Source organism: Mercenaria mercenaria, chromosome 9 (assembly GCF_021730395.1).
Source record: "Mercenaria mercenaria strain notata chromosome 9, MADL_Memer_1, whole genome shotgun sequence".
In the NCBI taxonomy this organism is placed as follows: Eukaryota; Metazoa; Mollusca; class Bivalvia; order Venerida; family Veneridae; genus Mercenaria; species Mercenaria mercenaria.
In genome coordinates, this window is record NC_069369.1 from 2,120,470 (window position 1) to 2,192,558 (window position 72,089).

Consider the following 72,089-nt stretch of genomic DNA (forward strand, 5'->3'; position numbering starts at 1 on the left):
GTCCCTAAGAATAAAATCTAACAATCCTTCGTACGTTTTATCTACCTTTCTCAATCTAAGCCAACCATCTAAATATCTACTTATTCTGGCTAGAAACATCACAAAGGTCTCATTATCCCGAGCCTCTCAGTTCTAACTTTTTCTTATAGCCATCGTCAGTGAGTTCGAACTGACGTAGCAAAGCGGCTTTCAGTTTATCATAATCCTTTCTATCTTCCAACGGAAGCCTATCAAAAACCTCTCTTGCCGTACCCTTTAGAAGGAACGGTAAGTTAAGTGACCATATCTCTTTATCCCAATCCTGCGCAACAGCGTACGTTTCGTACACATTCAAGTACGCATCCATGGAATCAATTTTCTCATCAAAGGGAGACATCTTAACCTTTACCTTTTTCTTACTCATCTTTTCTAAGTCTGTCTTAAACTTATGCTCTGTTTCTAATTTCCTACTTTCTGCTTCCTCCTTTTCTGTTTCTAACTTCCTAGCTAACATTAACTTCTCCTTTTCCATTTCTAACTTATCTAGTTCTAACTTACGTTCTAACTCTAACTTTTCCTTCTCAGCCTCTAAGCTACTACGTCGTTCATATTCTATCTTTTCCTTCTGCAACCTAACTTCTAACTCTAATCTTTCCCTATCTGCTTCTAACCTTTCCTTCTCTCTTTCTCTCTCTGTTTCTACTCTTAATCTCTCTGCTTCTAAACTACTTTGTTTTTCATATTCTATCTTTTCTTTCTGCAACCTAGCTTCTAACTCTAATCTATCTTTCTCTGCTTCTACTCTTAATTTCTCTGCCTCTAATCTATCTTTCTCTGCTTCTAATCTACTATGTCTTTCCTCACGTTCCCTAGCCTGCTCTTCCTTAACAAAGTTACGTAACTCATCTCCTTCATAACCTAACTCCTTTCCTACCTTCGTTAACTCTACTACACTAGTCATGATTACACTACGTTAACACTATATAACACTACAGTACAACAGCTACTATAACAACCTGAGACACTAGTTAAACAATCGTGAGGGAATACTAGACTACACTAGTTTACACTAAGGCTCTAACAGTTACCACTGAAGCCAAAACAAAGTACTATACACTACGTATATACTACACAAAACGTCCTCACTAAAATAATAATACACTAAGTTGCGCAACAGTACTATGTGTCAATCAAGGTTGCATAGGCAACAAGCAACAAAGTACAGTGACAGTAGGCTGCAACAATACCCTAGCCTTATCAAATATCAATCAACTGTAACTGGTGTTAACACTTTAGTGTAACAAATAAACAAAAATAAATCAACGTGCTTTATCCTAAGATAAAGTATAGGTATAACACAACAGTGTAGTACTAAAACATAAGAGTAGGTTAAAAGTATATGCAAGTAAACAAGCTTGCTAACACACACAAATTAAAAAAAATACTGTATCTGGTATGTATACAGTACACTAATACAAAATAAGATCACTGGGAGAAGTAGGGCGACGCACAATTATGAGTGAGTAGGATAACTCTCCTTGTCAAGGGCGATCACTCTCAGCACAGATATATGGTGGCTTAATCATAGAGTGACACAAAATAAACCCAAAAGAAAAATAAAAGGAACGAACTCACCCCAGAATCCAAGTGTCGTAAACAACTGTCTATCAGTCTGTGACCACTAAAGCTGGTTAGCTGAAGCTATGGATCTGTCTTGTCTTGTCTGAGGTAAGACGTCACTCTGAAAAATGAATAAAACTATTATATGTGTACCAATAGAACAAAACAAGAGGAATCTTTACAAATTATTGCTGCAGTTAAATGGGTGTTAATAATGTTCGAATAGCTACTGTGTCTGGTCGACCAATCCCACTTCTGACACCATTGTGACAGGAAAGGCCGTACCGGCGACAGTAACCATCAGAACAAATCAACACCCTTTACAATATTTACAAATTTATTTACATAAGATGATTATTAACAATGAATAGATATGAAAAGAAAAAAAAACTGATTATAAGAAAGAGAAAAAAAAAGAAAGTTCAGTATCTTTAGATACAAAAGTTCTTATAGTCCATTCTAATCTGACGTGACACAGGTCTTTAATGTAATTGTGAACTTTAAGTAGCACAAACAAAATATAGCTTCTAAATTCAGTCCCTTTAAACCGTGAATACGTTGATTCCGTATTGGCTCCCTATGGTGGTAGGTGATTGCATCCCTGAGCTGACTTCAGAGGATAACAAAAATCATCGTCTTTGCGGTTTACGGCACAACCATGGGACGAAAGCTCTGCGCTGGGAATATCACATCCAGGCGAGTGAAGACAAGTGAACCTCGGGCATTGTACTTCCGGGTTATGACATCACCAGGAAAATCGTCTGGCGGAAGAAGCTCGATCGAGCATAAATTTCTAGCAAGAAAATAATTCAGACATAGATTCGTCTATAATGTCGGAAGGTGGTGTGCCCAAGGCATATCTAGCCCAGTCTATTTAAAGGATAATGTCCCGCCAAATACTAAATTTCATGGGATTCACGGCTGAGCCGTGGACTCCGACTATTTGTGTTTCCACGGGATTCACGATATAGCCGGGGAATCTAACTACTTTGGCGCGGATTTAAATTGACAATTTGAGGCCCATTATAGTGGTTTTGGGGATAAAAACATAAATTACTGAAGTTTATAAACTATCAACTTTCTTATTACTGAACAGAATTTAATGAAATTTACATGGAAATTTAAGTTATGAAATACAGAAAAACATGAGAGGTATTTCATGCGTGAAATCTGACATTTACCTCAATAACTCAAAAATTTACAAAAAGATTATGCAATACCTGCATTTACAATACATATAAAATAAGGCCCGTATGTCAATTTGTGACATTCATAATGACTTAAGATTCTGTATGACCTATCCACATAAGAACCACCGCTAGAATGCATGTGAATGTAATGTAATTTTTATCACTGTTAAGTAAAAGTTCAACAAAAGGACATACAAACTCTTATCAGTAGTAGAATTCCGCCATCTGACAGTTTCTACTCGGAAAATTAGTTATTTAGGTTGTGAAATTTGTAAAAAAATATGGAGGAGCATAGGAATTATACCATCAAAAATGTCAAAAAAAAAGAAAGAAAAGAGGGTGCGCTGAAATATGCGTTAATGGTTCGTTGCAGCTTACATGAAACCTACCAAATGAAATAAAATTTACAAGCCGCATTTCATACTGTTCTTTATCTAACTCAATGACACAGTTTTATCATACTTTCTCAGGTTCAATATGCTCTATATAGGTCTTTACAGACACACGTCATCAATTCACACAGGTTTATGTCAACATTGCAACAAACCTGTCTCGGTTACTGAAACCAGTATTTTTCCTTTTAACCGTAGCCGAAAGCGAAACACAAGACATACTGTTTGCAAGGCAGTTTTACCTATTTTTGAAAGTTCTTTCCATTCCACAACGTCCTAACTCGAAGTTGATTTTGGAATTAACTTTCAATACTATAATATTCATTTTCATGTGATTTTTTAAAAAACATTTTTTTAATTTCCTATAATTCTATTTTATCATTTCTTTTGAAATTTTACATAAGTCTAAAGAATACAAACTAAACAAGTTCTGAAATTTCCATTTTTTTACCAAATAGTTGCAAAGTAATTGATACCTAAACTTTCGAGTTGCATTTCCCAAAATTGCAAAAATGGCACTTGGTGCATTGTGGAAATAAGGCGACGATACTACTCGATTTGAAACTACGACCAGAGTGTCTTGAGAGGAAGTCAGTGTCATACTTGCAGACCGTGCCAGATGGGGATCTATTGAGAAGGTCCCCATCCCATAAAGTGTTGTTACAGGTGATGCTGCTTCATTTAAGAAGTACGTGGTATAGGTAGATTTTACATTTATTTCAGTCTCATCTATACACATTACAGTAAAATGTATACTTGTATATAAAACATCTTAATTAACACAGTGTATAGCCATTCAATACGTTGAATTGTAAGAGACATTCTACAAGTAAATAACTCTCTACATATTTATATATTCACAGGTAAACCGGAGTAGTAACTGCTAATTTATTATGCTAAAACCAAACTTAAAAAATAAAATCAGAGCTATTAAAATGCTGAGCATGAAAAATAGCACTGTTGCGCAAACTAAGAAATGGGTATGCAATAGCCTTACCCGTCTCAATCAGCTTGAGACTGGTTTACTTAGCAGTCACTACTCAGCACTAATAAAAAGATGCATGAATATAGGTATGAAAAGCAGACGATTTAGTAGATTTATTTCATAAAGCTATGGATCAAAAAGGTCGACAACGAACACCTGCTGCGAAAATCATACAAAAAAGAAATAATTACCAGATACAAGCCTAGTAACAAGTCAAATGGTTTATCGCGGCCAGAAATTTGTAGAAACCGGACAGAAGTTGCGAAAATGTCATTTGTGCAGGAAAGAAGCGTTTACCATAATGTCCAGTACTGGACAGGTATAGTGACCATGCACGGACACAGCCAATTTTCTCAGAGGGGGTCCGATCTCCTGCCCACCCCCCCCCCACCCCTCCCCTGGAAATTTTGAAATTTAGCACTTCATTTTTTGCATTCTGGGACAGTTTTATGGACTAACCTGTTAAATTTGGGAAAAAAATAAAATCAAGCTTTCTTGAAGATAAAATTCTTAGTTTCTTTTAGATAAATAATATGATTTATGTCGGGGTCGTATGTAGCAGCAGCCGCATATACTTTACATGCAGTCCTAATGTTGCCTTTTTCGAAAAACATTTTCTTTCCTTCTTGTCTTCTTTCTTTTTCAAAGATTTTCCAGAGTGGGTCCGGACCCCCAGTCCCCCCCCCCTTCTGGATCCGCGCATGGTGACATATCATGCTTTCTGTTTATGCAGGTAAACTTGTGTTTGGTTAAATTTCAACAGAGCACAATTGTCTGAACAGTGTACAAACTCATTACTGTTTTTTCAGGCAAGGGTGGAAAAAAATGGTAGACAATGAAAGCAGTAACAGTTTTATTAAAAAAATAAACAATGAGACAAACATTTCCAACATCTTTGGACGGTTCAAAAATCCCATGTTAAACATACGTTAAAGCCCGAAACGCGTGAAAATGTTCCGATGTAATCGGGTGAAGTACGCGCTCTATGTATAAAATTAGATTGTGCGTCTAGATTGATTAAACTGGGCGAGTCTACTTACTTATTACTTGAGGATGAAAAAAAAACGTGTTTTTTAAATGTTGCTCTTAAACAAGGGTGGCGGTTGAACTACTAAAAGTACAACAACAGTTAATTCACAACAAATCGTACGGTATGTTTTATAATCAGTAGAAGCTAGTCGTGCTTACGCTTATGAGACCTGTTTCACCCATAAGTAAATAATTCACAGGTCCATCATGAAATATTTTCCCCAGCGCGTATATACTTGTCCTATTCAAAATGATCGCGGCGATCAAAAAGTTCCAATAAATTTAAAGACAATTACTATTAACTAGAAGGAATGTTTATAACCTGTGCGGAAATATGTGAATTACTCCAAAATGTGATTCCATTTTATAGATGAAATAAGGTATAATTAGTCATATTCTTATATAACAGTTATATTTTTGGCTATTAGATTGAGAAATCTAGCTCTAGACAACTTTCAATGTGAATGTCCAGGTTTTAGTTTTATTCATTGAGTAAAAACCATCTAAACACACGTCTCTTAACTAGAATTTTCATGAGCGAATTTTTAGAGGGTGTTAAAAACAGGCTAATTTTCTTATATGCATATATTTATTTATCTTCAAAAAAGGCGATACTAAATTAGTATAATGTAACCTACAGACGCTAGGGTAAACATTTTAAGATAACATATTGACATGAAATACACGTTATCTATTGAACATTGTTTAATCCACAAAAACATCAGTCATTAAAAGAAAGATTGAACTTAGTTATAGACTGATATAACTTAGAAATAGGAACAACTGTCAATTCATCAAAGTGTTTTCCACAACCATTTATTTGCACTGTCCCTAACAGTTTGGAAGTTCAATGGCTTCTTTTTTGGTTATCCGCTTTGCCTCAATTTTTTTATTTCTATCCATGTCATTTGTTATATTTTCTGACGCAACTCTTGCATGTTTCCTGAAAAATAAACTAGTTTACTAACTGTTCAAATAAAAATGAAACTAATTATTGAAATAATCTCCGTACTACACGTATTAATGTAAAGAAAGTATATCCTCTTTTCAATCAGATATCAAGTAAGGAGTCATTCGCTTCTATGTATTCAATGCAGCTTGCTTCGAACGCTGAGTGGTAACGGCGGACAGTTAACGTAGCCAGTGTTTCTGGATTCTGTACCAGTACAAACCTGTTCTCCGCATGTAACTGCCAACATCCCCACACGAGTCAGAGGTGGAAGATGAATGATTTCAGACACAATGTCTTTTATCAAATCGTCATGGGGAACGTACGCCCCTCTGGGATCGAACTCACGGCCTCGCGATCCGTAGATCTACGCTCTCTCTCTATTGAGCTAAGTGGGCGGGCTAACTGGGCAATGAGAAATACAAAAAGTGCTCGGGTGAGCTTTTTTATCGGTCAACATTTCACGTTCAGCCGTCCGTCCGTACGTCGTCGAACCGTCAGTCCGTCCACACTTTTCTTAAAACGACACTCCTCTGAAATCGTGTGGTCGCACTTGATAAAACTTGGCCTGGGTGTCCCTTTCGTCTTCTTCCAAAATTATTTAAACCATTCTACTTGGTTGCACACAGGGAGTTGTCAGAGCTAAAAATAGAAAATATCCAAACGACAACTCCTAAAACCCTGGTCCGATTTTGAAATAATTCTATGGTCCTCATGAAATCCTCAACCAAGATTATTCAAATTATTCCAATTTGTCAAAAACATGACAGCCAGGGGACGTGATCACTATTCCCTGTATGTATATAGCGGAAACTTAAAGACGTTTCTTGTATGAAACTGCTGGCCCGATTTTAAGATAATTTCACGTAAATGGTTCGTGTGTGACACTTTACCAAGATTGTTCAAATTATTCCAGTTCCTGAAAAAAAACCCACAAAAAACAAACAAACGTTGACGACAGAGGGCGTGGTCACTTTTTCCTAGTGGAAACTTGCCAGAAACTGAAGGGCCAACAAATTATTCTGTTTCGTAAAAAAACATGGCCGCCAGGAGGTTTGGTCTTTTTGAAGTTTATGCATGTTGTGGAAAAATATAAGATATTCTTGTTTGATATTGTCTCTCAGTATTCTATGTCATCATTGTGCAAGCAAGCGGTGTAACTAAGGTGAGCGATAAAGCCCCATCATGTTATTTTACCTCATAAATATTGCCGTTTAAAGAGCTGATAGAGCGGTATATTGTTGATGACATTGTTTTAAAAGAAACAAAATTTAAATTCAAATATTTTTGAGATAAAAACTATTAATTATTACCTTTTGTAGAGAAAGTAGCCGGCTACACACGCAGCAACTACGATGATAATACTACCCACAGCTGCTCCAACAATAGCTGGTGTTTTATCTTCTTTTGTTGTTTCTTTCAGATTCTTTTGGGTGTTGGTGATCATTTTGGTTAATTGTTTGTTTGTTTTATTTATCATTGTAGCAGTTGGTATATCTGTTGCAGTGATCTTTCTATAAGATGGTCTGTTTGTTTCAGTGATCACTGTAGTAGTCAAGTTGTTTGCTTCTGTGTTTGGTTTAGTAGTAGGGTTGGCTGGTTTAGTGATTGGTTTATTAGATGGTTCGTCTGATTTACTAGAAATAATTTTATTAGAATTCGCAGGTAAGGTTCTGGTATATGTAGAGTAGTTTGACAATTGTACGGTTGTTTCAGTAATGGAAGAAGTGGTTTCTGCATTTGTATTGTATGATGACGTTTTAGTTTCAGTAGTTGTTTCTTTAACAAAGGACATGTCAGTAGTCGAAGCAATAGTTGATTGTTCATTTTTGTCCGTATAACTTATTGATATATTTTGTGTTTGTTCTGATGAAGGAACTTTTGTTGAAACAACGAATAGTTGTTCAGTTGATAAAGTGAATGTAGATTCATTACAATTTGCACCTGACCAGCCTGTGTCACACTTGCACGTGTATGAACCAAGTGTATTAGTGCAGTTACCATTATTGAAACACACAACCTTTTCGTTCAGCGAACACTCATTTACATCAGTAGAACAATTAAAACCTTGCCATCCGGCTTTACAAGTACAGTTGTGAGTTTTATCATAGTCGGCTCCAGACTTTGTGCATTTTCCGCCGTTTTGACACGGATTCGACAAACATGAGTTATAATAGGTGCAATTTTGGCCTTCCCATGGTTTTATACAGTCGCAGTCATATGAACCGTTGGTGTTACGGCATGTACCGCCATTTTTGCACAATATGGTATTCTTTGCGCACTCGTCTATGTCTATGGTGCATGGATCATCATTATGATCATGTCTCCAACCTCTATCACAATGACATCTGCATAGAAAGAAAGACAAACACATATTTTGCTGGCACCTCTGCTATAGCTATCAGATAAACAAAATAAAACAGCGTCATTATGGTGTTAGAGCTATTGTTCTTAAGAACTAAATCGTGGTTTGATGGTTTGGATATGAATAATCCAGTCGTGTTCAAAGTGTATGGGAGCTGAGGGTCTCCACTCGTACTTTAAACACAACCATGAGCACACGAAAGAAAATAACTAAAGCGCGATTTATACCTTATGTAAACAGTTTTGTGTTTAAGAAATGATATAATTCATCTGAATAAAATGGTGGTTCGCGGGGTTCCTACGAAAATTTCGAAGTATGAGATATAAGACTGATATTAAGTCTGTATGTACTAACATATCCTGTCTTTCATTTGGAGAAAAAGGAAAATCGTTCTGACTCCACATTTTCTTTGAAGAGCGCCACCTAGCGGCACATGCGTTTTTCAAGGCAAATCGCAGTTTTCCCGTAATAATCGCATTAAAATTAATTTTATAACATTTTTTCAAATCAGGGATATAGCTAAGTTCAATGCTATTGTTTACATGTTTCGTTTTGTAAATTATTTCATTTGGAAAATGCTTAAATAAAGAAATATCTGTAGTAGGGGTGGGGAAAAATAGCGAAAATAATCATTGTATTTCATGGCATTTTAGTCGAAATAAAATAAAACGGAACGGTAAAAGTTTTTGATTTTCAAACATATTCTTCTTTAATCATCTCTGAACAAGAAAATAAAATAAAAATGGGGGTCTTCACGGTAGATTTTTTTGTAAGTTTACTTTTTATTTGTTTTTGGTAATCTATATATTGTGTCGTTGATACGTCATTTATGGTGTAAACGTCACACAAACGTTTTGTTCATTATGTCCTTTAAAGATATATTTTTGTGTATGCAGGATGATGGAAGTACACAAAAATGAAATATTTTTACTAAATAGATTCACATTATTTACAGTGTTAAGTAATTTACCATCTAAGTATATTATCTAGAAAGAAGCTTCAATGTCAGGTTAACGATTTCCTTAAAGATGCTAATTATTTTGTCTATATTATTATGTTAAATGTCATTTACTTATGATGACTAGCCACAGACACTTTTGCCGTTTTGCCAGTGAATTAAAATTTCAGACTGTCTCAAATTCTATTAGACTGTCTGCAAGAACAGAATCTACATTCACATGGATTTCTGAATACTGGCGTCGTAATTAGCATTGTGTGCAATCAATACGCATCTGCTTAATTGTTTTATCAATTTTTGAAACAGTTTTAGAGCTAAATTAATGTATGTAGACTTCACTGCAATCAATTCATGGTAACTATGATTTTTAAGCCGTGCATCTCCAACACAATGATCTCAGTAACTCATTAAGGAATATATCCAGTCGGTGGTTGCTTGTAGACTTCACTATAATCATTTTAATAATAGTACATTTGTGATCCATGATATGCAAAATTGTGAAAAAAAAATCAACAGAAAAATCTGACAAGGTGCATCAAAACGCATAAATGTAAAATCCCCATTTGATGGTTGCAGATCGTAGCTTCTGTTCACTTTGCGCTCAATGTCACGGACATTCTTAAAATGTATAATATACTGATAAAAGGTTAGGGTTAGTATAACAATGGTCACAATATATATATACATTAAAGATAATTTTCATTCAAATTGCTTAAATCCGGTATATACCGGAGTCTGTAATTTATACAGGCGTTCCAGGTCTGCAGTGAGATGCAGTCATGAAATATCCGAACTTATTCGCATCTGCGTCAAAATGCACCTTTACACTAAATACCAGTAAAATACTTTGCTTTCAGCATTCTTGCGAAAACATTTCAAAGTAGGGGCCTACATGTAAATGATGGTTTTATTTATTTCCTAGTTTTATCCGTATTTTAAAATTTTGAAACACAAAAAGAAATGCACGAGATGAAATCATAGTGTTTACTTTTTTACTTTCAGCACTGGAATACCATACTTCGGTTTTGGAATAAAACCTTTATCAAATAAGAATGATCCCAATTTGCCGCCGAAATTCTATAATCGAAACTTATTGTATGTACAACAGTGAACCATGTCGAATAAGCGTTTCCTTGAAAACATTTGACAGAAACAGCGGGTCTGAACAATGAACACATGCCTGTAAACTTTTCGCAAGCAGCCTCAGTTAAACCACTCTTCTTTCATCTTTCCATCCTAAAATATCGTCTGCGTCGGCTGTATCTGTTTTATATCTTTTTCAGAATGTTTTGAAGCGAAATGAGTAGGAGTTTCATTTTTGTTATGTCGTTTTGAAGCAGGTTTTCCCTCGATACGGTCTTGCATTGTGCATTCACGTTGACGTTATAAATTCAATGCACTAAGCGGCACCAAAATGAGCTTTATTCTAGAAACGGTTTGAAGTACATTTTACCGTAAGAGGAGGCATTATCTCATTTAGCCATCATCCGTTTAAGATTCCATATAGAACATATTTAATAAATAAAACACACTGATTTTATTCATTGAAAATATTTAATATAGGTTTAAAAAGCAATAAATATAATACACAATTACAATATAATGAAAATGAAAATCTCCAATAAAAGTTATATATCATAACAAAAAAGAAACATGTTGATGTTTTTGCCGCCGTTCAAAATGTTCCTTTTCGTTAAAAATGTTTTCATTTTTGTCTGGAAAGCAGTTTCACCACATTTCGTATCTTGTAAACAGTAGATTAGTGGTTAGCTAGTCACTTGAAATATTGAAAAGCAATAAGGAATGTCGTTCAGTTTCGCACTTAAAAAAGTTTCATACAAAAGGTAAAATGAGCCGCGCCATGAGAAAACCAATATAGAGGCTTTGCGACCAGCATGGATTCAGTCTGGTCAGGATCCATGCTGTTCGCTAACAGTTTCTCTAATTGCAATAGGCTTTGAAAGCGAACAGCATGGATCCTGACAAGACTGCGCGGATGCGCAGGCTGGTCTGGATCCATGCTGGTCGCAAAGCCACTATGTTGGTTTTCACATGGCGCAGCTCAAATGTAAATTCGCAAATCACTCCTTTTATTACATTTTCTTGTCGAGGAATAATTAAAGAAACCTATCTTTGAAAATAAAGACTTTTGACCGCTCCGTTTTAATTCATAGCTGCTAAAATGATAAGATTTGTTCTCAACTCCCCCCACCCCCACCACTCTCCCACCACTTTACTTACCCTTGAATACAAAGCCAGATACGCAACTTATGCAAGATTAAACATTTTCATAAAAAATTCAACCATATTCAATAGTTATAGTACATGTTTTAGCGCGACATATTCACATTTTGTGCCAAACTCAGTGAACATGAACACGTTGAAAAATTTCACCCATACTGTGTGCAAATAGCTTTAACTGACTCTGATATACTGTTATTTTATTTCGACTAAACGGCCATGAAATATATTGAATATTTTCGCTATTTTTCCCCACTCCTACGACGGATATCTCTTTTATTAAGCATTTTCCAAATGAAATAATTTACAAAACGCAACAAGTAAACAATAACATTGAATTTAGCTATATTCCTGAGTTTTAAAAAATGTTGTAACGTTAATTTTAATGCGATTATTACAGAAAAAAGGCGATTTCCCTCGAAAAATACATGTGCCGCCAGGTGGCGCTCTTCAAAGGAAATGTGAAGCCAGAACGATTTTCCTTTTTCTTCAAAATGAAAGACAGGATATGTTAGTACATACAGACATAATATCAGTCTTATATCTCATACGAAATTTTCGTAGGAAACCCGCGAACCACCATTTTATTCAGATGAGATATATCATTTATTAAACAAAAACGTGACTGTTTACATAAGGTATAAATCGCGCTTTAGTTATTTTCTTTCGTGTGTTAATAGCTTGAAATTTTCGTAAGAAACCCGCTGAAGAACGAGTGCCTATTTCCCGATGCAAAGATAATAACCTTTTTATTACATACGCATCTACGCGTATAAATATTATGTAAATATCACAAACATGTTCAATAGCCTGAATAGGATTGACAATACAATAGTGCAACAACACACACTGAATTACGTCACGCAGCCGATATGAAATTCAGGCGTCAGTGTATGGAAAAATATTGACGTTTCCGGTACCAGTGTAACTTAACAGAGAATAGATACGAGTATGTAATAAGAAGTATTGTTCCTTGTTGTAGGCCTGCTGTGAATAACTTCACAAAAGACTGGCTGAACTTGACGACGCATGAAGACGCATATTGGCATTGTGGGTATACGTATTAAATATGCATTAGTTCAAGATGTTTGCCGCCTGCTTTTAATTGGATGCCTATGACAGTTTTTCAAATTTTCAATTTAAAGTGCAGTTAAAAACACCGCTATAACACAACGCCTCGTTATTAAATCACGTGACCGCTTTACTTATGTTTCACAAATTGAACTTGACATAAGAATACTGGACTGTTTACGCTTCACAAATTGAAAGGCATAAGAATACTTTCAAGACTATTTTACTTACGCTTCACAAATTGAAAGGCAAACTACATGTAATAAAATTTTAAGTAAGCTCGTTTTTTGTTGTTATTTTGTTTTTCAGGGCAATATTAAACATATATACCGATGCATTCTATATTGCGGTAGAACTGTTAAACATCGAGTGTTACCTTATACACACGCGTACAGTGGTAAGGCTTACAAATATACATATATTGTAGTTTTTATATGACTTACGTATACGGGATTATTGCATCCATACTATTTACAGCATATCCATGTACACAGAGTGCAATTTTGCAACTGTCTCCGCTATACCCAGGCATACATGTAATATTACTGGTAACGTTCTTGTCACAGTGAGAACCCGTCCAAGAATCCAGACAACTGCACCTTGTATTAGATAAATGAGCTGTAAACAGTTACGTTAAAAGAACAAAGTAACGTATATGGAATTATTGATTTCAATAACTTGATCTGTCTATCTGTTTATAAAGAGGGTATATTTCCAATTAGCCGTATATGGTAAAGTCATAGATAATCACTCCACTAATTACAATGCATTTTTCATAATGACAGTAAATGTTTTACTACATGTATTTCAAAGCGATGTTGTTGTCCTGCCTCTGAAAATTATTTCGTTAGAAAAAAATACTTGTCTAGACTGAAAATCACGAATACATAACTGGATTACAAGAAAAGGAGGTCAGAGAGAATAACAACCTAAAGCTTCCTATAGTATTGACACAAAATCCTCTGTGAAAACACGGATCTTTTTCACCGACTGTACATTCATCCATATCCGTGCAGTTCTCTCCACTGAATCCCTGTCATGATAGAAAATATAGGTCCAAAATGTAACAATGTAGGCCCTGACAGAGGAATTTAGGAAAGCAAATGAACAGAATGTTTGTGAAACGTTCTAGAATATACAAATCTATTGTTTTAGCTACTTATTTCGTTCAATCATTTTCGATATGATGCATGAAGAACTCAGCAGCTGTGTTTTAGGTGTTCCTTTTCTGCTGGTTAAATAATTAAGGTGGCGGTGCGCTTCTGATATGACTCTTCCGAAGGCATAATTTGCATTAAATATAATACGCTTCGTTTAGTTGTTCATGTTTCGAAGTAAAACACTGTAACTTCGGTCGGTTATAAGGTCTTAACTAACCTGTACGTCGTAAAAATTTGCCCACCGTTATATGTCGCAACACCAACGCTAAATGTCGCAATTCCTATTTGACTCTATGACTATCAATTCCTTGTGTATATTTACTTTTTTGTTGGAAGAAAAATTAGCAGGTTTATGTAATACAAATAATTATCTTAATGATAAGTGCTGTTACGTATAGCAACAAGAGGGCCTTGTTGGCCCTAGATCGCTCACCTGAGTTCCACACCTTGCTTGAACAGTCATGCAAGAAAAATATTTGTGAAATTATTTTGTAATAGGGCCAGTATTTTAGGACAGAAATATTCTGAGGTTTCTTCTAACTAAATACGATTTGGTAATAGTGTTGTATGTTTGTGGGGGTTGGGTATGGGTGGGGAACGGGGTGAATAACGACACAGAAATCTAAGACACAAACACACAGCACCAAGACAATTAATAGAAAATATAAATATTTACATGTTTGAAAGGGGGGGGGGGGGGGGGGGGGGGGGAGGGGGTTATGTGTGGGTAGGCGGAAAAGTAGGATAATGAGGGGAATGAGACTAAACCAAACAATTTTAAGTGACTAAAAGTAAAATAATATTAAAATTCCCGCTTTACCTGAAAGAATGTACAGAGGGCCACATAGGATCTTTCTGCGCCATTGAAGCTTGATAGTCACCTTATGGCTTTAAATGTAAACCTCCTAACAAAGAAATAGAACCCTGGCTGATTAATAGAAAATCTTCGTTTTCTACAGCTGGTACAAAACACAGTCTTCGTGTCGCGTAGTTGAACATCCTGTTGTGTAACAGGCCTGGATTGTTGCCCGAGCCGATTCCTCCACCCTAAACCCCACCTTTGTTGGCTTATTAGTGACTTATACTCATCAAAGTTGCACCCAACTATTTTGGAAATAATATTTTCTCAAAATGTAGACCCAAAACGCCCCAGAGGCGAACATTTTATACTTATATTTCAAAATTCCCCAGGGGGAAGAACCATTGACCCCTTAAAATGGGGGGAGTACCCCTCCAGTACCTTAAAATTAAGAAAAAAAAATGCACCAGAGGCAACCAGTGTATACCTGTTTTTCAAACTTTCCCGGGGAGAGACCCTGAGCGCTCGAAAATGACAGGGATAACCCCTCCCATACACCGAAATTTTGAACAAAAAATGCAATATAAGTCCAGCATTCCATACTTGTATTTCAAAATTGTCCATGGGAAAAGACCCTAACCACCTAAAATAAGGGGAGTGCCCCTCTAGTACGTAACTACAAAATAGACAAAAATGCACAACAGGCCAGCATTTCATATCTGTATATAAAAAACGTTCCCACAAATACGGACAGAGGAACCCCGTATCTACCGCACGTCGCCGGTGACGCTTTAGGTTAAAACTGGTGACCCCCGCCCCCACCCCCACCCCGCCCACCTCCATCAACAATTTCTGGCCCCCGGCCTGTTGTGTAACCAAATTCAGGTCGACTAAAGACATGCGATACAACGCGCGACAATACGGAGCCCGAGCTTAATGTCTCATGAGCTAAACAGGACTCCATTAGAATTACATAGTTCGGACCTGAAATAAATCTAGTACTGTGGCGAGTACCACGTTAGTGCTCAAACCTTTACATATGAAATATAACGTATGTATGGTGCAGTACCACTGAAAAGCAAACGTGCAAATTAGAGTGAAAGGTCAATTCAGCCCTTCCCAAATCAAGCATGCATTACCTAGTCTTATCTCAAGTTGTAAAGACTGTTTAACATACCTTATTTTGCTGTGCGACATTTGGCGTTGGTGTTGCGACATATAACGGTGGGCAAATTTTTGCGACATTTAACGTTAAAGGTGCGACATTTAGCGGCAGACGATTTTGCGACATTTAGCGGTGGTTGCGACATTTAACGTCAACCTTGTGAAATTAAATGGTGGTTGCGACATTTAGCGGCGTTGCGACATTTAACGTTGCCACATACCACTTTAATCGTTTTACTCAACTATTTCAAAGCTATTATCCCTACTGAAAACGGACTTTACTCACGTTGAGATAGGTACAGCTGCAAATATATTAAATGTATAATGCTGATACTTTAATAAAAAAAGAAAGTATTTGTAAACATTAGAAAAAAATATTATAGGTTTTGGTCATCAATGGAATGTTCTTTACCCGCATACATTGGCATCCTCCCAATGTATCATTACTGTTAGCATTACATGTCTTTCCGATCTCACAGTTACACGGAATTGTAAACTGAAACTAAATCAATTCATTTCAACTGTTAGTTACAATACATATTTTGAATTATTACGTTCAAAATACAAAAAATACCACTATTTGAAATACTACTGTAGTGGAAAAAAATGAGAAAATGCTTGATCTACAGTTCAAAACTATAGATATGTCAGTCTTCTAAACTATTTTTGGATTTACTTTAAAAATTTGCGGCCTTCAAATGAAAATTTAAAAAAAAAATCTGTATGCGAGGGGAAGTTCGAAGAAAACAGATAATATTCTTTCTTATAATATTATATTGAAGAAGAACAAAAACATCGTATAAAGTATATAAAACCATATTTTTTAACCGAAAGTATTTCTTCAAATCATCTTATGCAAAGATACCAGTTTAAAAAGTGTAAATTAATGATAAACAAACATACCTGCTCGAGTCTTGCTGATTGAAAAAGAAACGTTATGATCAGGAATGTAAACATTTTACGTGATCAGATTCCTCGTCGGATATAACTGTAAATCTATACTCTACCCCCAGCATCTCTGACAAAGGTCAAGATGGTATGATTGTGTCAGAAACCGTCATATAATCAGAGTAAGATGTGATTTAAGTGTTGTATAGTGATAAATCAATTGAAATATCAGATAAATTTGTTGAAACAAAAGCTGATTGTTTTATTGTAACCTCTTCAAAACAATTATCACAAGCTGTGTTTGAACACAGTTATGAGAGAGAAGTTAGATTATTTCAATTACCGCTTCATAAATGGATAGTCATCCTGCCGTGTATCAACATGCGGTATACAAGAGCTGTCGGAGGACAGCACGCTCGACTATTCCACAGCCTTGTCAACTTAATGGAAAAAAAATCAAAATCGTGGAACATGTACAGTGCATGTCAGCTTATCACAGTGAATAGGTTTATGAAGTTTTAATCCATTCCCATTAGTGGGTACTGAAATACCAGTTTACAAACAAAAACTTCACCAAAAATTGCTAAGTAAAAAAGGGGCATACCTGTGTAAAAACGCAATGTAGAGTTATGGAGCCTGTGCAGTGCATGTCAGTTCAACGCAGAGAATAAGTGTGTGAAGTTCCAAATCCATTCACACAAACAGGCACAAAGATGACAGCTTACATACAAAAACTTACATACCGACGAATGAGCAAGTCCAATAGTTCTACCTATTCTTCGAATTGTCAGTTTGAAAATGGAGAGAAGCAGTCATACACATCAGATAATGGAAATATTTTTGAATTAAAAATCTATTTTAAACTTATCTTTAAGGATGTAGTTTACCTTGTCACCATAGTAGATTCAAATTAATTAAACCGTTAGAGTTTATGTAAAAAGCTAGAATCACACTGCCCCGGGTGGGGTTGCGGCTGAGGTCATGATTATCATTCCCGGATTGCTCCGGATCTGTAAGGAAATAAATGGGTTTGGCAAATTTGTTATGTTATAAATCTCTAAATAAATCTTAACAGAACCTTAATTAACCTTATTAGAACCGAAATAAAACCACAATAGCTCGTATTTTTCCACAACAGTGATTGTCTTCCGGACTCTTACGATCTTTTAAGATCTGTTATGATCTTTTCAGAACTATTACGGATTTATAATGGAATCCTTACGGATATGTTACGGATATGTTATCCGTGGCAAAATTTTGAGCATGTTTAAAACTTTGCACACTTGTATGCCCCCCGGATGCCCTCGATTTTTGAACGGATACACCAGATGACTTATGAATGAGTGAGGAGTTCTACAGATGGGTTACGGGTGTTATCTGGAACTCATCCGCAAGCCCATCCGGGGCAGTGTGATTGTAGCTTAAGTAATGTAAATATAGTTTCCTTTTAAAAAGGAATGACTTGGCTGGTTTTGGCATAGTCTACATAACTGGAAAGTGGGGGTAGGGCTAAAAAACAACACAGATTTGCCGTGGCATTCACCAGTAATTACAATACGAACACAGAAATATAAACACTGATATATAAAATACGGTGGTATTGTGAAAAAAATTGGTTTAATATACCTTGCAGAGCTACTTCCTTAACATGTTTTAATAACATCCCTACAACAATAATCGAACCAACCATAATACCCGGTAGTCCTGTCAAAAATTGGCGGCAAAATGTCTTTTGAGACACCTTTTGGCAGGTTACATCTTTCAGGGGGTGTTCTCTAACTTTGACAACTGCCGTTAAATCTTTTAACAATTACTACAATGGATAAATGTAAACTCAATCAAGAATAATGTAAACGTCAAAATTGAGAAGTTGTCAGTTTATCGTACAGACTTACGTTTTATAGTTATATTCATATTGTTGTACACCCTTATTTTAATAACAGACAAACAAAAGAGCAACTGCAATCGGAAAACTTCCAACATTTCCCGCTTTGCGCAGCTTACGTCACGGGTCACTTGTTGATTGAACCAATCACTGAATTCGTAACATATTTATCTCGGTTTGCGGCAGCTTCCCGGCTTTTCGTATCATACACACTTGGGTACCAAAAAAACCAAAAACAATACATAGGCTTGAAGCCGTAGCTCCAAGTCACAAATAGTGATGTAAAAGATAGATACTAAACTGAAGCTATCAATTTAAGTACTAGTAATACAATGAATACGCTTATTAAATTGATGATTTAAAAATACTTTTGTAAGTTTTTACTGTAAACAAGGAAGCCTACGGTTTTTAGAAAGTGTCAGCAAATGACGAAAGGAAACCTGTTTGTGCACCATCTAAGAACGGAACGTTATTTCATATCTGTATGTATATAATCCCTTATGTTTAAACGTATTCCTTTGTTTTAAAAAAGATGTACAATCGAATTTCTCGTTAAGAGATGAAGTTTAATACCATTTATCAGTTGCAGTTTTACTTTTTCGAAGTGGACACACACTCGGATAACCAACATTTTATTATAAACGTCATTAATCTTCAAAGCTATTCTTAAAACCTGTTGTTCTGTGACATAATAGATTATCGATATATGACATATGTAAAACATACCCATTTAAATTGACATACCGACTCAAAAACTGGTAATATATAATTGTTGCAAATAGGACTTATATAGAAATCTTCATAATATTGATAAACACTAAGATAGGGTATATAAAGACAGGATTAATTCGAAGTTTGTACAGATAATATCATAGTAAGGTTTATTACTATAACCAAAAATCTGTTGTTACATTTTTTTGGGGGTGGGGTGGGGGGGGGGCGAGTGGGAAGTGGGGTACATATATTTATCCGAGAGGTCTAGATAAAAATACACTAATATCATAAAAAGACAAGAAAAAGTATCAGAATGCAATAACACTAAAAATGAAAGTACCTAAAATGCCATATATATAATTTTAATTACTGCTTGTCAAATTGATTTTTTTAGCGGATTGCCTACAAATTCTCAATAACTATTATATAAACTTTCTTCAAGCTATCTACTTAGTGTTTTGAAGGAAATGATTTGAAAGGATAAGTAATCAAAGATACTTGAAATGCCAAGAACTATAATGTATAAAACATTACAAGAGTAAATAGTAAACCATTAACTTACAGAAAAATGCCTTACTAAAATAATCACCAGAATGCCACGACCCAGACATCTATGACCAATAAACCCACAGAATGCCCTTATCTGTTCTTTGTAGGAATATCAGCCTAAAGTCCTGGTGCAACTAGTGTTATAAGCCGCAAAAGACTCTTAAAATGCCACTAGAGTACTACGATCCGGGCCTCCAATGCCTTTCAATATGTCTAGCTAAAGAATGCATTCTTTTTGCTTTAACATTGCCTGCTTGGCACTGTCGTCCCAAAGTCCCAGCTTGACTAGTGCAACATCTAAAGTGAAGCCAAGTCCTTTGACTTGCTTCTTGATCTGCGCACGCGCCAACATTCTTATCCAATGGAAGTTGTTCTAGGAAATGCGTAGTTCTACTGAACATAACTATGTAAGACATCCACTTATTGGATAAAGATATTTTCATACATTTCTAATGAACGCCGTCCTGACATCGACTGATTATACATGTACGTATATATGCAAACAATAAGCGTTTATTGATACCTATTTAAATAAAGCTGTCAACAACGAAAGTGCATCATAAACAGAAGAATTATAAATGATTTAACGAAATATGAATGCAGTCAGTGCTTTAATTTACCCCAAGTATGTACGGTAAGTGAATGAACAGCATAATAAAGGAGAAAGAACTACGTAGCACCTATCGAAAGCAGTTTTGTTAAAAGGCAGCAGTTTTAAGGAACGATCTAATAAGAGTATCAGAGGCATTTTGTCACACTGTTTTAGCGCTGCCGTTATCAAAAACTTTGCAAATCTTTTACTTAATTTTATCACCGCAATTTTGAAACAGTGTCTGATATCGAAAACGCTGTACATGCACTGCTGTGACAATATATATCACAACTTGATTTTACGGAGATGTAGTTAGATTTCAAATGCAAAAGACCGCAATGTTTCTAGACCATTGTTTAATGCTCCACTCCTTTACAGTTGGTCATCACCTTTGTTCCCTTTTTAAATCTTATGACAATGACGGGTAATCAAATACCGTCCCGCCCCAACCATAGTCTCTATGCTGCTTCTTTGATCTGACTTCTGCAAAATTATTTAGCAACTGTGAAAATGGGATTATAGCTTATACAGTATCACTTCAGAAGATTCCATAAACTAGCGAAAACTAGTTGCATTATTTTATCTAATATCTCAGAATTGGATAGGAAATTACACGTTACTAAACATCAGCATCTGTGGGTTTTGTGTCAGAGACGATTACTGAACCTCGGATTTTAACTGATAATATCGTCATATTTGTTGAGGCGGGTTAACAAAGAACTATGTCTGGTTGGAACGGCACCATTGATGTATTTATTGTTAACACCGGCTGTAAACATAGTGCGTTACCTGTATTCGGAAGTGGAGAAAACTATCATCAAATTTGCAATACAACTGTACAGTTACTTAGCTAGAGTGAAGACAATTTATTGTGAGGCAATTTGTAACGATTATACAGTGACGTTTCCAGATATACCTGATCTTATCAAATAACGAGACAACTAAAGGTGTAATTTAAGAGTATGTTAAAAGTATCATGTCGGTGCAGCGGGTAGCACGTGTCATTGTTAAAACACAGAATGTCAGATTGGATAGGCTTGAAGCAGATATTTAGCAGTGCATATCAAAGTTGCGCAGTTACTAGATAAACGGGTAAATGTTGAGGTGAATAAAATTAAACAAAATCTTGAGGACACATTGTCATTCCTAAACCTTTCAGACTTTTCAGTCTACAGAACTATTGATCTGAATGCACAGCCATGGAAGTTGGGTGTTTTTACGCCTAGCAGTATTCCAGATCATTCAGTTTAATTTTAACTTGGAACCTCTGACTTAGCGATTAAGGTCTTTTGAGAAATGTTGTGTAAAGCACATCCCAAATACCATTTACAATAACCAAAATTGTTTGAAACAGTTTAATTGTTTTTATTGACAGGGTTGGACAAGTCTGTCAAAACCAAAGTGATATTGGTTGTACGTATAAAAACTGTTATTTTGAAAGACAATCTGAACCGCACAATGATAAAACCAGCACAGTGCATTTGCGACGAGCATGGATCCAGATCAGCCTGCGCATCCGCGCTGTCTGGTCAGGATCCATGCTGTTCGCTTTCAAATCCTATTGCAATTAGAGAAACCATTAGCGAACAGCATGGATCCTGACCAGATTGCGCGGATGCGCAGGCTGGTCTGGATCCATGCTGGTCGCAAATGCACTATGTTGGTTTTCTCATTGTGCGGCTTATATGTACTCTAAAGTACTTCATAAGGCGTTTATATCTGACTGTGGAAGCAAACAGCACGAGCATGGAAAAACCATGGTGGAATGGTAGTTTGTCTACTCTGTGATAAAGCTCTTGTAGGCAAAGAAAGTCATGGGTAAATTTTGGTAACAGAAATTGTAAAGCTACATGGTTTCAAACTCGAAAATGTTCGAAAGAGAGCTACAACTGTCTAAGTTAGACAGTACAGTTGATAAAACTTCTTTCAAGAAGTCAGTTGCCAGAAATAGGTGTTACTCGGACTAAATGTAAAAGTAGTGCTCGAAGATGACAGCACTGTAATCTGATTTTCATTCTTTGTTTAGCGGTTCACTTACTGACTAGAATGGACTGCATTTATATAATTTTGATATTCATAATCCTAATATTACTGAATACTGAGTTTCTGCATTTCAATCAATCTATTTCGCACGTACGCACGCACGCACGTACGCACGCACGCACAGACACATGTGTATGTATACATATATGGTATAGTCTTAGCTGCGGCAATGTATAAAATCTATTTCGGTATTTTAAATTCTATATTAAGTACTTTGGTTGAAGAAAGTTCTAAACTAGCTGATGAACAGAACAATTTCCGAAAGAATAGGAACACTGCCTACATTATTTATATAACCATAATGTCAACATTAACCCTTACCCTGCAGAATTCCTACAATGAACTTGTCCATCTTTCAATTTGGACAGTACCTTTAACCGTTAAAAGGGGTGCATACCAAAAAGATACTGACTGAATGGCGAACAGTGCAGGTCATTTTTTTAATCACTTGTGTCCAGCAACACAAGTAAATTTGGAAAAGAATAAATGATTCAGGAATTATTGGTAAAGTCACTAAAAAACTATATCTTTACAATCAACAGTTTCGTCTTCTGTAACGGTAAATGGCTACACTACCACCTGGCCTCAAACACATGGCGGATTATTCAATATGTGTATGAATGATCTAACAGTGTATTTAAATCATTTTGAAAGAATGTCACTTTTGATAATGAAAGTATTTTTCTCCTTTAAGATGGAGTTCCATTTCATGTTCTTTTTGCTTATATTGAACGATCATTGTTGTTTGTCCAGTTATTGAATATGATTCAGTAATTAGCGGGTTCAAAGCATATTCTTGTATAAATGTTATACATAATCGGACCATGAGATCTGTTCTTAACGTTGGCAACCGCCTCATTTTTTTGTTAAGACAATAGAAAAGTATTGCTGACTACCTGGTAGATTCGAAAACTTAAAATTTCAGGATAAGAAGTGCCCTTTTTATGATATGTTGAAACTGAATTGTATATACTGATATTTTATATGATGATCTTAGGAGTAAACGTTTTGACAAAGAATTAATGTAGGGAAAATTCTTGTGTCTTTTGATGTTGAATTTCTGTATTCTATTATATCACATGTGTTAGGATCCAGAATAAATACCTGCACGTTTCTCCAAGGCATTCATCACGGAAACAGCAAAATTAATACTCACTAATATTACATCCTACTTTAATGGCAAATTCTATATGTAAATTAGAGGTACGGCTAGGGGACAAAATTTGCACCACTCTATGCTACCCTAGTCATTTCCTATGTTGAAAACTAATTATATAGTGACATTTCTTCTGAATTTTGATGAGAAATTCAAAAGATATTTCAAAGATCACTGGAAACGATTTTCGAATGATATTTTCATTTTATGGACGTGATCTACTGAAGACCTAGACATTCTGGAAAAACTGTTATACCATCTCATTGAAAATCTGAAAATTTTGTTATACCAAAGCAATACTGATTTATCCTTTTTGTGTGCTCATGTAATAAAAGTAAGGCACTTGCTTAGAAACAGATTTTAATATAAACCAACAAACATCAAACAATATCTCTTATTCCATTATTTTCACTAAAACAAGGCACAATATTTCATTTTACCTTACAACAGGATTTGTGATACAGTTTCAAATACATCTCAATGTGATCATCGACTTTTTATATTACTTCGCAGGTACCCTTTGACGCTGAATTAGACAAGAGTGTAAACATCTTTGACCTAGTGATTTCATGGAAACAAATATTCTGACCATCTTTCATTAAGATTGGACCAAAAATGTGGTCTCTTAAGTGTAAACAAGTATTTTCTTCAATTTGACCTAGTGACCTAGTTTTTGAGCCAAGATGATCTATATTCAAACTTGACCTAGATTTGATCAAGGCAATCATTCTGACCAAATTTCATGAACCTCAATTTAAAAATACAGCCTCTATTGCATACAAAATTTATTTTATTTGTCCTAACGACCTAGTTTTTGACACCAGATGACCCATATTCAAATTTGACCTTAATTTTATCAAGGCTATCATCCTGACTAAATTTGACCTAGTGACCTAGTTTTGGACCACTGATGACCCATATTCTAACTTTACTTAGATTTCATCAAGGCAATCATTCTGACTAAATGTTATGAAGATCCAGAGTAAAATGCAGCCCCTATTGCGAACACAAGGTTTTTCTTTAATTTGACCGGGTGTCCTAGTTTTGGACCACAGATGACCCATATTCAAATTCGACCTAGATCTCATCCAGACAACCTTTCTGATCAAATTTCATGAAGATCCAGTGTAAAATGCAGCCCCAATTGCATACGCAATGTTTTTCTTTGATTTGACCTAGCGACCTAATTTTTGATTCCAGATGACCCATATTCGATCTTGATCATTCTGACCAAAATTCAAGAAGATCAATTGAAAAATACAGCCTCTAATACATACACAAGGTTTTTCTTTGATTTGACCTAATGACCTAGTTTTTGACCCCAGATGACAAATTTTCAAACTTGACCTAGATTTTATCAAAGTTATCATTCTGACAAAATTGCATAAATACAGCATCTATCGCGTACACAAGGTTTTTTCTTTGATTTCACCTAGTGACCTAGTTTTTTATCCCAGATGAACAATTTTCGAATTTGGCCTAGATTTCCTCAAGGTAATCACTCTGACCAAAATTCATGAAGATCAATTGAAAAATACAGCCTCTAATGCATACACAAGGTTTTTCTTTGATTTGACCTAGTGACCTAGTTTCTGACCCCAGATGACCCATTTTCAAACTTGACCGACCTAGATTTTATCAAGGTAATCATTCTGACAAAATTGCAAGAACATCAGTTGAAAAATACAGCCTCTATCGCGTACACAAGGTTTTCCTTTGATTTCACCTAGTGACCTAGCTTTTTATTCCAGATAAACAATTTTCGAATTTGGCCTAGATTTCCTCAAGGTAATCACTCTGACCAAAATTCATGAAGATCAATTGAAAAATACAGCCTCTAATGCATACACAAGGTTTTTCTTTGATTTGACCTAGTGACCTGGTTTCTGATCCCAGATGACCCATTTTCAAACTTGACATAGTTTTAATCAAGGTAATCATTTTGACAAAATTGCATGAACATCAGTTGAAAAATACAGCCTCTATCGCGTACACAAGGTTTTCCTTTGATTTGACCTAGTAACCTAGTTTTTGACCCCAGATGACTCATATTCAAACTTGACCTTAGTTTTATCAAGGCTATCATTCTGACTAAATTTCATGAACATCAATTGAAAAATGCAGTCTCTATCGCATACACAAGGTTTTTCTTTGATTTGACCTAGTGACCTAGTTTTGGACCATAGATGACCCATATTCTAATTTTATCTAGATTTCATCAAGGCAATCATTCTGACTAAATTTTATGAAGATCCAGTGTAAAATGCAGCCCCTATTGCGTACACAATATTTTTCTTTAATTTGACCGGGTGTCCTAGTTTTGACCACAGATGACCCATATTCAAATTCGACATTGACCTCATCCAGACAAACTTTCTGATCAAATTTCATGAAGATTCAGTGTAAAATGCAGCCCCTATTGCATAAACTAAGTTTTTCTTTGATTTGACCTAGTGACTTAATATTTGATCCCAGGTGACCCATATTCGACCTTGATCATTCTGACCAAACATACCCAGAAATCTAAGCCAATTTGCTGGCTTATTGGCGAAATTGTCTCCCTTGAAAACAGGTTATCGGGTGTATCGATTAACCATTATCGGTCAATTTACGCCTACTGAAATATAGAAGGAGAAAAACTTTAACACATCAAATGACATCAAAAGCATCATCTGACAATATTTATTAAGTTATTGAAGTAATCTGCAATATTTGCACTTTCTTTCAATATAATTTTTAATAAAATAAAATATGATCTTCTTGCTTCCCTAAGCGTTTGAAATAAGTAACTAATTTTGATCCCGAGTCCCATTGATTTCTGCAGGAAATGACAGATTTTAAGCTTTACATGGTCTTTTAGAATGATTTATTCTTATATTTATAATCATCTCACAACATTTATTAAGTTATTGAAGTAAACTAGAAAAGTTAATCTTTCTTTCAATGAGTTTATTTTTAAATTATTTTTATGTCTTCTTGCTTCCCTAAACGTTTGAATATCACTGATTTTACTAATTTTGCCCGTCACAGTACACATGTACTGATGACACCGGATAAACTGAATTAGATAGACATGTGTGTCAGTCTAATTCCGTGTTTAATGTCATTACTTTGTCAGATTAAATAAAAATAAAGTTATTTGAAATTACATGCTTAAATAAAAATATTCCATTTTTTAATTCATTTAATACCATTTTCACTACTAGAATTATTTATTGCATTAAAACGTAACATAACATAACATAAAGTTGATAAACATATAGAACTACATGTTCATATTTAAACTTGAATATTGTACATGTAAATATAACAAGTCCATTGGGTCGGGTGTAAATTTCATGTTTCTTGTTTGTAAGTATTATAATATTGTTGTTAAAAAATTCTTATTTTATCTTTTTGTAATGATTATATATGTATGATAAAGTCAAATAACGTGTTTGACAATAAGTTAACCGAATGCTGACATATTTCTGTTTATTACCGTTACTAATTGGATTAGTATCTGTTTGTCTGACATGCCCCGCGGCCTAAAGGGACAATTATTACGGCTCTTGCATAAACACTTTAAAGTTAAAATCTAAATTATGGATATGGAGTTATAAATTTTGATAATTTATCTTACAGTTCAAAATCCAAATTCATATTATTGTAAAGTAAAATGCATTTATAGGCCACGGATCCATAATATTTAAAAAAAATTTTAAACTGAAAAGACACATTTTCAAGGAGACCCGAAATACACATATATTTCGCCCTCATAAAAATATTTTAAAAATTAAAGGGACTATCCTCCAGATCGTTCGACAACAAGAAAAAATACTTTTATAGATATCTGGAAATAAATGCTATGCTTTAAAACTTAATTACTGACAAAGTTTAACTATATATTACGGAAATACTTGAGAATTTGCTGTTTTTCTATATGATGAAAATCGAAAAGCGATCGTAACGCTTTACTCAAGGTAAACTGTTTCGATTATAAAAAATCTATATTTTGAAGTCATAATTCATTTATTCCGCTATAGCGCTATTGGTTTCGACGGAATATTTTAGACACAAAAACACATCTTCTAGTATTAACAAACTTCAATTTGAGAGAAAGATTATTTTTAGCCAAATCTGGAGGTCATTAAATACATATTTTAAAAATACGTTGAGTAATGGGATTTATATGCTTCCTGACAATTTTAAACAAATTCCAGATTATCATTCAAAATCACCAATTTGAAGAAATAAGAATGTTATGTTTATCAGGTAATAAACATGTACGTCGATCTAATTCCGTCTTTGTCAAATTAGGTTAAAACTGTTATTTTAAATTTCATATTTGAATAAAAATATTTAAATTTCAAAAATTATTTTTTAATTAATTAACTTTTAATTTATGATTCACATATATTTTGCCCTTAAAAGATATAATCAAAAGTTTAAATACATATCTAAAATGGGAATATCCTTCCCGGCTCTCAATTTTGAAACAAAACCCGATTATCATTCAAAATCACCAATTTGAGGAATACACTGCAAATTGCCTCGGGCAAGGTATAAACTCCGCTTGTGTAAAAAGTTTCACAATGTCGCAATACCCCTAATTAACAAAACCAGTGTAAGGTCAAGATTATCAAGATAAGAGAGATTAACAAAAGTCGATACTCTCGTTAAGATGGTATAAAGGGAAGCAACCAAATTTAACCGATCTGGCTTAATAATCAAGGGACAATATTCTTCAAAACACGGTCTCATTTCTGGACATGATTCAAGAAGATCAATTGAAAAATACAGCCTCTAATGCATACACAAGGTTTTTCTTTGATTTGACCTAATGACCTAGTTTTTGACCCCAGATGACCCATTTTCAAACTTGACTAGATTTTATCAAGGTAATCATTCTGACAAAATTGCATGAACATCAGTTCAAAAATACAGCCTCTATCGCGTACACAAGGTTTTACTTTGATTTCACCTATCGACCTAGTTTTTTTTAATCCCAGATGACCAATTTTCGAATTTGGCCTAGATTTCATCAAGGTAATCACTCTGACCAAAATTCATGAAGATCAATTGAAAAATACAAGCTCTAATGCATACACAGGGTTTTTCTTTGATTTGACCTAGTGACCTAGTTTTTAATCCCAGATGACCCATTTTCAAACTTGACCTAGATTTTATCATAGGCAATCATTCTGTCAACATTGCATGAACATCAGTTGAAAAATACAGCCTCTATCGCATACACAAGGGTTTTCTTTGATTTGACTTGCTAACCTAGTTTTTGACCCCAGATGACCCATTTTCGAATTTGGCCTAGATTGTATCAAGGTAATCATTCTGGCCAAAAGTTGAAGATCAATTGAAAAATACAGCCTCTATCTCGTACACAACGTTTTTCTTTGATTTCACCTAGTGACCTAGTTTTTGTCCCCAGATGACCCATTTTCGAATTTGGCCTAGATTACATCAAGGTAATCATTCTGACATAAAGTTAAAGATCAATTGAAAAACACAGCCTCTATCGCATACACAGGTTTTTCTTTGATTTGACCTAGTGACCTAGTTTTTGACCCCAGATGATCCATTTTTGAATTTGGCCTAGATTGTATCAAGGTTATCATTTTGACAAAATTTCATAAAGATCAGTTGAATAATACAGCCTCTATCGCATACACAAGCTAAATGTTTGCAGACGACAGACAGACGACGGATGCCGGACATCGAGCGATCACAATAACTCACGCGAATTAAGACAAAAGAAAGAGATGATACTTCAGTAAAACAATTCGTATCAACACACAGCCCGAGAAATACAGAGGCTTTTAGCGTCATAAAAATAAATAATCTACCCGTTTTAAAAACAAAAATGGGAGAAATTATAGACAAACACGGGTTAATCAAGAGCAAATGACAACCAGTATAATAGGAAATGTGGAAATATAGGAATGCGGTTGGGGTCAAAGAATGAATTTTGGTGGCACTTAACTCAGGCTGCCAAACGGTCCTTATTAGTCTTCTACCGGTTCAAGGGAGGGGACTATAGGAATGTCCGTCCGTCCGCCTGTCCGCCTGTTCGTCTGTCCGTCTGCAATTCTTGGATCCTGCAATTACCCGTGAAATATTCAAGCCTGGTTCATAAATCTTGATAATGTGTATAGAGAGCAATATGTAGATAATGTACGTACATGACTTATGCTTGTAGGTCAAAGGTCAAGGTCACTATTGAAGGTCAAGTAAAAAAATCCGCTCTGCCTAAATTGTACATACAAACGTTCTCTATGATGAGACAATGTGCCAACCCATGATCTATGCTTGTCGGTTAAAGGTCACTGTTTAAATTCAAGTAAAATTTCTTTCTGAACCATAACTTTTAAATGCATTGAAGGAGTTTTTTTTATTTAACACAGAAATGTTTCCCATGATTAGATTTTTGTCCATGACCCATGGTTGTCGGTCAAAGGTCAAGGTCACTATTGACGGTAAAGTAAAAATTTGTTTCCATTCCACAACTTTTATGTGCATTGATAGATTATCTTATTATCTTAATACTGCATACATATATTCCCCATGAAGAGACAATTTGTCATGTACATGATCTAAGCTTGTAGGTCAATGTCACTTTTGAAATTTAAGTATTTTTTTTTTGTTTAAGGTATCCGATACACAAAAAAAGCAAGTTCGATATAACAGTGCTATTAAAATATATAAAATTTTGATGCCTGGTAAGCTCATATAATTTTAGTATCATTTGAAAGTGTATTATCTACTGAAATTCATGACAGTGTAAGATTTATCATTTCGCAATCAAAAAGCATGATCGAAATTTTAAGCCCTTAACACTGTTGCCAGCAACCACATGGGACGAACACTAACAAAGTCTTATACCGGTAGGGGACTTCTTTATTGCCACTGCAGTACTCTGTCACTTGTTTTTCCTGCTCTGTCTTATTTTGATCTGTGCCTACTTTTCCCCCACTTTATAGTCCCTAACTCCTGATTTTCCGTTCTTTTTTTATCCAAACAGTGCCTTCGTATGTGTTCTAAATTGAGCTGTTTTAAAGTAGAGTATATAGAGAAGACTGGTAAAGAACAACTACATGTAGCTGCCTGTCTATTGGTAAGATTTCATAAAAAAAACTGCTTCTTGATTATATTATAGACTCAGTTTTCATCATAAACCTGTACACTGCATTTCACAATGATGATATACCATGTCATCATGCCTCCGTAACTTCGAGAAGCCATTGTGTATTGTTTATATTTACGAAGGGCGGCTTCGGACTGGTTGACAAAAATGTAGGGAAATAAGATTCAATAAGACATTAGCTGATTTGATAAAAAAGGTATTGTTTACAATCATAAAAATTTGTCAATTTTAATCAATACAATGTTTTCTGTGAAATTTGGAATACTTTACAAGTGTCTAGCTGTATGCTTTACTTTGTAATTGCCATTTGAAAGGTTTACGCTAGACAGTATTTCAACACTAAAACAAAAAATAGATTGGACGCACTTTTGTGATTAGGAGATTTTATGGTGAATGGCATATTATTCTATTCAAACTATTCCGGTTTGGGCGTAATTTTGCAATTTTAAGGTAAATTATAGGGTCATTCTGTATAATGTAAGCCTATGGGAAAACAATAGCAGTGTCTGACCATTAAGGTACGTGAAAAACATACATGTATAACCCTAATACTCGGGACATGCATATTATATTCATATTTTAACACGCCTGAATTGATCCTTCATTTTTCCTCTTACTTATAGATGTATTTGGATTGCTACATTGATAAACTTTATAACACGAATGTTTTAGTCTGTGGAATTAGTTTATTAATGTTTCACTGTTTACATATAGATAGATATTACTTCATGCTAGTCATGCCACATACATGCCATACACAAAGTTTAAATTTATATTTTTATTATACCAGATTTATATAGCGCCCATTTCATGATAAACAAACACGTTCAAAGGTGCTTTACATAGCAGCCACTGTGGGCGCCAAATACATTCGCTTTAAAACTCCGTCTTCAGTCTGGCTATGAGACAAAATGTTTCATTTCATCCCTTAAAGACACAGAGCGATCTGACCAGAAGGTCAGAGTGATATAACGCCACCAGAATTACACAGAGAGAATTCCTTTTTAGATATTAGCATGTCGTGATTCGAATCCAAGACCTCTGGATTGAAAATCAAGCGTGTTACCACAGGGCTACCTTTTTTCAAAGGTAGTCTACTTTCTTTACATAACTTGCTGCTGTAATTGTGTAATTGGAGTTGCTACTTTGAATTTACTGCAACCTACAACAAAAATTCTAAAAACTGAGAGTCATGGGTGAAGTTTTTATATCAACCATCAAGCTTCAAAGTGAGTAGAGGATTTGGATTTAGTTCTGGCCCTTTCCTGGAATCATGATAAGTTAACCTTTCCTTCTGCAAATAACTGAAATACTGTTGACTGGTGTTTATCTCCAACAAAGGCATTGGCTATTCATTAGGACTTCTAAATATCTTGTTTTAAGTTAAAATTTGAAGTATAGCTTTATCTAATTTTGATACAGACACAGGCTCGGATTTCTGACACACATGCATACAAATGCATACCTATACCTTTACTTGAGTAATGATGTCTAATAGTACTTCCAAAGTGTTAGGACTTAGGTCAGCCGTTATATCTATATGTGCTACACATCATTAAAAATCACTGGCTAGAGATAATAAGTTGGTTTATAGGAATTCCACCGCCTGTTTCTTGCAAACAGTCCAACAGTGCTTCTTTTTACATGGCAAAATAGTACGCTCTTTCGGAGTGCAATACGAAATATCCTTCATACCAAAGCCTTAGCAGAACATCAGTTTCTTTCTTTGTACAATTTTAGCATACTAGAGAGTATGTGGACACCAAGATTCCTGAATTTTATGTGCAATTTTCTTTCGTCCAGCTTACATCATGTATGGTATTTTTGTTTTTAGCTCAACAATAAGGAAGTTTTCGTGATCGCCTTGTGTTTGCTGTCCGTCCGTCCATCCGTCTGTTTCAACATTTTACTTTAACCATCTTCTCCTCTGATCTACTGGTCATACTTGCACTGATTGTTGTTTGTAGAATCCTGACATAGACTTCTCTCAAGTCTGTGCAAATAGCTGAACTTGACAGCATTTAGGGGCCGCCAGTGTTAAAAATACATGTAGAAACAAGAGCTGTCTCCATAGGATGACACATGCCCCCGATAGCACTTTGAATGAATAGTTATGGCCGATGTTAGAGTTTAGGACCTTTGACCTACGGACCTGGGTCTTGCGCGCGACACGTCGTCTTACTGTGGTACACATTCATGCCCAATAATTTTAAAATCCATGCATGAATGACAAAGATATTGACCGGACACGCTCATCAATGCACTATCATGAAATATGACCTTTAACGTCTAAGTGTGACCTTGACCTTTGAGCTACGGACCTGGGTCTTGCGCGCGACACGTCGTCTTACTGTGGTACACATTCATGTCAAGTTATTTGAAAATCCATCCATGGATGACAAAGATATGGACCGGACACGAATGCACTATCATGAAAAATGACCTTTAACGTCTGTGACCTTGACCTTTGAGCTACGGACCTGCATCTTGCGCACGACACGTCGTCTTACTGTGGTACACATTCATGCCAAGTAATTAGAAAATCCATCCATCGATGACAAAGATATGGACCGGGCATGAATGCACTATCATGAAAAATGACCTTTAACGTCTAAGTGTGACCTTGACCTTTAAGCTACGGACCTGGGTCTTGCGCACGACACGTCGTCTTACTGTGGTACACATTCATGCCAAGTTATTTGAAAATCCATCCATCGATGACAAAGATATGGACCGGACACGAAAATTGCGGATAGACCGACAGACTGACAGACGGTTCAAAAACTATATGCCTCCCTTCAGGGGCATAAAGAAGATTTAAACAACATGAAGCACTAGTGGGATCTTCACCAATCTTGGTCTGTACCCCCTTGGGTAGACCTTTTTATATTTCTTCAAGTGATGCCACTAGACTGTTTTAATTGGCAGAAGCTAGAAATAGAAAAGTATTTAAATAAGTTTGATGGATGTTCACAAACCTTGCCGGAACCATTCTCTTACAGATCTTTTTACGTTTAGACTAAGGACAGTGGCACAGGACCAGAATTTTGTTAGGTTTAACGTCGCACTGACACAATTATAGGTCATATGGCGACTTTCGAGCTTTGATGGTGGAGGAAAACCCCAGGTGTCTCTCCGTGCATTACCAGGAAGAAAATGCCTTTGTACACGTTATGCATACCTTGTCCCTACGTATAGTAGGAGAACTATACCATAAACGGGAAAATATACTAAGCCTTTTAGATCGTGCATTTCTCAATTAAACACACAGTCTTGTAAACGGGTACTATGCATATTGAAAAAAATGGTAATTTATCTTCCATCGTGCTCAAGTCTAATTGTATCAACTTCTTATCGCGGAGACACTCCGTGATTATTTTTATGGTTTCGTCACCGTTCCAGATAAAATTAGATGAACTTCCCTACTGACCATCCCTTCATGAACGTTTCTCATAGTATACCTATGGATAGGGGACATTTTCCCTGTGGATAATGGCCACTTCAGTAAATCAAACACCTGGGTATTGGAAATAGTAAAACATATTTATAGCAGAAAATAAGTCAAAATAAAGCCATTTTTTCAAGATTTTTATTGAAGGAAAGATATGCAACAATACATTAGATGAGATGATTCATAGGCAAAGGTGTAGAAACAGAAAAAAGAAGATTTTTTGACGCGTCTCCGTTGGTATCGACGACTACATGGGAATAATGTCAATTTGTTTTCCTTCATTGTTTTATAACTCAATCTTTTATTCTATTCAGAGAAAAACATCCGTACCCTTGTTGAATACTGGTTATCAATGTGTTGAACTTGGTATTCTAACACTCAGAAACTAAATGCTTAGACAAAATAAAGTTAAAATATCAACCAGTCCTAAATGTAGCACATGCAGGAAATGAACATGACCTTTACGCTTTTCCTTGTTTGTATCTATGAATGTGGTATATTGTTTCATGAAATGTATATAAAATATTTAATGAAGACAATACTTTTTTTGTTATTGTTTGTTTGTTCTTTTTGCCTGACCTTGAGGATGAAGAAGATCATATGTTTTGGAATGATGCTTGAGAGAGAGAGAGAGAGAGAGAGAGAGAGAGAGAGAGAGTTGTATTTCTATTGTCTTGTCCGTTCGGGGTATGCAAAGGTCACATTTTGGGATGGTTTGCTGTACAGTCGTTCCTGTTACTTTTTCTCCGAAACAAGCTCAAGACAAAAGCCATAATCATATTCATTTGCTTCGAGACACTTTAAAAACCAGAGAGTACCGTAAACTTCTGCAAGCAGGAAAACAAACAACAATTAAAAAACATTTACAATATGATAACTAGTAAGCTCGATCTACTGATTAAAGTCACAAGGTATTTAATTTTTCTCTTGATTTACTCTGTACGCTACACAAGTTTTTCTAAATTATTGTAATGGCATGAATATATTACTGTTAGTCTATAGCTTACGTAACACATATATACATAATTTTAGATTACTGCTTTTAACGGGTAAATGATATATCTTACTAGGATATTTAGTCGATGAATAAAGCCACTGTCATGCGAAGGAGCTACACAAGAAGACGCAGCTTGAGTAAAGTAATAATATGCATCTGAACGCCAAACAATGACTGAATAAAACACTGTTTAAAATGTATCATTTTAATTCTAACACGATATCAAGCAACTAGCAATTTCCTTGACAAATCCACCAAACAGTTGCATGTTTTGTGTCGGATTCGATGTCAACGCACCGCTATGACTTTTGAAGCTATAAGGTAACAGTGACGTAAAAATGTGACTTTGTTGTAAAAACGTCTATGTTTAATTTTCTTTGTTGAATACGGAAACAAATCGCGTCGTCTTAAACTGTTTTACTGTGCCTTAAATTTCAGCTCTGAAATGGTTAAAATCTAAACTTTGTTTTGGTAAACTAGAACAAAAACCGTTAAATAGTACTTACTGTTTATAAGACAGCCATATTTCTCAGGCAGACCTGCAAAACAAGCATAATTTTAATAGCATTATTCAATGTTGTTAATAAGTCGTCCTTCCTTCGCCGAGCAGGGGCGTACCTGGATGATTTTGAAATGTACGCCGAATATGAGCAGCATATATAGCTACGAACAAATCAGATGTGCTGCGAATGTGGGGTAGGTGAGGGAGGGGGTCTGAATCTCCATGCGTATTGGGTTTTTGGGGCCTCCCCTTGAAAAAGTTGAAATATTTTCGACAAGGGATGTGTTCCCTTGCTATATTTCAGCGTTAATATATTTTGTTTGTCACATTTGTACTTCATATTACAACGATAATTATTTGAATTCACAATTTATCACACCGCACACGCTTACTAGTAGGGATCGTGAGTGTCTAAAATAGTAACTGGAACAGCCTCGGATACTTTTAGGAATATAACCATTTTCCGTATAGACTTCTATGTAATTTACCATGCAAATTGTGTGCTTCAATAGCTCGATCGCTTGGCACGATACTTGGCTCCTACTAGTATTCATTAATAATCTTATCTAAGATTTTAAAATGTTGATTATCTATTTCGCAGATTTTTCCTTTTTTTACTTCGTTACAAAGATAAATAACAAAATGAATTACGCCAGACTTAATATGTTGAAAATTCAGACTTCTGTGAATTGCTCTATACAAAACACTTCAGGACAAAACAACTTTAAATCAACAGTAACAGTAGATATATAGTTATGATTCAAAATATGTTCGTCACTGAAACGTAAAGATTTCATACTTATTAGGCAATGAATGGAACTTTTACGCACACATTAAGGATGTATACTAGCTTTTTTGTTGTTATCGTTTTTGAGATCTTCGTCAATGTTTAATTTAACGCATGACTTCTGCACCCATATATTTTTTTTTTGACAGAGTATCGCACAATGATTCCCCTTAAATGATGTTCTAAATCTAAAACATCCAATTATACATGTATATCAAATATAAATCATTGGCTAGACTTTTTGTACTATAAGTATTTATACTTTGTTTAGCTTAACGTGCAATTTGTCTTATTTTTAAACCTGTTGCATATTACTGTTAATTGAATGTTTACGTAAACTAGACTTGTTCATATTTTCAAATGTGAAATTTGCATGGATCAATAGTGCACCTTGATGATATGGTCTGTAGCTTGTATCCGCTCGTATCCGTTTGTTATAATGTTCGAAACCCCGCACGAGGTGTTGTTTTTTTATACGAGTAAGCCATCAAGCCAAGCTAGATTTGTGAACAATTCATGGCTTTATCCAAGTACCAGTTCATGGCTAAAGTTATGTTCAAAGTAGGCACCCGGGGTCTTCCTCCCAGCATCACTGTTAGAAGCTGTATAGTTCTTTTCAGACACAAACACGAACTTACAAGTACGAAAACATCTGCGGATGTTTCTAAATTGATTATTGTACTTGTGGCATGTGTAAATGTTGAGTTTTGCTCAACCCGGGGCTAGAGGGTGTTGAAAGTAGCTTGCATTTTCACTACCGTCCATGAACATGATGAACAGGCTCAATCAAACCGAGCCTGCAACATTTTCGTTTTTGTCGTGTTGAGCGACCTGTGGAGTTTCCACTTTTTCTATTGTAAAATATTGCAAGTTTACATTAAGTGATCATCTTATATTAAACTTTCTAAACATTTCAGGGTTGACCTGCATATTTATCATAGCATTAATACAGTTGCTTCGCTTGCAGTGTCCGAATGTTTCTACTTAAGTTTGCCACCTGGGCATTTTGGTTCTTGTGAGATATTTTTATGCGTAATTTCTTCGATCGAAAGCTTTAACCAAGGGATGCTCCATATTTTGTCCTCGCTGTCAGTTAGTGTATTCGTGTGTGCGAGTGTTTCTTTTTGTTGCAGGCCTATTCGGCGGTCTGTGCCTCTTGCTGTGTTTGCTGTGCTCTATATGATTCCATAAATTTTACACTTACATTTTACGTTTCTTTCTATATTCACGATTATTAAAAAAACACTAATCAATCTAATATTTAAAAAAAAAAACGAATTTGATAATCTCATTAAGTCATTAAGATGATATTGTTTTTAAATGAAGACCTAACCTCCTTAGGCATTACATTTTATTGCGTCTTTAGCATTTTAAGCGTTTTCATTTTCGCGGTGCCGAATTTGAATTGTACGCACAGGCGTATAGGCGTATGCCCAGGTACGCCCATGCCGAGTGGTTAAAAGGTCACTGACTTCAAATAAGTTGCCTGTCGCCTATGTGGGTTCGAGTTTCGATCGGGTGGTCGTGTGGTAAAGCCATCATGTTCGAATTTGCGTGGTCGGTAGTTCTACCCAGGCATCCGACTGTATCTGATTAGATACCCGGAGGGGCACCTTGAGACTGTTTTCATCTAGCATTAAACCTGGGAAGTTGAGAAATGACCTGATTACGTCAGTGTGTCTTCAGAACTAGCGAACTTCATCATGGCAAAACAGTATAGTATCGAACATAACATTTCATTAACAACTATAGGCCAACATAAAAATATGAATCAAATAAATCGAATAAATGCAACATAAAAAATTCATGACTTAAGATAGGCTTCATTCTGATTGACATAAAAACCATTATTAAATGTGTACAACCCTGGCTACATATAAATCTAACTTGTCGTGTAGTGGTTCCACACACACACACATTCCACACACACACACACAAGAAATCACGATGTGATTGGCTGGACATCAACTAAGTATATTATTTTTAACCTTACACACAATATTGTTTTACGAAAAATATGTTGTTCTTTTTTGCATAGATCCATCTTTCAAAATCAAAATGAAATACAATTCCGATAAGAAATCATAAAATAATCTGAAGTTTAGCACATGCCATATTAGTCACGCACATGCCATATTAGTCACAGACATTTCTAACCGATGTAGATAATGTTTCTTGTTCCCTCTATTTCACAACTACGCAAAATCAGTTTAATGGTAAAATCGTAACTGATTATCTAACAAATCAACTTCTCATATTCATTATTTTTATTTGATAAAAACATATCACGCTTAGCTTATCTGCAGTTGAAAAAGAACATGCAATATATTATATAAAAACGCCTAACTTAAATCTAGAAATAGAACTTTTGAAATATTTGACTTGTGCATGCAACACGCATAAAAATCGAAACATTCTCACGTAAACGTGAAATATATCCATATTACAAAAACACATTATATGCATACATTGACTTAGTGTCGACAGGTTTCAACGTTTATACGCGAGTAGAATCTAATTTTTTATCATATATATTGATAGCTTTTTTTCAAACGTACCTGGTGTCGGTTGGACTCCCTTAGCTGAAAGAAGAAATGGAATATTACGTGTATTAACAACTTTAAAGCTCATTACTGAGATATAACATTCAATTTGTTTAATTGAAAATAAATATATGTACTGAGTATGCATATGAAAAACAACTCCAATGACAACACGAACAAAGAAATAACCCAGACCAGGCGACCCAAATCATAATGGGCGACCTAGCCTATGTTGTATGACAACAAGGACTATAAAAGTTAACAAGGCAGTCTGAAAGACAGTTATATTCCCGCCACTGTTATGGATAGTGAAAGGGTTGATGGTACTGGGTGGAAGCATTGACATTATTAAGTATATTTTATAGTCCATGTATGACGACATCAATGTATTTTAAAATCCTTAAGGGGTTTAGGAGATACAGAGTGGATTCAAAATGGAAGACACAAACCTTTAACCTTGAGACGTGACCTTCAACTTGAGTTGACATGGCTGACTTATTAGTTCTGCACATCGTCTTGATGAGGTAATCATTAGACCAAAGTTCCAAGAAAATCTTTCAAGGGGTTTAGGACAAACAAAGCAGACACGAATGGAAGGCTCAAACCTTTGATCTTTAGTTGTGACCTTGACCTTAAGCCGACATGACTGACTCACAAGCTCTGCACATCGTCTTCAGGTGATCATTTGACCGCAAGTTACATGAAAACCCTTCAAAAGGGTTCAGAAGATACATAGCGAACACAAAAAAATAGAAGGCTCAATCCTTTGACATTGAGTTGTGACCTTGAACTTGACATGGCTGACTCATAAGTTCTGCACATTGCCTTGATGAGGTGATCATTTGACCAAAGTTTCATGAAAGTCCTTCAAGGGGGTTTAAGTTATATTGAGCGGACACAATTTTTACGGAAGGACGGACGGACGGAGACCATTCCTATAACCCCCACCTCTTGTGGCGGAGGATTAAAAAGACTAGTTAAGGGAAATCTGTTTCCGCTTTATTTTGACTGAAATATTCTGAGTACTTTTAATCTCAGTTGTTGTAATCCATATGAAGGGAACTTGTTTATCAACCTTTTATCTCGGGGAACATTTTCGACATTAATCTACAAAGAATACATGTCTGTAAAAATACCTTCGAACTTATCCATGGCATCCTTCTGCCATTGTTCTTCTAGTTCAAGTCTTTCTTCGAAATTTTCCAAATTAAGATCAGACTTTCGTTCTGAAATATAACCAAAGTATATCTTAAAGGCTGAAGTTGTTAAAAGTCTTAAATCGTTTACATACATAATGCCCTTTTGTTGTAACTGGTGTTTTAAGGCTTGCCGAAGACCTCGTTATTTGTAACGTTTATTTTTTCTACATTATGAAACTCTCAAAAATTAAACCTACATAATCCCTAAAGCACTGCTGTCACTGAGCAGTCATAGATTTCACGTGATGACACTCACGCTCTGAAACAGATGCTTTTTTCGTTAAACGGAGACTTGTGACCATTTATACTAGTTCTTAAAGCTGATAGTTTCCTTTAACAAGGAAAGAAATCTATTGCTCCCAAGTGATCTCAAAAATCAAACAATGCGCAAGAAAGTACATTTGTGCATATTCTGCTTTTAAATAATTTCTTTTTACTCCTTTCAATTTTCATGCGGTTTGCAACAACATTAATAAAATTTAGAAACAGGACCAGTATAGCTGCAATTGCAAGTTTTATGTACTGATAGAATATCTTAAAATACAATTAGAAGACATATAAGTATTTAACTTACAGAAATCGGAGAGAAGCCCCTCCAGCGGACAAGCTAAACATAATACTTAATTCTTAGTTTACTTTTAATGTCATAAAACATGTGATAAATATGATAAATACTCACGTGAGTATTTATCATATTTATCACATGTTTTATGACATTAAAAGAAAACTAAGAATTAAGTATTATGTATAGCTTGTCCGCTGGAGGGACAAAGATGTTGATAAGTAATGATGTCCAGTTAATTTATCAAAGTATCACTGCAAGCACTTTTCAAAACTGGTCACAAATAGACTCTGTGAATATTCTGTTACTCTTGAAATGCAATTTTTTTTTAGTATCTTGATTTTTATGGAATATCTACTACTGAAAACCTGTAGGAAGAAGGGTGAATACAAATCATTTCATTCTTGCTACAAAAGGAAGAAATGTTTATATATACATTTTCACAGAACAGGTAAATAAAACATAAATGGAATCATTTTCTTACCTGCCCACATTGCCTTTAAGTCTTTGTCACTAACCAATTCATCACCTGCAAAGAACACACATACATATACCAAACTGGTGAAAACACATAATTAGACAGTGAAGACAAATGACTGCTGATCACTAAGACTGTCCTTTTTATTAAAGACACGCTGGTATACATTTCTATCCACAGGTAACATAATAAGTCTTACAACCTTTAGCACACCCGACTTGTGGCATAAGCTTATCTTATTGTAATGAAAACATGTAATTGATGATAATTGAAAAAATAAATGAGGGTAGATTTACCGGAAGCACAGAGCACCCAAAAACACAGCCATAGAGAAGTCGCGCTTTACTCTTCATAGGTTACTTCTCCTTTACAATAACGCCACATAATTAAAATTGTTGCAAAATGTGGATTACGAAGTACATCAGCAGAAAATAAAATGAAAAATATTGTTTTCCTTGAATATGCAATACAACTCACCGCTATCACATTTTACACGCCATATTTACTCAAAACAAACAAACAAATATCCTCTATGCGTTTCCCCTCTACCCATTACCCAACTTCGTATTTTACACATTACTTAAAATTTACTTGCTGTTGGATTTTTAAAGCAATCTATATCTTTCCAAAATACTTTCTTTCGTTTTGGTAACGAACTTGAAGGAGATTAAAGGCAGATGGTTTTGTTTTTACGCTGTTTTTTTTTAACTTTTAATATGCGAAATTTTTAAAATCTGTTTGGATCCACTAACATTCAGAGCTGTATACACAATTTGTAGGAAATACGAGCGAATGTTATGATTGGAAAAGCGTTGTTGTGTAACTACACTTGATCGTATAAATCAGCATGAACGACCAAACAGTTTAGGTACAAAATGTTGAAAAAAGATGGTTGACTCTAAAAGAATAAAACGAAATGGTTTAAAAAAGCGCCAAAATAAAACCCCCTTCCAATTTGTTACCAACTTAAATTTCAACTGCATTTATATAAAATGTGTATCACCTTTCTTGAAAAGAAATCACCGAGTAATCAACACATTAAGGTACTCGTGTACTGTTTTTCGGCACAATAATAATTTATTTCGGCAGAAGGCAAATAAAATAGGATTTTCAAACATGTATTAACATAGAGACGGTATGTAAACAAGTATTTGAGTCTTCAAAAGTAAACGTGTACGATAAAATAAGTAAAGATAAAACTGATGAGCGCCAGATTACCATTACGTTAAAAAATAATGTACTGTGTCAAGCAATTCTCAATTTTCCCTCTAAATTGCACAGTTACGGAATCGTTGTCTCCCAACAATAAAGCTGATATTGTCAAAACAATAGATGTAAATGTGAGAAAGCTGCAATTTATATGCAATCACTGGAAATGTTCTAAAAGTGTTGTATTGGTACAGAGGTTAGTAGATAAAAAGCACTTTATTCTTGATTAGTACTGGGCTGTCAGACTGCACAGTACCGTTTCACAAAGTTGTTGGATTTGTCCATTTGTAGATAGCCTTTATGTGCGGTAGTATAACAAATCATCCGGCATGTTATATGTATATATCATGGACGTGTAAGGTCAGCTTTAACAATACACAAAATAATCTTAAGGATATCTACCTGTCAATTCTATATAACCCTTACTTACATACTGCAGACATTTCTTTACATTGAGTCTTACCTGTTGCTGAAAAAGAAAATAATAATAAATAAGATTTTAAAAAGATATGAAAATGATAGTAAATACAGAGATAATATCAAACGCTTTAATATGGGACGAATCCGTCTGTCTGCGTTCAAGAATTATCAGCTTAGGTTCTTAGTATAAATCATGTTCTACTATTTCAAAGGATTCTTCTATGTAAATGGAGAAAAAGTCATTACAAATACGTAAAAATATGCTTATTAATCAGATTGAATGCAAATAAAACTTTTCTAAAGACAGGAATTTTACACATATGGAACCGTTTGACAATCTGTAGTCAGGTTTAAAAACCATAAAGAGCACTCGAAAATGTGATGGAATTGGATTGATGTGATCCTTTTCAAACGTAAAATTATATTTGAAAGAATACAACAATGTTCAAAATATACTTTGTTTTGTAACGACAAGTGCAGTCTTTTATTTCGTACCGTCAAAATAATCCCTATGGGTAAAATAAATAAGTCTAGTCTGGGAATCATTTCCAAAAATCGTAACGCAACTAACTGTGGTACACTTATGGAAAAGATTGCCGCGTTGGGCATCTACGATCAAAAAGTAAGTTTTTTTTTCAGTTTTGGAAAGAGATAAAAGTCGAATTGTGTCACTTCTGGTAAATAAGGAGGATGTGATAGCAGATTAATTTTCACTCCGACTTCTAATGTATTATTACTATACTAAAAGTTTGAGCTGCAACACTTCTGTGATATGTTTGAACTCCTTTTGCAAAGTTTGATGGCCCATATTTTGTTCCCAGCCTTTCTTAACAGTACAAAATAGTGTACCAAAGCTGCATTTCATATGAGAACTTCTACAAAGAAAACTTTCTTGCATTTTTATAATAATGAAGCAACATTTTGGCAGTTTCGACACATACCTTTTCGAAGTCAAAACTTTGCAGATAAGTTCTTTAATTTTTCTTTAAAATGAAATGAAATGTCGACAGTATAATATCAACAAGCGTGCAATATCACGCACTGTATATCTAGAATCATTACGAAGGATTTCTGTGATCTCCAATACATTTTTGTCATACGTTGTTATCTTCAGCCGACCTGATTTTAGTACATGTTCAACATACACTACCCAATATTCACATTTCTTTTTTCTATCTACGAATACCTACCAGAACTATAAACACAAGTTATTTGGACAAAAATGTCTTTCTCTTTTACAGAACAAGTAAGCTTACTCTGACCTATCCTATTGTGCGAGACTTTTTTTCTACAGTATTGGCTATTCGTTATCAAACCGTTTCTTCATCAGTGGTCAGTGACTGCCTAAATTTACCTGACAAAAACTCTACAACCCGGCTATTAATTGGATACAAGTATATACCATTGTGTACATACTGTATTCAGCATTAAATTCGTAGAAACTGCGTATTATCGCAATACACAATACCTTCCAAACATCGCTAGCAAGTAAAACTTTTTTGTAGTATAAAAAAATAAATAACACAAGTTTGAAATAGTTCACTCATAATTACCTATATGATATTCAAATACAAACTGGTATTCCATTTCCTTAACTTTATCCTCTGTACAATTTAAGGAACCTGAAATAGAATAATAGTGTTTATATTCCTGAAGTACGAAAAATAAATTGAATCATTTTTAAGGAGCTCATGCTATTGGAATTGTATCATAGAAAGAAGCCGTCAAGATTTAGCGGCTGACTGTTTTTATTTACTGCGCATGAAAAAAAAATATGTCTAAATGATGTAGATAAACTAAACTGAATGAGAAAAATGAAAAGTTTGTGATAAGCGAGAAAGAAGCGATGTGAGAAGGTTATCTTAGACGGATATTTTGTTCGGAATATTTTATCTCATAGACAGGTGAACCAAATATTTAATATAAAATATATTTACAAACTATAAACTATAAACTATACGTAGACAAACAATACACAAAATAATTAAAAAAGTTAATATTACTGTCAAACAGCAGTTGAAAAACTTGAGGATACCAAGCCCAATCCCAAATCAAATCGAACCTACAGATATCTTCACAAACTGGAGCTGTCTCTAAAATGGAAAATATTATGATTAATAGATGTGAACGTTTCAAAGCCTTAATACGGCTATACGACAGCCATTTATAAAACAAAATCACTTCTGAATAAAATCTACCCTGCACCCCCGCCCTTCGTCCGCTCAATTCGACCAAGTTCCTTGAAGTTGTTAAATAAAACATACATCTAAATATTATAATTGTAAAAAATATATTTAAACAATAAAATTTATAAAATATTATTTTTAAAGTGTAATTAATTAAAATTAAGTAACAGTATGCACATAATTTCATGTATAAAGTTTAGACCAGTCTTTGTTTCCACAGGGTTAGATAGTTCTTTATCTATATTTTTAAAACTAAAAAGAGGCGAACTGAATATACAACTCCGCACATTAAAAACGCACCACTCAGAAAATGGGTCATAAAATTTTATTTTATATGACAATTCCATTATTTTTATGTGATTACATAAATTCATTATCTGGTACACAAACAAGGAAAATTTAACAAAAATCGGTTAACAAAAACTGTTCATTTCGTCCTATTAAACAACACCACCCTCCAAGTCAAAATTCACAGACGACCAGTATGTCAGTAGCAACAAATCGATCGTGCAGTCTTGTAATGGTTGTATGATGACAATGTAAAAGAATAGCAATCCTTCGCGCACTCATACCAGCCTGCATCATTCCAATGGCGCGTTCCCGAATATTATCCGGAAGTCGGGGCATATTGTGAACTTTTTATTTATACAAAATGAAACAATTGTTGATCTTATAGTTACGTTTTTATTAGAGATCACGAAATTATCAATAATATATTATTTGACAACTCACATGTACAGTGCACATGCAAAACGTGCTAAACGTCTTACCTGTGCATAATAAGTCACGGATGAATGGTTTTGAATAAATATAATTTTAATTAAGCGACAAGTGATAAATCTCAAAATTCTATTTTGTGAATTTTGAAACTGAGGGGTACCAGATATAAACATCTTAAATAAGTAGTTTTTATTTATAGATCTTTTTCATTTTTGCACATCTTAAGGAAGAGATATTGAGATTACTATATAATACAAGAATGAATAAACTGGTCCACTCAGAAAGTGTAATTTGTGTATCTATTAAGTGGTGCGTTTTTAAAGTGCGGAGGTGTATTTATAGATGATGGAAACACACTAATTCAGGGAGGGCATAATTGTCTACCTGCCTTGTAGTATATTTGACAATATTAGTCACTGTAAATGAAACAAAACGAGAAAACGTCTTTCATTTGAATCACTCAATGGAAAATTAAAGAAACAAATACCTTCTTCATTTTGCTTAACTGTTGACCGCCGCTCTTAGCCAGTAAGCTCCCTGTAATGATGAATAAGGAATATACTGCTATTTTAGATTTAATATGTCTTTTACTGTACAATTTAAATCAAATGTGACAGAACTGTTTCTTTACGGATGTATGTCACCAAATGGTTGGTCGTCACGCTCCTTTGTTTATACACGCCTTGATCGGAAATGGTAATACGTCTTGCGGAATAGTTCAGTAAGAGCGCAAATGATGACGAATTACTCTGTTCTGTTCTTACTAATTCAGTGTGTGTTTAAATTAATCAAGCTATTTTGTGTTATGTGACATTTTATTTTAAACATGCCTTAAGTAAAATATTTGATTAATTTAAAGTGAAAGCACTATTTTTTGGGTCGTATGCGGTGCTAAATATCACATCGACGTGATTGTTGTTGTCTAGTCATATTTGAATAAAGAATATATTTACATATACTCATGTGATTTGCAGACACGCAGAAGACTAATTTACACGCTACAGTCGAGAAAAACCTTAAACGTATTTGTAATATATAAACGTGTAACTTACTAAGTCTGTTGAGTGGAGCACTCGGTCCACCTGTAAGCCAAAAGAAAGACAAATTATATTCCTACAAGGAGGGAATAAATGAATTCAAACTTAAAAGTCTATTAAACTTCTTAATACTTTCTTTAAACTTCTTCATACTTTCTTAATTTAGCGGTTTTATTTACTTTTAGTAACTTTTTTCTTTACAATTAATGTGATAATGTGAAAACGTTACTCACCAAACCTTTTCTCTGATTTTGCCTTTGCCTGTGGAATAAAAAAAGAATATTGTAATGACTACATGCGTTACTATGATAAAAACACCTGGATAATCGTGACCTTTTAGGAAGAAAGTATATGTTATATCATGTCCTTGACCTCTTTAAATTAGGTTTAGCATAAAGGAAAAATGGACACACTTAGGCCAAAATTGTCATAATCTTTCATGCTGTTAAACTAAACGAGAAAGAAAACATAGTTTCTGGGTTAGTAGATATCAAAAGTGATGAAATTTACTACGTATTAATGCTTGTGCAATAGCTTATGTCAGATTAGCAAATTAATGAAAGACCCGCACATTATCCAAATAGAAATAAAAGCTTATATTATTCAAATGTTCAAAATATTTGATTTTTTATCCAAAATAATATCGAGATTAATGTCTACGATTCCTTACAATTCAAATAAATACAATAATGTCTTTATAAAAGTTATCCATGTCATTTTTTGACAAAGAGTAAAATTACTGTTATACTCTACATTCCTTTCTTTCGTATGAAATAATAAGAATACGATAAGAGATGAATATAATTCGTATCTATGGTATGCGTTTCAGGGTTCATATATAAATTAAGAGTTAGAACTAAGTATGTTTTGGCAAACCCTCTACTTAACATTTGACAAAATACATAAGCAAAACAGAAGAGCCAATGTTAACCCTATTTTTCTCACCGTAGTTTCACCAATAAGAAAAAAACGAAAACAAGAAAATTCATCAAAGAAACATTTCTGCCAAAGTAATTTAAAAACTGGAAAGAATATATAGCAGATTTTTTTTTATGTTTACATATAACTATATGCAACACCAGCCATCATATTGTGTTGACAAATTAAAGGACTTTAAGATGGTTGCGAGAAGCTGACCAATGGTTTAGGAGGAGACATCGTTTGAAGGCTTTTCGTTTTTCAGCTTTAGAAGCCATACTTTTACAAATCGGAATTATTTGAACAATTTTGGTGGAGGGTCACCAAAGGAACATGAACATGCCAGCCGTTTAAAACTTTATCTGATACTGATAGTTTGCAGAAAGTTGTTTTTGCATGGACGCTCCACCCAGAAAAAATGCTCTTGTGGTGTTGAACATTGCTATTTATTTTTTTATGCAAGACGATTGTAGGTTTTTGGGATTTTTATTCTTTTCTAAACTGTTTTCTTTTCATGTATATCTTTCTTAACATGTTCACTTTAAGCACAAGGTCAGTCAGAATACATTAGTACGCAATATATGCGTACTTAATACATTAAACTTGACGTATATGGGAAAAATCACCAAACCAATTTGTAGCAGCAACTAGGTCATTCTACCTCATATTGATCCGCGTTATGCGCCGAGCAATAAGGATAAGTATAAAAACCTATACGTGAATTCATAACTACACTTCTCCCGAAAACTGAGATGCTAGTTTTAGAAAATTCTAAAGTAAAGTAGATTATATGTAATATATAATATAATCCAATACATACATATAATCTTTATTTTGATTAAAACCCTTCTATGCATTATCTAAGGGTTGCATTCGCGATGTATTAATTTGAACCCTTAATGGCCCTTAAATGGTGTTGGTGTGACATTGACTTTGACCTGTATGGCTGCACGGAAGAAATATTGATTTAGTTTAAAAATGACTGATTTTACTTTGACCTTTGTGACTTTAACTTTGGTACTTGGGCACTCCGCATTAATGTTTATGTTTAAAGTTGTTTGAGCAATTTAGATGTGTAAAAGAGCTATTGACTACACAGGAACACAGAACTAATGGGCGTTTCAATAAATGAGCATATTTATCTATGTTAAATTCTAAAATTAGAACAGAATGTAAATTTACTGTCAAGAGTGTGATGACTTTCTTTGCTGAAAGGATTTTATTTTGTAAGATAATTATGATCAAATATCTTAATGCCATTAGAGCTGTTCATTTACTACGAGATTTATAAATGCAAATGAAACATTTGTACTTGCATAACTAACCTCAGTAATTTGGTAAAGTTCTACTGTAATGTCTACATCTGCATTCAAAGGCCAGAAACGATTTACCATTAGCGTACGTTTTGCGTTAATTCGTTTTGAGGATGACCCATTTGAATATGTATAATTATATTAATATTACCTATTATGTATTGAACGTTTACAGAGATGCTGTTACACCCTAGCTGTATGTTCGAAAAACAACAATGATATCTTTGATATTGGAACACCTGATAAAATATATTCAACCAATTAGAAAGTTTTTATCTATGAGCACAACCATATAAAGTGTTCCTTAAATGCGAAATCCATTAAAATAAATATAAATAAATATACAAATGCAGTCATCAAAACCAAGAATAATATTAATATCGAAAATGAAAGTTTTTAAAAACAAACCTAAAAAGAATCCAAAAGGTATTAAAATGTATTTACATAAGTCTATTATTTTCCTTCAAATAAAACACAATAAAATGACTTACCAATGATCTCAGTCCATGAAACCGTTGACTCGGAATAGCGTGCGCCAGTGCTATTGCCAGCATAAGCAGACAACAAATTGCCAAATATCTCATTTTGTTTTTCCTGCAAACCACAATCAACAATCAAAGAGACAACACTGGTGCAGTGTGTGACCGATCTGGCTTACTGCGGGCTCGCAGTGCCTCATATAATATGTATCCCTGTTACCATGGGGTGATACACAAACTAAATAAAATTACCTGACATGATATTATCCTTTATACTTTCTTGTCATAGCTTTTGACATAGTTTGTAGAAAAAAAAACAAGTTTCATTTTTGTCACAGCTTTTGACATAGTTTGTAGGAAAAAACAAGTTTCAGTTATTTGAAATTTCAAAATACTTGAAAGCCTAACGAATTGTCATATTTCTTCTTAATTATAACTGATTTTCTCTCCATGTGGGTATAATATTTGTACTATTTATATCAACGCCTTTCCAGTCTTTTTCTTTACAACTCAACTTGTCTAACAATGAAAAATTATCTTATTTTGAAATGGTGTAATTTACTTTTTTGAATATACAATGAGAATTTTTTAATTTATGATAATTGGTTTCTGAAAGTGGATAAGTATTTATTCAAAATTGCCAGACCAGCAATATTGATTATGAGAAACAGACACCTGTCTCAAAATAAAGACCTGTTCAAAATACACCCCCACTACAAACAGAATTTATGCATACTATTTTAAAAATTTGAAAGCTTAAACGTCAGGTTTGAGAAGTTTTTGCGTCGCAATTATTTTGCAGTTTTGTATAAATAACCATTTTGGAATAATGAGGAACGCTCGTATCGAGGCTAATGTATGGACAGTGCATGTTTTTTGTGCCCTCCTCACCCCCCCCCCCCCACCCCTGACATGAGTGGTGGGGGCATATAGTTTGGTTTTGTCCGTGCGTCCGTCCGTGCGTCCGTCCGAAGTTCGTGACGCGCCTAGCTCCAAAAGTGTTTGATATGAATTGATGAAACCTTGCATGAGTCTTTATCATGATATGAACTTGCGCACCTCCTATTTTTCGTCTGGCTCCGCCCCCTATTTCCAGAGTTATGGCCCCTGAAATAGTCAAAAATGCACATTTTCACCTTGTGACACGCCTAGCTCAAAAAGTGTTTGATATAGATTCATGAAACCTTGCATGAGTCTTAATCATGATATGAACTTGCGCATCTACTATTTTTCATCTAGGTCTGCCCCCCTATTTTCCAGAGTTATGGCCCCTGAAATAGTCAAAATGCACATTTTCACCTTGTAACGCGCCTAGCTCAAAAATATTTCATATAGATTTATTAAACCTTGCATGAGTCTTTATCATGATATGAACTTGCGCACCTCCTATTTCTTATCTGTGTAAGCCCCTAAGTCCAGGGTTATGGCCTCTGAAATAGTCAAAAATGCACGTTTTCACCATGTGATGCACCTAGCTCAAAAAGTATATGATATAAATGGATGAAAACTTGCCATACTTTTACAAATCGGAATTATCATGATATAAATTTGCACAATTTTAATTTTTTGGCTGGCTCTTTTCCCTATTTTTTAAGTTATGGCCCCTAAAATAGTAAAAAAAATGCACATTTTTCACTTAATTATGTGCCTAGCTCAAAAAGTATTTGATGTAAATTCATGGAACCTTGCTTGAGTCTTCATCATAATGTGACCTTGCACACTTGGCATTCTTCTTGAGAATCTTAGCGCTTATTACAGAGTTATGTCCCTTGAAATAGCCAAAATTGTAGATATTTTGTTTGTGATGCTCATAGCTCAAAAGTATATGGCATAGAATAATGAATCCTTTTCATAAAATGCTTGTTTAGGCTATACCCCATAAAGACTACAAACATTTGAATTATTTCCCCTTATTTGTGACAAATGTACCAGTGGGAGGGAGTGGGGGCACACCCTGTGTCCTACAGACACATTCTAGTTTTGGTTAAATCTGCGGAACATTGAGGGATTTGTAGGTGCCCGACCCGGTAGGGTGAGAGTTCAACGTATCTAGCTTATAAAACGCAAAACAAAAAGGTGACAACAATTTTAAAAATAATCTAGATCTATTAGTGATACAAAAGACACTGTCAAGGATATTGATGAGGCGTTAGAAGCATTGTTAACCTTTATCCTGCTATATTTCTAAAATGGACTTGTCCATCATTCAATTTGGGCAATACCATTTATTATTCAAAGGGTTTTTCACTAAAAATTTACTGATTGAATAGCGAACAGTGTAGACCGTGATAGCATGTAGGCTGATCTTGGTCTGCCCTGGCCACAAAGGCAGAATCATTCACCGCCAGCCGGCTAAGGGTTCAGTGTATTACAATATCTATACTGTGTATTACAATATCTATGCTTTATTGACTTGAAAAAAGCAACGCAAGTTATAGCGCATAAGTTGACAAATTTCGAATCGACCTCAGGTGACAGAAATACCTGTTGTGGCCATTTTGTCTTTCAAGTGTGGGTGTCAGTTACTATACAATAAAACACGTTTTCTTTGGTAACATTTAAAGAAGTCTTAAGTGTTCATAGGTATTAATCAAAGGACAGCAAGTAAGCTTAGCAATTGATTACGCTTGTCCATTAAAGGCACTGGCCTGTAGATCGTTCGACAACAATGTAAGAGAAAAGTTTTAGGTATAACAAAATCAATGCTATATTTCTTATGAAAGCTTTAAAACTTAATTACTGAAAGATTATATGTTATGGAAACACATGAGAATTAGTTCTTTTTACTAATTTTTACTCTGAAAATTGAAAAGCATTCGCTTTACTCGAGGAAAACTGTCTTATATTTAACGATCGTGACCCAAATATTTCTCCGTGGCGGTATTGCTAAAGGTGACGGGAAAATTTTAAATTCCGCGGCGGCCCGGAATTCGATTACGGACGCAGCATCTTTTCTTTTGTTGATTTAGCATTTGTAAGGTGGTGTAGAATCTAATGTTCATAATATGACCAAACAAAAATGGCCCTAATAGAACACCATAGTAAATCAAGAATAAACATTGATAGAGTAGCGGCGTGTTTTGTTTTGCCCCAGACTTAGATTTGTTTCATGTGTGAACATAATCTATTGGTATAATATTTCAGTTAAATTTTGTTATAGAAATTCCTCAATGAAGCCTTTGAGTTTTATTTAAAGTCTATTCCTTGAGAACATTGTGCTTACTTCAATTGAACTCTATTACATATATGTATTATGCGTGTTCACAAAAAGTATTTTAATTGATTAATTATTTATTCAACATGGTACAATAGGATCTGATGTTTGATTCACCAAATACAGAAACTGGGTTTTCAAAAAGCTCCCCTGAAATTTGAATATAGATTTTGATAGTGAAAAGGACGGTTTGAATTTGAAGATTTCTTTCTTCCTTTAAATCTTTCAAAAATATAATAATCTGTACACTTAACCGAAGATTTAAAAACATCAATGAATAGGTTTGATTTACGTATTTATGCAGCTATGGTAAAAAAATATTGGCAGTTTTTGATGACACTGCAACTCAATATGACGCAGACTATGGCGTGATCGGAATTTGTTTTATTTATTTAAAGATGAACAGACACGATAAAATTAATGATGGGGTAATACAATAATAGTATGTAGAAGGTCTGGTATGGTTATTCTGCGTATTGTACTCTAATGGCGTGGTCACACTACACGTAGTTAATCGTAGTAAGGAATGATCGTAGTTGATCGTAGTTGATCGTACTAAGCGTAGTTACACGTAGATAATCGTAGTCAAACGTAGTAATGATCGTAGTTCGAACTTATGATTTGTCCGTAGTAAGCAAATAATTTTTCGACATGTTCAAAATCTGACTACGATTAACTACGATGTTTTGACCCTAGTGTGACCGTAGTTTGAACGTAGTTGATCTTAGTTAAACGTACTTGATCGTACTTAACAGTAGTGTGTATCGGTTTTGATCGTAGTACAAGAAAAACACATCGACAACTACGATCAACTAGGGCTCCGCTACGGCTAAACTAAACTAGGGCTCCACTACGGCTAAACGCTTTTCCGTAGCTCAACGTAGTTGATCGTAATTTGTCGTAGTTGTTCGTACTTCGATCGTAGTATATACGTAGTGTAACGTAGTAACTCGTGGTAAGACGTAGTGATACCCTAGTTAACTCTACCCGATTTACTCGTAGTTGAACGTAGTTGTTCGTACTTACACGTACTTCAACGTACGACAAACTACGTTTAAAATGAACTACGACCAACTACGTGCGTGAACGTAAATGTGACCATTGCTTATTGAGCGTTAAATTATTATTATTATTTCTATTATTATATACCACATTTGTATAGCACTCTTTTTCATATAAACAAATACATGTACGTTCAAAAGTCCTTTACATAAAATGGTAATTGAACTATTATTATAGAATGAATTTAAAATTGCATTACAGTAATAAGACACATAGCGTTTTAAAGTTAAGGTAAGCAGATTAAACTCCTAAATGAAACAATAACAACAAAATAGTTAAATATACACAAAGTATAAAATATTAAATCACAATTTAAAATATACTTTATAAAATAAGATAAGTTAAGAAACTGTTTATTATAGTGACATGTGCACTTATAATAAAATTATAACAATAATTAAATATACAAAAGAGCACCCGGCCCAATGGACCTATAAGTATATATATGGTCGATTATGTGCTGTTGAAATGGTCCCCAACCGTGTCTGGCACACTTAATCGGCCGCCACGCACGAATGGCACGTACCAAGAGCTAGATCTAGAGTGTCTCCCGCAAAGAGATGGCTCTTAGGTATCTGCTGTTGATCGTGAGTAGGGAAGGGAGTGGCAAGGGACGGCGTTTCTACAGAAAGGTGATTCTAGAGTACTTTCCACGAAGAAGCAGACCTGGAAGATTTCGCAGTGATTGGTTTATCTGGAGGGTTTCCCCCGAAGAGAAATGGATCTTGAGGGTTTCCCACGGAGAGGTTGATCTGGAGGGATACGTAAGAAGAGATATACCAGAAGTGTTTCTAATGGAGAGGTGCATCTGGAGTGTTTCCTAGGAGGAAGTGGATATGAAGGGTTTCAAGGGAGAACTGGATTTCGTGGGTTTCCCAAAGAAAGGGGAACACGGAGTGCTTCCCAAGCAAACTTGGGTCTGGAGGGTTTCCCGAGGAGAGATGGATCCTAAGGGCTTTTCCCAAAATGAAGTAGAAACTTTTGTTTTTTTTTCAAAGGGAGAACTTGATTTTGTACTTCGCAAGGAGGAGAGGTGAATTTTAAGCTTTTCCATTTTAGTAGTTAGTCTGCAGATATATCTTAGTTTAACATCATATTAATATAGAAAAGTGTACCGAGTTGTTATTGCTTAATTGTTCTACTAATATTTTGCTCTCAACATGAATTTTTTGGTAAAGCTTTAAAATTTTGTAATGATTATTGAAGAAGTGAAATATTACCACTTGACAAATACGAAATCGAAACCAATATCAAACCATCTATTTCAAGCCAAAATGCAATAAACTGTCACAGTTGAAACATTAATATTATGGGAACGGTTAGAAAATATAATATCGAGATAATATATAGTATTTTCTTGGAACGAGATAGAGAAAATATATACATCGAGACTCTACGTCATTGGGATAAGATAGAAAACTATAGTCTTGATACTACTGTATGTCGCGTGAACAAGATAAAACAACCCCTGCGGGTCATACAACTTCAGGGGCTATAATTTCATATAAAGAAGACAAGTGAAAAGACATCTGCTGCGATGTATTTGATGATATTTAGAAAGCTCATATAAAATCACAAAAAAATAATGTGGCACTTTATGGACAAACGTTTACATTTTAACTCATTAAATGGAAACAGCTCTGGTGTTGTCGTGTGTGTGCGTGTGTGTGTTGGTCGTGTACGCGCCCGCGTGTTTGGTTTACGTTTGGGGAGGCTTCGGTTTTAGAGCGTGGCTTTCTCTGTTGGATATTCATCCTTGTTTATATTCAACCAGTGCTTTGTATATTTTTGATGTAGGAAACTCAACATAAAAGGTAAGCTTACACAGAAATTCCTTTTGACATTTCATTTATAATTCGTCCTTTACACATAACAAGAGTTGATAGAAAAAAAATGTGTTCCTTTCGGGATTAAGTCATTTTTCGGAACATTTAATCTAGAGTATCGACAGAAAGGCGGATATGCTGGACTGTCAGGCAGCTATAGGTGAATCCAAGGACATAAAAGAAGCAACAGTTCCGCTGACTAACCGTTGGAAAATATTTGTTTCTTTGGTTTGGGTTTAACGCCTTTTCAACAGTATTTCAGTTAACATAAGCGGTGTTCCTGGATTCTGTACCATCGCAAGTAACTGCCAACTTCCCCACATAAATCAAAGTTGGAGGAAGAATGATGTCAAACACAATGCCTTTTATCAAATCGTCATGGAGAACATCGCACTTGCGACCCCGTAATCCGTAGGTCTACGAAATTATCTATCAAATAGAGATCGCTGGTTAGTTTTTTTTTTTTTTTTTTTGTTTTTTTTTTTTTTGTGACATGCATACATTTCTATTTGTTTTGACATTTTCTCACAGACGGAGTTAATACTATACAAACTACGTCATCGGGTGCGGAAAAATATGAAATTGAAATGGCTGAATACAATGCAAGAAAAGTTTATCTGCATTGACAAGTTAACGATCACTGGAAGAGTCCAATTTTACATGAAGTTGAAACAGCTTCTTGAAGGATCACATTGACCTGGACTGTTTACCGAGGTGAATTTTTAATGTTAAATTTTTTGAAATTAGGGGCTTTTTCCAAATATCAAGTATTTGATATACATTCTGCAGAAATGGCAAGGATTCCCCAATAAATGGTTTCATTCGAAAAGACGTCAGTAGCGCTTTTTTACATTATCCTTTATCACAAGAGATTTAATTTGAGATAAGCTGATCTTGAATAAATTTATTATGAAAGATAACTTTGTGTTTAGATATAAAAATATGACATGCAGACAGTTCGGCTGTGACGTATGACCTTTAATGGAACAATGCACACTGTTTATCTATCTTCGATTACTGTTTAACTCCCTTTTCGCGTATTATTAACATATGCTTAACTCCCTTTTCGCGTATTATTAACTTGTGCTAAACTCCCTTTTCGCGTATTATTAACATATGCGCAGCAAGTGCAAGAGAAGTATTGACAATGGAATGTCAAAGTGAGAAAGTGAGACGACTAAAAACAGTTAAAAGTGTTACACAACAGTAGTTTAATCAGATTAAAACGCACTTTGCTATCACTAAAAGATTCAAGCGTGGGCAGGAGAACAATTGCAGATGGAAGGTTGTTCCGTAAGACGAGAGCACTTGGGAGGAGAAAAAATACTGGAAACTGTATGGATTTTTCTTTGGGCTAGGGGGCGTGGGGGAATGAGGTGAACTAGTCAGTGTCCAGTGTTTTTTCAAAATATGCTGGAACAATTGTTACAAAAAGCATTGCACTATTATATGTAAATCAAAGAAATGTTGCTGTACAATATACAAAAGGCGAATATAAAGAACAAAATACAGAGTGCTTAAGTTGGTTTACACTGTAGTTGGTGCAACACGGCTTATGTATACTGCTAATCGCTTGATACAGGCTTAAATTATATATACCAAAATTATCTTTTGAGCGATTGAATTTGATATGATACATTCTATATATACATGTGAATTACAACTTATATTTAATTCACTTATTTCTTTTTTATAATCTCAAAACGTTGTATTATCCTTGCACACTTTGGCATATAGATTTTGAAATAAAAATGCTCATTGAAAATTGCAAGCTTCAAAACGTTCAGTCTCAGTTCACATGAAAGAATCAAATCATTACGGTCACATGACACATGCATATTATTTTAAACTCAAACTTCATGTTATTTCTTCGACTTATGAGAAAAACACGTTTAAGACATGAAAACACTCACTCAAGACATCAATTCAGAACACGATATATTCGTTAAACCTTTCAAGTTTAGACTTATCTAACTCGTGTATGATTTTGCTTGGAAATGGAGAAAGTCTTGAATAATTGATTCCGTGGAATTTTACTAATTAAAATAGTCTTGTGGTGACGACGAATTGAGAACTTATTGTTGCTTGACAAAAAATCTCATATTTGTAAATATACTATTGAATATACCGCTTGCATATTGGTTTGCATTTTTGTTGTTTTATTTGTGTTCATTCGACGACAAGCAAACAGCATAGCAGTACGAACCTCTTATTATGCAACGTTTCGAATAATCAAAGATGATAACAGTAGTTAACATGACAAGAATTTATGAACATTCAGATATCACGTATAAACATAACATGATGAAGTGAGTACATGTAATATATTAGAACACAAATGGCATCATGTATCAAGTTGTTTGAAAACAATACTTCAAGAGGTAAAAGAAATAAAGACAAGGTCCCAACAGGAGTTGCTACATTCAAATATATTTAAAAAGCACTATAGCAGTGAATGTATGGATGTTGACTCAAAATAACATGTAAGAAAACATACAATTAAATAAACGAATTAACATGGGGAAATAACCTAACTTTCGGACAGAGGACTCTCATTGCACAACATACATTTAAACTTTCCTTTTAAACGTATATACAAGGAGTCAACAGTTCTTTCTGCAAACGGTTTTTGCACCGGAAATAGCTTAATGTAGCTATGTTTACTTGGAAACCCGTATTTATACATTAGCAGGAGATGTGACGATCGGGAATATTTGCAAGCGGATACTTAGTATAATTGAAGGAATATGGCACAATGTCAATGGCAACGGCAGTTTATACGTAACTTTGATTACATATTCTAACATTGTTTCCTTTAATCTATAAAGACTCAGTGCGAAACAATATGATCGTATCATTCGATACTCATAGGTAGCAGTGAAGGGATTTCCAAGCATAATTATGTTTGGCACTTTTGTTATAAACATGTTTGAAAATCGTTCATATCATCTAAAGTTTCTTGGAACTTTCGTGATATTTTCCCTGTGTTTTCTTGAACATTCAGCCGCAGATACGGAAATAGCTGGCGTGAAATATTGGGCAAGACAGGGTGCAAGATTCAAACCGGAATATGTCATGGCGCAGTCTGTAACTAGGAATCGGTACACATGTCTTGGATTATGTGGGAGAATGACCGGTTGTATCTCCGCGTCATGGAAACCTGGTGAAAATCACTGTCTGCTGTCATCTGTAGATCAAACTCACGACCACTGGATAGACCCCATTCCTTCAGAGCTCATAGCTGCCAGTGGATGGAGAACCTACTCAAGGATAATTTATCCAGGTATAAGGTTGTTGTGGTCATAAATAAGTATTAAAAGAGGTACCGGTATCTTGAACTCAGACTTGATAGGGAAACAGTTACAAGTCAATAGTGTCAAGGTGTCGTACGGCCATGCGTATTGCATATGCGACAAATATAATCATATGTATAGTAAAACACACGAGTAGCAGGTTGTGATACCGGAAAATTCCGTTTGATAACGTTTACAATTTCGGCAAACTCCGGTAAAAAATGGAAAGTTGGATGCACGTATGAGGTTTCTTATTGTCTGAAGAATGCCAAAAGGCCATGCAAGAAAACGTCATCGCCCGGAAACTACCGGTAGCCATTACATGTTCACTACCTACACTTCTGGACTAAATAAGGGAATACCATCGTAAAATAACAGATAAACAGGTCAAACAAGTCGGAGTTTATTATGATATTTATGAAGTCATTGTTTGTTGTTTTTTAAAAAGATAGGTAAAATATTGTCTTTGAAATTTTAACTTCCAGTTCGTGCTTGTTTTGACGTAGTAATTCTAATAAACATGGTTTCTTAGATATATTGTATGTGTTATTTAAAAGCCAGGTAAGGGTGAAATGAAAAGCTTACTACTTAAGATTATGATGTGACAGGTATACCCTGACTTTAGTGCATGTTTTGACATGAAACTGTTGGTGTAATATCACGCTCTTATAACACCGTTTTCGTCTCTCGTATTTTAAGCTGTTTGTTTGTGTTCGGGTTTATCGTCTTTTTCAACAATTTTTCAGTCATATAAACGACGGTGTCTTCTTGTAACAGTGAGCACAATGCCCAACTTTATAGTGCTGCCTCAGTGGAATATCGCGCCGTAGACACGCGGCATGATACCCCACCAAGTCACGTTATACTGACACCGGGCTGACCAGTCCTAGCACTATCCTCTTAATGCTGAGCGCCAAGCGAGGAAGCTACTAGTACCATTTTTTACGTCTTTGGTATGACGCGGCCAGGAATCGAACCCACGACCTTCCGCTGTCGAAGCGGGCGCTCTACCACTAGGTTATTTTAAGCTGTCATTTACACTCGAAATGACAACGAATTTAAAATGATGACTGGACAATGTTAAAAGTTATCGAATGTTATATATATTAAAAAGAAAATCTATGCAAATTTGTTACATTGCTGGATGCGAGACATATTCTACGAAAAGCTTGCAAGTTACATGATAGTTCAACATCCTATGTAGATCACACTACTCGTCGAAACTAGATCATATTTCAAGTACTGGTCATAGATAGGAACTTGCTATTGCTATGCACTATTGATGCTGAATGTCTAATTATTGAGCAAGAAGTAATTTAATTGCATAGGTAAAAAAGTGTTTTTAACATCCATTTACAACTATATCTAACGTGTCTGAAAATACAGAAACCACAAGAAGGATTTAAATATTTTTAATATGTACTAGTAATTAGTTTTGAAGAGTGAACATGATATTTTGTTTTAATTGTGAAATATATTCAGTACCTTTCTCTGATATAATTCAATTCTCGATTTAGTTTTCCATGTGCTTGGGCCGAATGGAAGGTACACTATGACATTCGTAGAAGCCGAGGCAGTTTGTCAAGAGAGGGGAGGTAACCTGGCTGCTCCAGACGACCTTCTAAGTGCAAGAAGTATGGGCCTTGATGAATGCAACTGTGGATGGCTGTCAGACAACAGTATCGGCTTTGTTCTGCAACAGAATAGCCCTGGTTGTTTGGACTGGTTCACTGAAGGAATATTTGTCTGTGACTGGATAACTACTGCTGATGCTTGGTGTAGATTCAAATAATTTAATATGAAATTTAATTATCCACACTACGAATATACGAATTAAACATTGTTTGGTCCTTCCATCTGAATACTTACCCTCATACATTATTTGCCAAATTACTTATGGGAGTTCAGCAAGTTTGATTAACCGGAAGTAAAAGCGTAACGTCATTTATCAGGATAACGTTAAGCCAGGACTCGGTATACGGAAATGAATAAATGGCAACCCATGAGTAAATTTATTAAAACGGTGATGATACTATCTATTTAAAGATAAAATATGATACTAAAACGATTGAAACGTTAAATAATTCCAATTATGTCATATTTTTAATCAGTGTGTAATGTGCGGATTTCTGTTATCATGATTAAATTTCTCACAAACAAGTACACAAACCTACTCATATTATTCCACTTTATTATAGACCAGTGAATTTCTATCCGCAAAATTGTAATAAAATTTGGGATTTTTTCGTGGGAGCCCATTATGAATAAAATCTTTGGAAGCATAGAATGCAACCAAGCAATTAATAAAAGCAGACTCGGTTTTTAACTTTTATTGCGTCTGTTCGTGAGAGGTAATGGTAAGTGCAACACCCCTCACGCCCCCTAGTACTGGCTTAGGCGGAAGTCTATTACACATGCATTGAGTGAACTCCAAGATCCAAAAAGACCAGAAAATATTACAACACTGAATCAATGTACGGGGAGACCTTTTTAACTTGTGTGAGGTTCAAAATTTTCAAATCAGTGTAGGAAAACTCAAGCACACGACCCTACCTTTTTAGGTATAATCTGAATTTTTGAAAAATTAGGGTTTTATCAAAAAAATGATCTGATCGTGCAGAACTACCGTATATGTCGTTAATTAGTATGGTAATTTACAATGACAAGGAGTGGTAACCACTTGATGTTTTTAACTTAACACTTAACAAATCTGCAAACGCACTATTTTCGGTGAGTTGGTTTTTGACATATGTGATGCACTTCGATAAAACAAATACATATCACACATGTTGTTTGTATAGTTACTTCCTACTGTGTATACATGAAATTAGCATATATTTGTGTGTTTATATAGCCTCTACAGCTTTGCAGAGTATAAATGTGTACTACCACAGAAAAAAAACGGAGATTTGTTAACACATGACTGTTACATTTTACACGTAGTTCAAAATGTAGCTCTACAAACATAACTAAGCTATATATTTAGTTACGTTGATTTTATTTTATTTTTTTATTTTTTTTGTGAGGAATATCTAGTAATATCTAAAGATAAACTATTTTCGTGAAAGATGCACATTAGATATGTTTATTTGCACATTCAATTAAAATAAATAGTGCCTAGATCTACTTGTATTTTAACTCCACTTCCTACAATACATTCCAAATACTAGTATTCGCTATGATATTAGTTTTGGTACTGCTTTTACTGGAAAGTTTGTCCGCGGCACAATGTGGGAATGCTGCGTACTACAAAAACCTTAAATAAGGCATCGGGATGGCTCTAAACAACACTGCATGATAAATAAAACATTGCACACAAACTATGTAAAGTACATGGGACCAACCCGGACTTACCACTTTTTCTATTTTAGCAATGTGAGAAGTAGAAATGACTGCAAGATGGATGGTATCGAACTTCGATGGATCTGATTCTCATGGCGAGAGCACCACCGCTGTTTTCGTTTTTAAGTAACATAATAAATAAGTGTGTAGAATGCTTGCGTAATAGAGTTTCTAACATTTTTGTACTAGTAGCTTCACATGTGATTATAAACATTCTAAATAATGCATGTAGATCTATATCAAAAGTGAATTAAAGGCCTAGATTTTGGCAGTGGGCCAAGGGATTTTTGTCTTCACCAGCACAGTTGGGGGCTAATGACCATCACAGTATGGCTCCAATAAACAAGGGTCATTGTTTATTGGAAAGTCAGTCTACCTTACAAGCGTATCTATTAGTGAGAAGGGGAAACGGATGTAATTTATTTCAAATTATTGAATAATTGATAACTTTTAAAGTTATACTAGTTTTTTTGCCATTTCTATGTAAAGAAAAATATTTGTTGATCAAGCACAATAATAAAATAATCAGAAACTTATTTTCACAATAATGAAATAATGAGAAACTTACTTAAAGAAACATGCAAGTTTTTATTTTTTCAAATTCTGTCTGGAGAATTGTGATATTTCTGAAAAATGTGACTTTCACTCATCTAAAGCTTGCAGAATACTGTAAATAATATTTATCTAAATTGAAAACAGAATGTGAATTTTAAAGTTACAAAGCAAAGCATGAAAAAGTCCCTTTTGGCAAAATACTGAAGATGAAAATTGAGTATAGATGGAACGCAATAATTTTATATTCAAATAATGTTGATTACATGAATATATGAAAATCAATTTCCAAATTGAAAAATATTGTTTGTCAGCACAAAGAACTCAGGAAGTTTTCACTATAGTTGTGTTTTATTATCATTATTATTTTCAATATTATTACTGTATCTTTTATCTTCCTATATGTAATATAATAATAATAATGATAATAATAATACTTATGATTATGATTATTTCTATAATTATTATTATCATTATTATAACATTAAAGTAATAGTTATTATCATCTACATAATATCAAAATAATAATTATTATTATCATTCCACATTTACTGAAAAAAAGTTAATTTCTTTCTACTCCACTGCACACATTTTCATGGTCTAGTTGGGGTCCCTGCTGTGCTAATTGCCCTCTAATCAGTTGTTATTACATAATCGCTGATAAGCAGCAGATAAGATGGGAGTTGTATATTGGATTGGGGGGGGGGGGGGGGGGGCACTTATATAGTAGTGAATCTAGGCCTTTAAACTGATTATCGAAAAAGTATAATCATCTTATATGTGAGTATATGCTTTTATAAATGCAACTGCGGTCAGCCATACCAAGAAATGTTTCTAGATTCTAAATTCGTACTAAAGAACATTCCTATGAAGTGTGCTTCAAATTTGGTGTATTAGAGAAATCCTTTTTAGATACAGACATGTCCGGAACTTAGCCTAGCTCTTTGCGAATAGACAGTCTGGTTCTTTAACGTGCCCGGTGTATAGCACTGATACACGCGAAGCCGTCTTTCCTAAAAAGAACCAGTACAGGCCTCTATGTTAGGTGGGAGAAACTCAAGAGCGTCTCAGAAATTTCCATTGACAGTCAAGCGTGTTACCACTAGACCACCAGCCCACCTTTAGAACTTAACCTTTAGCCTGCTAAATATCTAAAATAGACCGGTCCATCATTCATTTTGGGCAATACCATTTATTATTCGAAGGGGTGTTCACTGAACATTTACTGACCGAATAGAGGACAGTGCAGACATGATCAGACTGCAAGGATGTGCAAGCTGATCTTGGTCTGCACTGGCCACAAAGGCTGAATCATTTGCCGGAAACAGGTGACGGACTAACATATGAACGGCGGATGTTGCGTGATCAAAACAGCTCACTTCGAGCAAGTTGTGCTCCTGTGAGCTATTATTAAATACAACGACTCCAAAGGAAAAGAATAAGCGCACAACAAAAGAAATCCTACACTGGTTACATACTACGTAATTCAAATAGTTAGCGAGAACAAAACATGAAACGCAAGATAATAGTACATGCATTAAATAACTCGCCTATATAGGTATGTTAGGTATTGTTGTCTTTCGTGTCACTGTGATATTATTATAGGTCATATGGAGACTTTCCAGCTGATCATGGTGTAGGAAGACCCAAGGTGCCCCTCCTAATATTATATTAGGCACGGGGTTTTGGAAATACATAGTCCTTCCACATGCCATTTTGATGGCTTCTTCACATTTAAAAGAAGTCAGAAAGGTTTCGTACCCACAGCGGTGAGGTGAAAGTGATTAAAAGTGAATGGGACCCGCTTCTTCATAGGCCTCCTTTAGCACAGTTAACATACACTTGACTTTGTCTCTGAAACGTATAAAGGCAAATATCCTTCTCTATAAACGCTTGTGCATCGGAAATTGTTTAATGTAGGTTTATTTGCTTTGGAATTAACGTTAGCAGCATATTTGCTGAACGAACAAAAAAACCGGAAATTGCATATGAATCGGCGACAGAAATGTACTAGGAACTGTCACTTTTACAGAACGTATTCAGCATCAGTTATATAACAAACAGTAATTAAATCCGCTCGAAAATGTTGCTTGCAAAAACAAAAGATTTATTGTACTCAATGGAAGTAATAGAAGTTCAACTACATTTAAATCAGTCCATGTTCGCTATAAGCAGTGTAATGATATGGCTAGACTTTTTGTTTTGTACTTGTTCAGAGAGCGTCCATATCATCTTCGTGAAGATTTCTTGACATTATTTCTGCTTGCTGTTGAGCTTTCAGTCGCAGATACACAACTTCCAGGAGTTAAATACTGGGCAAGACACGGTGCAAAATTCAAACCAGAATATGTCATGGCGCAGTCTGTAACTGGGAATCGGTACTCTTGTCTTGGATTATGTGGAAGAACGTCTGGATGTATCTCAGCGTCATGGAAACCTGGCGAAAACCACTGTCTGCTGTCATCTGTAGATCAAACTCACGACCACTGGAAAAACCAGCTTCCTTCAGAACTCATAGCTGCCAGTGGATGGATAACTTATTCACGTATTTTACATCCAGGTACATGTATATGGTTGCTATGGTTATTTAATGTCTGACATTATCGTGATTCATTGTTAACAATTCTAAATGTAAGATATCTAATACGTAGCAGAACCATGTTTTAACACATTGAAATTATACGATGCGGAATATTTTCACGGGGGCAAAGTCCGAGTGAATTATACTCGTGGCGTTTCACTAAATCGTTTTGTTCAGATGTTTGAAAACATGGTTCTGCCGTACAATATTTCGACTCTTTTAGGTCTTTTATATTTTTCCGTAACAGTTTGTTTTTGTTGCGGGCTTACTTTGCAATGTGTGGCTCTATGACTGTGTGGTACACTGTGCTTCCAGGTAATCAATCCATACCCTTTGTTTTTATATATAAACAAGTCGATGAAATAGGTGGAGTATGTATAGCGCCAAATATAGTTGGTCGGCGTGACTTCAGCATGAAAACGGAAGAAAGTCCCGCGTAATAACTTAGGACTGCGTGGAAATCCGATGAGTTCTTTTTCGCGTGTAATAACTTATACAGTATGTGTGAAATAATGTAACGCCATTCTGTTAGATAGTTTGCGTTCCGAAACGTCTTTGATATATTTCAAATTAATTCACGCAAACTTCATTTCTTGTTTAATTTAATTATGGGTAGGAAGGCAAATAAAAGGTAACTCTGAACTTCAAAAAATTACTTAATTCTAAAGCCACTAAGTCTAGAATAATGTATAAGTTATATTTGGTTATTAAGTTTACGAAAAAGGGAATCATCGGGTGTGCATATTGAATTACATGGGACTTCTATCAATACATTATGCTTAACTATGTAATTAGCTCTGAATCGTAAGCATAAAATATTGTTGTTTGTTTATTATTGTGAAATATATTCAGTCACTTTTCCTTATATCTTTTTAATTCTCGTTTCAGTTTTCCATGTGATTGGTTCGAATGGAAGGTACACTATGTCATTTATGGAAGCCGAGGCAGCGTGTCAAGAGAGGGGAGGTAACCTGGCTGCTCCAGACGACCTCCTAAATGCAAGAAGTATGGGCCTTGATAATTGTAACTGTGGATGGCTGTCAGACAACAGTATCGGCTTTGTTCTGCAACAGTATAACCCTAGTTGTTTGGACTGGTTCACTGAAGGAATATTTGTCTGTGACTGGTTAAATACTGCTAATGCTTGGTGTAGATTTATGTAATTTTGTATGAGTTTTAAACAAATTGGTATCTTCATTTTACATTGCGCCCACGATGGTGATTTCTATGATTATTATTATTATTATTAATTTCATCATCATTATTATTATTATTATTATTATTATTATTATTATTATTATCATAGCACATGTATATTGTAAAATCTATAAAAGATCATTGGAAGGAAGGATAGATTGCAACCATGTGAATTATTTAACGTTCTTTGATTGAGTCTGGTGATTAGAATATATAATTTACAGCCCGTCTCAGCACCTTCATCAGACTAAGTGGGATTTTATATAACAAAAATAGACTACAAGCTCCTAAGGGATAGGAAAACATGTCTGGGAACTCTTTTCATATATACACACTATAAGAAATACAGTAAAAATGAAAATGATTACGAATTCAGTAATAAAACAATCACGAAAAACAAACAAACTGCTATATTTGTATTATCGTTCTTGTTTTGTTTGATTTAAGTTAACATCGAGCCACTTATCGGTCATATGACATTTTCCCAGCCATTTTTGGTAAAGGCATACAGACACTAAATAGAAAAATGCCGCGGAAAAAAATGGTAAAAATGGTTATAACACACTAAATAGTTGTTGTTCTTTATTCTATATAAAATTGACCTATTTCCAATGGCCGCAGCACACATCAGGACACATTTTAAATGTCTGTAACCTACATTTTCTTGAAGAGTATTGTCAATGCTAAATAAAAATCAAAAGAAAAGTGGGGGTCATGTTTGATGCAAGAAAAATAATTTCAGTCAAATACACAAATTGCAAAATCAGCTAAAAAATGAGACCCCAAATTACACTGGTGGTGTATGATCTAAGTTTCCATGAAAAATTTTGTCATGTTGTTATTTCATTATGAAAATGCTACCTTCATGTCAAGCATAGATCTGTCGTGTGATTTTAGCAAAAAAAATTGCAAAGAAAATAAGGAAAATAGCTCTACAGAGCAATAAAACTGAGAACTATTTGCGACTACCATTTTTTTCGCGCCATTTTTCTATTTAGTGTCTGTATGCCTATAAGAAAAACTTTTTCTCTGACACTGTGCCAGTTTCACTTGAAATGTACAAGAAACCTAAATGCATGAAAAAACACAAGGTTTTAGCTTGATATCATCAGTTTCTAAGGTTTTATGGCATTTTCAGTGCCATAGGACAAAGCGTCAGATTTTGTCAAAAATAGCTGTCGCGACATAATTTTGCCCTGTTTTGACATTTTCTACTCTGATCTGCAGACAAACTACACATTTAAACTGGTAAATATGTTCTCTTTTACCTCTGATGGCCAGAAATTAGCAATCAATAGGCTATAAATAGGCAGTTTTTGAAGAAAATACACCCAAAACAGTGAAAATGTGATATTTTTTGGTTTTATCCTCATTTTCAGCAAAATTGCAATAATTTTGTCATTTTCTATCAAATTCTAATCAAAGTAGCCCATTTTCACCATCATCTGGCCAGATTTCAATTTTTACCAATGTCGGAAGGCCCAAGGAGCACCTCTTAGCATTATATGAGGCACGGGCGAGCATCTGGGTAGAAACATTCCAAGAATTCTGGTATAATAATAATAAATCTGGTATAATAATAATAAATCTGATATAATAATAATAATAATACACCTGAAGCGAGGTTTCTTTAAGTGCCGTGTGGCGGCCATTAAAAGTCTCCCCGTACTTGGATCTTTAAGTGCCGTGTGGCGGCCATTAAAAGCCTCCCCGTACTTGGATCTTTAAGTGCCGTGTGGCGGCCATTAAAAGCCTCCCCGTACTTGGATTCAGTGTTGCTATATTTGGATCATATCTATGTAAATATTTAAACGATCTTCTGCGACTTGCGTTGTTGACGTTTGGATTTGAGATGAGATATAGGGCCAGGTTTGTCCTTTTGATATACTTTTGGAATGGAGAAAATGAAAACTTTCACTTTTTCCATACACGAAAATTCACAAGTGTAGATGTTCTGATAGTTTGAGTTCCTCTCCTTTGTTACAAATGTAAAAATATATTAAAACGTAAAGAAAAAAAAATTAAATACTTTTTCAATTTAAAATTAAAGTTCACGTGCTAGGGAACGATAGAGGTTTCTTTCCCTTAACTCTCATAACAGACTCATTTCACTTTTTATCAATTCTCCGGAAGATAGTTTGTTTGGTTAATTGTGCTTGTTATTTACACACATTTCAAGGTTCTACCTACAAAACAATATAAAATAAAAGAAGATACGGAAAATCCATGAAATTTACGTAAAAGCGATGCCTAAGGAATCGTATAAACATAAACCGCAAGTAAAACACAACTAACAAATCTTCTTACGCAAAACTTGTTCTTTTTTCCACTATCTTAAACGTTTAAGGTAACTGTAATGTGAATTTCACACAGAAATTCAATAAAATAAATCTAAACCATTTTATTATTTTGTTTATTTATGATCAAAACGTATCTTTAAAACGTCTCAAAATACATAAAAGTATTATTTTTGAAACAAGTAAGACTTTAACACACAAAAAATGAGATAAATTCATAAAATTCATTTTGCGTTAACCACTTTATTTCGTAAAAACGTAAAAACGCGAATACTAACTAGATAATCAAAGTAAGGTCACTCTTGCGGTTTACGTTGTCAGTCCTACGACTTACTACCATATCCATGATTTTTACCACTTTTCTTGGACTTAATTTACAGTGTCAGTAACTGTCCGATACTATACAAATTTTTTATTCAATAATTGTTGTAGTGTAACTGTGATTATGGAACGTAGCATTCCCTTTGTTTATTCATCCTTGTTCTACTTTCCCCTTAACTTCCTCCCCCAACACCACACCCCTCCTTTTTTTACCCCTTACCACTACCTCCCCCTCTATCTATATTTGGCATACATTTATATGTACTTGTTAGATTTTTGAAGAAACCCGTCTGTAATATTTTCCATTTCGGCTTCTTTTTGTTATGGGCCTACTTTGCAAATGGGTAGCTCCGAGGCTGTGTGTTTGGTGCTCTGTGCTTCCGAGAAATCTACCCTTACCTATTATATTTGATAGAAAAAAAAACTTGTGAAAGTTCTTGACACTCTTGGACATATTATTTGTGTAAAGATATTCATCTTTCTGAGAGAAAACGTAAACATTAACCAGATCACCATCATTTTCTCGGCATTTATCTGTCATATAATATTTGCTCGCGAGCCTTATCAGGTAACAGAAATATGCTAGCATACAAAATAGTATAAAAATCATTGTGACGAGGAAACTGAATTATTAAAACTTCAGCTTCCTGCTGAAATTAGAACATCAACTTAAATTATATCCATGTATACAGTCATATATCGGGGTGTAACTTTATGGTTGCTGGTGAGCTGGCAGTTAAAGGACGTCCTGCTTCGTGCCTGGCTTAATGCCCGACAATGATTCCGGAAGCGACAATTATACAGGTTATTGGTGAATATTTTGAACCAGGTTTGTCTCACTTTTTAAATAATCCGGACCTCCATTAAAAGCAATACCGCATATGTTGAAAATTAAACAAACATCAATTTGACCACAAATGACTAATTCAAAAGATTGCAAGAATGGCTTTTGTTTGTTTTTACTATTTGTGTAGTATGAAGATATGGATATTTGTTAGTGAAACATTGTTCTTTAGAATAACTTTACAATTGAATCACAACACAATAGGCCTATATTTACTAGAACCTAAAATATCTGCACATAATTTTTCTTCTCGACAGTGTTTTATGACTATATTATGACAGTATATCACTGACTTAATTTACTGAAAGAAACATTTGTATGATATTTTGATATAATATGGTCATGTAAAGATAACATTTCATGTCATGTAATATAGTGAACGCTTATTGAACTTATGCCTAAAAAAATTCTGTGTTTCGGGAAACCCCCCGATCCTAAAGTTTTTATACGGTATTACAATTTTTTATCTCCAAGAAATGGCCGCGCTACAATTCGTTTAAAAGGGTTAGGAAAACTTAAGAGGTAAATTAACACTGCTTTTGAAAAGGAAATGATTTTAATATAAAAAACAGAGTGACCACCAGTTTTGGTGGTTCCATCAAAAGTATGCACTGTAGAGTGACAACCTAATTTTGTCAAATATACTTTATAAATTAATGTCACTAATACCCAATAGTCCATTCCGTATCTTGTGAAAGGTGATGACCTTATTGAAGAAAATAAGGATGAAGGTTTTAAGCGATGATCCAGAATAAATGTACATGTACATTTATGCCAGTTCAGTGTATTGTAATATACCACCCGGTCTTTAGCTTAAGACCTGGTTGTACATATTTGCAGCTCCGCCCCATACACAAACACACTTTAAAGAATGCCCACCGTGAGACAATCACGGTCTACTACAGAATAGCAAGGGCAATTTGAATAGATTCAACACACATGCAAGTTTGTTCTTTTTATTACAGACTGAAATTTATCAATGCGCACATCTTTATATTTGTAAAATTTCACTAAACCATAAAAAAAATCGAACCTATTCTTGAAGTCTAGAATATCAAAACCGTACTAGATTACAATAGTAGTTGCACATGAGTTTTAGGTTCTTTAAGATATACGATTACTTTAATAATCGAAGATAAATGTCTGCTACTGTTTGCAACACAGCTGCTGTTTGCAACACAGAAATATTGCTTTTTTTTTTTTTGCTTTATGTTTGCTTTTGAATTTTCAGGAAAATTTATGTTATGTTTGGAATATCTTCTTCAGTTGAAAATTTATTTTTAATTCACTTTAGCACTGCGTTGTATTTTGATTTTATGTTACCATCAACATTTGAGCCGCACCATGAGAAAACCAACATAGTGGCTTTGCGACCAGCATAGATCCAGACCAGCCTGCGCATCCGCGCAGTCTGGTCAGGATCCATGATGTTCGCTAACGATTTCTGTAATTGCAATAGGCTTTGAAAGCGAACAGCATGGATCCTGACCAGACTGCGCGGATTGGCAGGCTGGTCTGGATCCATGCTTGTCGCAAACGCACTATGTTGGTTTTTTTTCTCATGGCGCGGCTCATTTCATGTGACTAAATAATTCCTCCTTAGTGTGGCGTGACGGTACATCACACTCGCAGTTCAAAATTACTTACGGAATCCTATAAGTACAATGAATGATATGAAGGAAAAAACATCTTTTTGTCTGGTAAAAGATCGTAACTGATTTCTATTCGCGAACACGAAATTTTTTATTTTTTTTTAAATCTGGGTTTGTTACAGCAACGTCACCAGATCGTATCTATATAAAAACAGTCATTATCTGTTCATGATCAAAAGCTTGATTAGTCACCAGTTTTTCTTGATTTACAATCCACATTTGGTAATAAATACACTTTTC

General features: G+C 34.8%; 1 protein-coding gene and 1 long non-coding RNA gene across 2 annotated transcripts; both read right to left on the reverse strand.

The window, feature by feature from the left end:
• Positions 1-5,139: 5,139 nt before the first annotated feature.
• On the reverse strand, positions 5,140-16,923 carry LOC123546386 (neurogenic locus notch homolog protein 2-like). The gene is made up of 6 exons (XM_053550701.1): positions 16,806-16,923; positions 16,315-16,404; positions 13,709-13,812; positions 13,223-13,378; positions 7,458-8,492; positions 5,140-6,138 (listed from the first exon to the last, which is right to left on the reverse strand). Exons 1-6 carry the CDS (start codon positions 16,857-16,859, stop codon positions 6,027-6,029), a joined length of 1,551 nt encoding a protein of 516 aa, XP_053406676.1. The 5' UTR covers positions 16,860-16,923; the 3' UTR covers positions 5,140-6,026.
• A 17,516-nt stretch (positions 16,924-34,439) lies between these two features.
• Positions 34,440-50,078, reverse strand: LOC123546385 (uncharacterized). The gene is made up of 11 exons (XR_008372285.1): positions 49,681-50,078; positions 47,192-47,219; positions 46,974-47,003; positions 46,409-46,458; positions 45,019-45,108; positions 44,569-44,637; positions 41,393-43,064; positions 40,284-40,373; positions 39,163-39,186; positions 35,822-35,854; positions 34,440-35,145 (listed from the first exon to the last, which is right to left on the reverse strand). It is a non-coding gene; the product is annotated as an uncharacterized LOC123546385 (long non-coding RNA).
• Between the last annotated feature and the right edge of the window lie 22,011 nt (positions 50,079-72,089).

Bases quoted from the DNA above. Each gene is read 5' to 3' on its own strand.
- LOC123546386 (XM_053550701.1), bottom strand. From the start codon at position 16,859: ATGTTTACATTCCTGATCATAACGTTTCTTTTTCAATCAGCAAGACTC. The intron at 13,813-16,314 runs GTAAAGAACATT...CTATCATGACAG, and splicing joins GAGGATGCCAATGTATGCGG to GGATTCAGTGGAGAGAACTG. The intron at 8,493-13,222 runs GTAAGTCATATA...CTTTCTATGCAG, and splicing joins GATGCAATAATCCCGTATAC to ATGTCATTGTGATAGAGGTT.